The 72,089-nt window shown below is 31.8% G+C and overlaps 5 protein-coding genes across 5 annotated transcripts; 2 read left to right on the top strand and 3 right to left on the bottom strand.

Annotated features, from left to right (window-relative positions):
• Positions 1–21,832: 21,832 nt before the first annotated feature.
• On the top strand, positions 21,833–23,669 carry LOC129892400 (1-aminocyclopropane-1-carboxylate oxidase 4). Its single transcript, XM_055967969.1, has 4 exons — positions 21,833–22,093; positions 22,377–22,603; positions 22,679–23,012; positions 23,109–23,669. Exons 1-4 carry the CDS (start codon positions 21,989–21,991, stop codon positions 23,403–23,405), a joined length of 963 nt encoding a protein of 320 aa, XP_055823944.1. The 5' UTR covers positions 21,833–21,988; the 3' UTR covers positions 23,406–23,669.
• A 413-nt stretch (positions 23,670–24,082) lies between these two features.
• Positions 24,083–29,881, bottom strand: LOC129893120 (probable tyrosine-protein phosphatase DSP4). The gene is made up of 6 exons (XM_055968615.1): positions 29,446–29,881; positions 29,250–29,343; positions 26,537–26,594; positions 26,402–26,445; positions 26,126–26,307; positions 24,083–24,141 (listed from the first exon to the last, which is right to left on the bottom strand). The coding sequence occupies exons 1-6, from the start codon at positions 29,754–29,756 to the stop codon at positions 24,126–24,128; spliced, it is 705 nt and encodes a 234-aa protein (XP_055824590.1). The 5' UTR covers positions 29,757–29,881; the 3' UTR covers positions 24,083–24,125.
• Positions 29,882–36,874: 6,993 nt separating this feature from the next.
• Positions 36,875–38,491, top strand: LOC129892684 (uncharacterized). Its single transcript, XM_055968267.1, has 2 exons — positions 36,875–37,199; positions 37,944–38,491. Exons 1-2 carry the CDS (start codon positions 36,875–36,877, stop codon positions 38,489–38,491), a joined length of 873 nt encoding a protein of 290 aa, XP_055824242.1.
• A 23,220-nt stretch (positions 38,492–61,711) lies between these two features.
• LOC129892685 (uncharacterized) lies at positions 61,712–62,821 on the bottom strand. The gene has a single exon (XM_055968268.1). It carries the CDS (start codon positions 62,819–62,821, stop codon positions 61,712–61,714), a length of 1,110 nt encoding a protein of 369 aa, XP_055824243.1.
• Positions 62,822–63,139: 318 nt separating this feature from the next.
• LOC129892686 (uncharacterized) lies at positions 63,140–64,666 on the bottom strand. Its single transcript, XM_055968269.1, has 2 exons — positions 64,649–64,666; positions 63,140–64,105 (listed from the first exon to the last, which is right to left on the bottom strand). Exons 1-2 carry the CDS (start codon positions 64,664–64,666, stop codon positions 63,140–63,142), a joined length of 984 nt encoding a protein of 327 aa, XP_055824244.1.
• Between the last annotated feature and the right edge of the window lie 7,423 nt (positions 64,667–72,089).

Below are 72,089 nucleotides of genomic sequence, written 5' to 3' on the forward strand. Positions count from 1 at the left end.
ATTGCTGTTTGAAAAAAGACTCATTTATGTCATTATTTTTTAACTCCTATTTTACAAAATCACCTAAACAACTTTTAATATTTTTCTATTGAAATTTTGAATAAAATATATTTTTTTGCTTCTTCTTCTCCAAGAACACATGAAGAACATCGAAAATTCAAATTTCTAACTTCTTCAATTTTTCACGAAATCACCTCAAATTTCAATAGTAGCATTCCTTCAAACTAGATATCAAAACTCAATATCTTTTAAGCTTGAATTCAACCTAATCTAAAAGATACATTTACAATTTCTTCAAAATTTCAAAACTTTAACCTCCTTTAATGGTTGAATTTTCGCCACAATTCCAAATTACTTGAAATTTTGAACATAGATCCAAAAAATAATTTAAAGTTCACTATGTCTATGTTCAACATTTCAAGTGATTTGGAATTGTGGAGAAAATTCTACCATTAAAAGATGTTAAAGTTTTAAAACTTTGAAGAAATTTTAAGTGTCTTTTAGGTTAGGTTGAATTTGAGGTTAAAAGATATTGAGATTTGATATCTAGTTCGGAGGGATGTTAATATTGAAATTTGAGGTGATTTCGTGAAAAATTGAAGAAGTTAAAAATTTGTATTTTTGGTGTTCTTCATGTGTTCTTGGTGTTCTTGAAGAAGAAGAAGAAGAAGAAGCAAAAAAAAAGTACATTTGATTCAAAACTCAAATAGAAAAGTGCTAAAAATTGTTTAGGTGGTTTTGCAAAACCGGAGTTAAAAAATAATGTCATAGATGAACTTTTTCTCAAACGGCAATGGCATAGATGAGCCAAACTTTTAACGGATGACATAAATGAGTTTTTTCTCAAAATTCGATTGCATATTTGAGTCTTTTCCCTTAAATTAAATTCCTATTAAATGGCAAATTATGGCTTCAGCTTTCGGTGAATTAATTAATTACAATTCAAGTTTTTTCCCCTTCTAAGCTTAAGTGTCCACATTCAGGAAATTTAATTTTCTTTAATACTCCATTACTCTAATTTAATTTCACATTTTTGTTGGCTTTTCATGTTCATATATTAGATGAACCTTTAATTTAACTTTCACTTGTAAATAGAGGGCATTTCCAAGACATTTGATATCATTTCTACATCTCAAATTCTTATAGTTGGTGGCCAAGATGGTGGGATACAAAAAGAGAAAGATATAAATAACATTATTTTAGAATTTTATATATTGTCTTATTTTTCTATTGTAAAAGTTCGAAAATAAGTATGTTTATTCTCTTTTCACTATTTGTAGGTGTCAAAATTAGCATTTTAATCAACTTCTATGTAATATTTTAAGAATGTGGATTTTAATTCATATTTGTTTATATATTTATCTTGTTTGTGAGATAACTAAGCATGACATCATATTCTCTTAATTCTCAGATATGATTTGAAATGTTAAATTTGATTACAACAACAATAATAATCCAGTGAAATCTCATAACGTGGGGTCTGGGAGGGTAAAGTGTACGCAGACCTTACTCCTACCAAAGTAGAACGACTGTTTTCGAGAGACCATCAGCTCAAAAGAAGCATAAAAAGAGGTCAGATAAGGCTAAAAAGTTCAAAGCGTTATGGAAAAGCAACTAACGAATAACGCAAATAATGAAAGCGACACAGATAAAATAGCTTAAATCATACAAGTTAATGGGAGATTTATACGAATTAAAAGATCATAGCACCATTGTAAAAAATATTCTCCAACCAAAAGTGAAAGGAAAAGTTATGAATTATCTTTGTTGACACCCAATTTTGCCCCTCCACAACGTAAATTGGTTATCGAGTTTCTTTAAATTTCGATTATTGTTGAAATAATTAGTTTTTATAAAAACAAAGATATTTTCATGTTACTTTTAACTATTTTTATCTTTTTATAAATTTTAGTATAATAACGTGTGAGATTATACAAATTACTATTTACACCATTCATTTTTGTTTTATTTTTTTACAACATATTGCTCTCTTTCTCCGGCGACAACGTTCACCTATATCCTCTGTTGCTTCCTCGATCTTCCAAGGGCTAGCTTGCAGATTTATTCACCTTTATTTACTTCAGATTTCTTTATATCTTTTCAATTACCTATTGCTTATTGATGCGTTATTTGCTCTTTTTTTGATTAATTTTGGTTTGTTCTTGTCCATTGCTGCTTACTATCTCTTGTTTTTCTAGTAGTGTGTAGATTTGTTAGGAAATCACCCATTTATCCTAGTGCACTTCAGATCTGTTTTTGGAAAGCTTTGTAGATCATCGGAATCGTCGGAATATCTATTTTCAGTTGTGATTTTGAATGCACCACATTTGTTCGATAAATTGTTTAAGAGAAAAAGAGCTTGTTGGTGAGCCGACGTGAACAATAACTCCGATGTGAACTCTGAAGTGAATAGTATTTTCCAGGGGCAACCAGGTTCATTTCAACTGGAGTTGGTACCTCCGGTTCTCATATCTCTCCATATCTACTCGTTGTTCATACACTTGTAGTTACATTTTGCTGACTTTAGACCTTTGAATAATTTATTAGTTCATACGCATTTTCGTGGTTTTGGATAGTGATAGTAGACTAGGATCATGTTCTCTCTCAGGAACGGGGACGAGGACAAGGGTAAGGAGGGGTAAGTGGATTAAAGGAGCGTCTAGACTGAGAGTAGGTTCTTGACATTGGGATGTTAACGAAAAAATCCATAGAGCTAGTTAAGATTCTAAAGAAGAGGAAAATTAATATAGTTTGTGTCTAAGAGACCAAATGGGTAGGTTCTAAAGCTAAGGAGGTAGACGGATATAAGCTTTGGTTCTCTAGTAGATTGAAGTATAGGAATGGGGTAGGCATTTAGTAGACAATAATTTAAGGGATCAGGGGGTGGAGGTTAGGAGAGTCATTGATAGGATGATGTCGATTGAGGTGGTTGTTGAAGGGACCACGTTGAACATTATTAGTGCTTATGCGCCGCAAGCAGGCTTAGGAGAGGAGGATAAGAGGCGCTTTTGGGAGGATTTGTACGAGTTAGTGGGAGGCATACCACCTACTGAGAAGCTTTTCGTGGGAGGAGATTTGCATATCGGGGCTATTTCAAGAGGGTATGATGATGTGCATGGAGAATTTGGCTTCGGGGACAAAAATGGAAGAGGAGTTTCACTTTTGGATTTCGCAAGAGCTTTTGGGTTGGTGATAGCCAATTCGAGCTTCCCAAAGAAGGAGGACCACTTGGTAACCTTCCGTAGTTTGGTGGCTAAGACTCAGATAGATTTTCTACTTCTTAGGAAGGATGATAAAGATCTGTGCAAAGAATGTAAGGTCATTCCGATCGACAACCTTACAACCTGTCATAAGCTCTTGGTAATGGATTTAGGGATCAAGATTATGAGGAAGAGGAGGGTCAGGGATGACCAACCTAGTATCAGATGGGAGAATTTAACCACGGCTAGTGCCCTAGAGATGGGAGAGAAATTAAAAGATATGGGGGCCTAGGATAGTAGTGGGGATGTGAACAGTATGTGGGATAGAACGGCTAACTATATTAGGTTTGTAGCAAGGGAAGTGTTGGAAGACTCGACAGGTAGTCGTAGTCGGCATTGAGAGGACTGGTGGTGGAATGGAGAAGTGCAAGGGAAGATGAAAGCAAAGAATATAGCGTATGCGAAGTTGATAGAAAGCAAAGATGAGGTGGAAAAGTGGATGAATAGAGAACTTTATAAGATAGCCAGGAAGGAGGCAAAATCGGTAGTTTCGACGCCAAAACGACAGCTTTTGAACGTCTTTATGCTAAACTAAAAGAGAAATACGGGGATAGGAAATTATTCAGGCTAGCAAGGGTGCGGAAGAGAAAGGCACGCGATGTGGGTCAAGTGAAGTGCATTAAGGACGAGCATGAAAAAGTATTGGTAGAGGAGACCCTCTTTAAACAGAGATGGCAGTCACACTTTCATAAACTCTTGAATGAAGAAGGGGACAGAGAGAGTGTATTGGGAGATTTGGAACATATAGGGAGGCGTCACGATTTTGGGTGTTGCAGAAGTATTACGGTCGAAGAGGTTAAGAGAGTTGTTCGTAGGATGCGTTGGAAAAGAGCGACTAGACCTGACGAGATTCCTAGGGAATTTTGGAATAGCGCGAGCTCGATAGTTTGGAGTGGCTAACTAGGTTATTCAATGTCATTTTTAAGATGGCTACGATGCCCGAAGAATGGAGGTCGAGCATAATGATCCCCCTATACAAAAACAAGGGGGATATCCAGAGCTGCAACAACTATAGATGTATCAAGCTTCTAAGCAGTACTATGAAAGTATGGGAAAGAGTGGTGGAGATGAGGGTGAGGAGAGGCGTATCTATTTCAGAGAACCAGTTCCGATTTAGGCCGGGACGCTCAACTACAGAAGCCATCCATCTTATGAGGAGACTGGTGGAGCAGTATAGGGAGAGGAAGAGGGACTTGCATATGGTATTCATCGACCTAGAAAGACTTACAATAAAGTTCCACGAGAGATACTATGGAGATGTCTGGAGGCTAAAGGTGTACATATGGCATACATTAGGGTGATTAAGGATATGTACGAGGGTGCCAAAACCAGGGTAAGGACAGTAGGAGGGGACTCAGAGCACTTCCCATTTGTGATGGGGTTGCATCAAGGATCAGCTCTCAGTCCGTTTTTATTTGCCTTGGTGATGGATTGATTGGCGCGACAAATTCAAGATGAGGTGCCATGGTGTATAATTTTGGCGGACAATATAGTCCTGATCGATGAGACTTGTAGTGGAACTAACGCTAAGCTGAAGGTTTGGAGACATATCTTGGAGTCTAAAGTGTCTAAGCTGAGTAGGTCCAAGGCAAAGTACTTAGAGTGCAAGTTTAGTGAGACACCTCAGGAAGTTAGCGAGGAAGTTAGGCTTGGTGACCAGGCCATCCAAAAGAAAAGTAGTTTCAAGTACCTTGGGTCTATCATTCAAGGTAGCAAGGAAATTGATGATGATGTCACACACCGTATTGGGGAAGGGTGGATGAAATTGAGGCTCGCTTCCGGTGTGCTATGTGACAAGAAGGTGCCACTACAACTTAAGGGCAAGTTTTACAAAGTGGTGGTTAGACCAGCTATGTTATATAGGGCGGAGTGTTGGCCAGTTAAGGTATCTCACTTTCAAAAGATGAAAGTTGCCGAGATGAGAATGTTGAGATGGATGTGTGGGCATACCAGGAGCGACAAGATTAGAAACGAGGCTATTCCGGACAAGGTAGAAGTGTCATCGGTGGAAGACAAGATGCGGAAAATGCTACTGAGATGGTTTGGGTATGTGAAAAGGAGAGACATAGATGCCCCAGTGCGGAAGTGTGAGAGGTTGGCCATTGATGGTTTCAGAAGAGGTAGGTGTAGGGCGAAGAAATATTTGAGAGAGGTGATTAGACAGAACATGGTGTAGTTACAGCAGTTACAGCTTACCGAGGACATGACCTTAGATAGAAGGGTGTGGAGGACCCATATTAAGGTAGAAGGCTAGTACATAGTCTCGTTATTCTACCTTATTAGTAGGCGCATTAGCGCACTATAATTTCTTGTGCTCTGATTTCTCTTGTTATCTATTACTTTCTGTACATTGATTACTCTATTTTATTTGTGTCTCTCTCGTTACTTGCTTTGTCATATCATTTTGAACTTTATAGCCTTATCTAACCTCTGTTAATGCTTTTATTAAGCCGAGGGTCTTCTAGAAACAACCGTCCTATCTTGGTAGGAGTAAGGTCTCCGTATCCTTTACCCTCCCCAGACCCACGTTGTGGGATTTCACTGGGTTGTTGTTATTGTTGTTGTATACATAGTTCTATATAACTATATCTTTGATTACTATTTATGTGGTTATTCGAAAATTATCTCAAAAAGATTTTATTTTTAACTAAATACAATGTTAATTAGGTTAGTTTAATTATAGTTTGTATTTTTGAAATTTTTAGTTTTTTCTATAAAAAAAATCCATTCTTCCACATCAAAAATTAATGAAAAATTAGGGGGTTTTGAAGCCTATATAAAGGCTCATATTCTCATTAAGAAGAGGGAAGAAGTGGGAGGTTTTTTAGCCACCAAAGTTAGAAATTTTTCTTACTTAGCTAGGATTTTGGACTCTTGTTCCCAGCTTAAAAGTTGTGAAAATTTCTAGCTTTCAATTAATATTTTTCTTCAAGGAAAATAGGAGATTGAAGTCGAAAGTTAGGCTAAGAACAGAGTTCTTATAACATCGAATCCACATAGGTTCGAGTCTAAATTTTAAATTTTTGTTTTATTGATTCGAGTTCCGTCAAGATTTTTGGTGGTGGTAAAGTCGTCTTCCGCTCGTCGTCTACAGTCTCGCTGTCCGGAAAGAGGTAAAAAAAATCTCAGCTTTATTTTATTTAATTATTTCATGTTTTATATTTAGTTGATTCGTAATCGTATTTTTTTAGTTAGCATGTATTAAGAATAATTAGATTAATGATACAAATTTCTTATAGTTATCATGTGTTAGGATTAATTAGCTAGCATGTGTTAGGATTATTGAATGAAAGCTTTTAGTTTTGTTCATTATTTTTTCAAGTAGTTTTCTTTAACAATATAGATTTTCATGTTTTCAATTTCTTCTTTTAACATAATTTAGATAACAAAAACATGCTTAAGTTATTATTTAGTTAGAACTTTTATGACCTAATTGGTTTAATTGTCTCTTTAAAATTTGAGTTAGTATAACATATATATCACCCTAATATATGCCATATGTACATCTTTAGCCTCCAGACATCTCCATAGTATCTCTCGTGGAACTTTATTGTAAGTCTTTCTAGGTCGATGAATACCATATGCAAGTCCCTCTTCCTCTCCTTATACTGCTCTACCAGTCTCCTCATAAGATGGATGGCTTCTGTAGTTGAGCGTCCTGGCATAAATCCGAACTGGTTCTCTAAAATAGACACGTCTCTCCTCACCCTCATCTCCACCACTCTTTCCCACACTTTCATAGTATGGCTTAGAAGCTTGATACTTTATAGTTGTTACAGCTCTGGATATCCCCCTTATTTTTGTATAAAAGGATCATTACGCTCGACCTTCATTTTTCGGGCATTGTTTCCATCTTAAAGATGACATTAAATAACCTAGTCAGCCACTCCAAACCTACCGAGCTCGCGCTCTTCCAAAATTCCCCAGGAATCTCGTCAGGTCTGGTAGCTCTTTCCCAGCGCATCCTACGCACAACACCCTTAACCTCTTCGGCCGTCATACTCCTGAAACACCCAAAATCGTGAAACCTCCCTGTATGTTCCAAACCAACACAATCTCTCTGTCCCCTTCTTCATTCAAGAGTTTATGGAAGTACGACTTTCATCTCTATTTAATGAGGATCTCCTCTACCAATAGTTTTCCATGCTCGTCCTTAATGCACCTCACATGATCCACATCGCGTGCCCTTCTCTTCCGCATCCTGGCTAGCCTGAATAATTTCTTATCCCCGCCTTTCTCTTCTAGTTCAGCATAAAGGCGTTCAAAAGCTGCCTTTTTGGCATCGAAACCGCCAACTTTGCCTCCTTCCTCGCTATCTTATAAAGTTCTTTATCCGTCCACTTCTCCACCTCATCCTTGCTTTCTATTAACTTCGCATACGCTATCTTCTTTGCTTCCATCTTCCCTTGCACTTCTCCATTCCTCCACCAGTCCCCTCGATGCTGACTCGACTACCTGTCGAGACTTCCAACACTTCCCTTGCTACAGCCCTAATACAACTAGCAGTCCTATCCCACATACTGTTCGCATCCCTACTACTATCCTAGACCTCTATATCCTTCAATTTCTCTCCCATCTCCAAGGCACTAGCCGTGGTAAAAAATTTCCATCTGATCCTAGGTTGGTCATCCCCTACCCCCTTCTTCCTCATCATCTTGATCCCTAAATCCATCACTAAGAGCTTATGTCGGGTTGTAAGGTTATCAATTGGAATGACCTTACAGTCTTTGCACAGACCTTTATCATCCTTCCTAAGGAGTAAAAACTCTATCTGCGTCTTAGCCACCTCTCTCCAAAAGGTTACCAAGTGGTCCTTCTTCTTTGGGAAACTCAAATTGGCTATCACTAACCCAAAATCTCTTGCGAAATCCAAAAGTGAAACTCCTCCTCCATTTTTGTCCCCGAAGACAAAGCCTCTATGCATATCATCATACCCTCCCGAAATACACCCGATGTGCCCATTGAAATCCCTTTCCAAGAAAATCTTCTCAGTAGGTGGTATGCCTCCCACTAACTCGTACAAATCCTCCCAAAAGCGCCTCTTATCCTCCTCGCCTAAGCCTGCTTGAGGCGCATAAGCACTAATAATGTTCAACGTGATCCCTTCAAAGACCACCTCTATCGACATCATCCTATCAGTGACTCTCCTAACCTCCACCACCTGATTCCTTAAATTATTGTCTACTAAAATGCCTAACCCATTCCTATACTTCGATCTACCAGAGAACCAAAGCTTATACTCGTCTACCTCCTTAGCTTTAGAACATACCCATTTGGTCTCTTATACACAAGCTATATTAATCTTCCTCTTCTTTAGAATCTTAACTAGCTCTATAGATTTTTCCGTCAATGTCCCAATATTCCAAGAACCTACTCTCAGTCTAGACGCTCATCTAACCCACTTACCCCTCCTTACCCTCGTCCCCATCTCCGTCCCTGAGCGAAAACATGACTCTAGTCTACTATCACTATCCAAAACTACGAAAACGCGTATGAACTAATAAATTATTCAAAGATTTAAAGTCAACAAAATGTAACTACAATTGTATGAGCAAAGAATAGATATGGAAAGATATGGAAATCAGAGGTACCAACTCCAGTTGAAATGAACCTGGTTGCCATCGAAAATACTATTCATGTTGGAGTACTGTTCACTTCGGAGTTACTGTTCATATCGAAGTTACTGTCCATAACGACCTTTGGGTAAAACCCAAAAATGATAGCATTTAATAAAGCAATATTTCGTTAAGGAATTTCGTTGAACACCTTCAAGGCACTGTCCACGGTGCTCTTTCAACATAGTATGGTATGATTTGATTTCATGGTTTTGTAACTATGAAAACCTTCACTTTTTAAAACCACCAATTTGGTGGTATCCCATTATTTTTTTTCAATTATACTTTTACTTAATTTTAAATAATTCTAATTTACCCTTTATTCTTTATTAAATGTTACCTTAATATATCTATTGTTTTCACTGTCATATTACTCATCCTTCTCAGAAATAATTTTTGAAGCATCTAAGAATTTCAAATTGAAATTCTCTTCAATTGTGCTCGTTATCTCTAGTGGAATCAACACCTTTGCAGGTTTCTCTTCAGATTTCTTATTCTTTTTTACACTCCTAAATTAATTCTTATTTCCTGACGGAAAAGTTAGGCTTAGAAAATATTGTAATTATGATTGTGACTAATCTACTTGTGTTTCCTTCAGGTTTAGGATTTGCATTCAATTAGTCCTGACTGCTTCTTGAAAGTTAGTGGTGCGGTTATTCATCCCCTTTCTTATCAATAAGTTTATGAGATTCTACCGCTAGTTCCTCACAATTTTTAATGTGTCTCTAGCTCTGTGTTAATATAGGGGATGTCTAGCAAATGATAACGACCATAGAGTATATTATGGCTATCCAAAACCTTAAAATATAGCCACTAAAAATCCTTATTTGAAAAGACAACTAACGTGAGAAATACAGAAATCTAAAATGGTTGGACAATGTTTAGTAACTAGTCGCCTTTAGGATGTAAGATTAGTGCTGGAAAATGATAAATTTAATATTTATAATAATTAAGGGCATTTTTGTGAATTTATCAATTATGATAAAGTCAAACCAAACAACAAAATTATCATTAAACAATAGCAAACCATACAATCTATCCAAATATAGTCTTATATTGTACAGTACAGTATCATACCATACTATAAAGTACCATACATTATGAAACCATGAAAAACCTCTATCCAAATAGAATGTAAAGCGATTTTATGAAACAACAAAACTCAGTGCTTCTCTTGTCGTTAGTTATATATTACTTTTTCCTTGGCTGAATTCATCAGTGACCATCTAAAGTTGGCACAACTTTTACTTAAACACTTCAACTATATTTTTTTCATTTTAGACACCTCATAACATGCTCCGCTGTATCATTTTTGACATTTTTTGGACAATCAGCTAAAATTACAAATTGTATGTAATACACTCACGATTGACATGGCATGATGATTAATTAGAAGAGGACATGTGTCATTTGGTTTACAACAAAAAATTAAAAATTAATTATAAGAAGAAGTAAAACTATTTAAACTTATTTTAAAAAAATATTTCAATAAAAAAAGGGAAAAAAATCATTTTCTAGAAAACTCAATCTAATCAATAGAAAGTCCTTATTAGAATAAATGGAGTTTCGTCGAAAAAAAATATGAGACTCAGATCTAATTTTTTTCAATGACTTCTCATATTTTTTTTAGAGATGATAATTTTAATTTTAAATAAAATGTGTTTTGGTGGTAGAAGGAAGAGAGAAAGAGATTGATAACAATGGTGGATCTCCACTTTTTCCGGCGAGGCGATGATGATATTTTTGAGATCTGAAAAAAAATTAAAAAAAATATTTAACTCACAAATCTAAAAAAATTTAGTCTGCGAATTTGCATTTGATAGAGGAAAGATTCCGGATTAGCACTTTCAACTTTCTTCTTCAGTTGGGCGAATGAGACTGAAAGAGACTTTAGCACAATTGTTGTGTTTTGTGACTTCCTGAGATTGGGAATAAACATTTAAATCAATTTTGGAGAAGCTCAAGTGACGATGAACTAAATAATAGTTGTATATTTGCTGTAGATTATTCATGTTTTTTTTTCTTACATTTTTGTAAAGTTTTTCATAATCAGTGTAATAATATTTTTTTTGGTTCAAAATCAGTGCATTATCATATTTTTGTAAGAGTTTTCCAAATTAATGTAGCGGTGGTTTGATGAATGGTAATGGAAGATGGAGTGAGTGCAAGAGGAGAGAGGGAGGAAAAAAGGAAAAAAATATTTTTCGCACAAAAAATATTTTCCACATGCTTAAAATTAGTGCAATATATGCACTCTGCCAAGGCAGTAAAAAATGTCAAAATGATACAGCGGTACATGACATGAGATGTGTACATTGAACAAAGCCTAATTGAATTTCTAACTAAAAGTTGGTGATAACTTTAGGTGGTTATCTATGGGTTCAACTTTTTTTCTTCATCAAAGAGGTAATCAGCATGTAAGACCGACCACTAAAGCAATATATATAAAAACCAACAAAACTAAGTGTTTTTCATCTTTTATGTGACAAAATTAATAGTCCGTTATTACGATGGTAAATTCAAAATTTAAATTTTATGAATTTGATATTTAAGATTTTTAATATTGAACTCGTTATATTTTTAAAGTTATGAGTTTATATCTACTATTTATTATAATTTTTGTAAATTTTTATACATAAACTTATGATTTGCGTCCAAAGTACCATCAGGTGCTCATGGGTCGGTTCTTGTCTAAACGCAAAATAAAACTAATTTAGTCAATTTTTTAATTATTAAATATATAATCAAATAAAATATAGTACACATTTATTAGTTTGTTTTTTATTGATTTGGTTCGATTTTATAACTTTTAAGAAACGTGATGATATTTTTCTCTTTTCATTTTTCCCCTTACAATTAGATGAGAATTTTTTATTCTTTTTCAACTTCTAATCCACTATTACCCATTAATCTCAAAATAATTTATTTCCCGACCAAATGAGCTCTAAATGGATTAATCTTTTCCAAACAAAGAAATGAAGTTAGGTGGGGGCAATGCAGATGCATGAACCCTAAAAGAGATGGGAAATATTCCTCAAAACTTGAAAGGCACTGCACAAATAACATGGGGCACCAAAGCATGTCTTGGAATTTTTGGCAATGCATGTATAAAGATTATACAGTTTGTGAATGATTTTAGTAGAAGTTAGCCACATGATGATGAATAATTTGGACCATTGCATGTGACGCCTCTATCCAGATACTTTTACGAAAAAAGGTTTAAAATATTCTTAAATTATATGAAATTAAATAAATATATTTTTTGTTAATAATTTGATCTAATATATAGTTATTAATAGTATGGCTCAGCTATTATTAAAAATAAAGGCATTTTGAGATAAATTATTAACGAGACATTTTTGGACATAATAAAAACGTCGTTTTTAAAGAACGCCTTCTTTTATATAATTTCTTTAACTAAAAAAAATTGGGAAGTAATTTATTTTTCTTCTAAATTCATTTTATCAATTTAAATAAAACAACTCTGTGTACATTTTTACATGTCAAATATTTTTAATTTAATTTTTCTTTTTACTTATCATTTTTGACAAATCAAGAAAGGATAAAACAAAATTTTATTATACCTTCAATTTATTAACATTGAGTTAATGTCTTTGAAAAATATAGAGAGTAAATATGTTTAAAATTCTACTCAATTAATAGGGGTAAAATGATAAACTCACTATACCAATCATTATTTTTTTAATAGGTGTGCCAAGTCAAAATTTGACAAGTAAAAAGGGACGGGAGAGTAGATCATAGTAACCTCATCATTAATTATCATTTAAATAATGATAAAATTCTTTTTTCTATAAATTAGGAAATTGAAATAGTAAACATTTGCTAATATATTTCTTGGTTTTAAAGTTAAAATGAAGAAGGGTCAACAATAACTACATCGACAATAATTTAATAACATTTTGTGATTTGAAGTAATGTAATAGATTTTTGTGTTTTTATGTATTATGATTGTTGAACTTAACTTTAAAATCAAAGATTATATTAATAAATATTTATCCTTCTTCAATTCGGAAATAATTAAGAAATAAAAATATTTCATATTCTATTACGGAAACAAAGATTTATCGTTATCTAATTAAATGAAAATTAATGATGAATTATTGTAATTTTATATACTTGACATATTTTATCAATTATAAAAGTACAGTGAATTATTCTATTTTAATTGATAAAATAACATTAAAAAGAAAACACTCACTTCCGATTTTTTTAATTAGTTAAATAGATTTTAACAGAAAAGAAATAAGAAAAGGGTCCTTTAATATAATATTTTATTAGAGAAAGAATGTGTAAAAATAATTTTTTTTTAAAAAAAAAAAAGAAGAAAAAGTGAAGCACTAAATTCATCGATACAAATTGTATTTTGTTAAGTAGAATAAGTGGAATGTCCACTAAATAAAATCATTTAAATAAGTGGGGCCCACTGAAAATGGCAGCCCACTAAATTATGCCTATATATAGAGGTCATAATTTATATGGAAGGAATAGACAGAAAACATATTAGTACAAAATATACATACGATAATTCTTTTGTTCTTTCTTCTCTCAGATTCTCTCCGTCTCAAATTGCTAGATTTAGTTTATTTTATAACACGTTATCAGCACGAGGCTCCGGTTTTTTGTTTTTTAAGGTAACAAAAAGCGGTAAGAATTTTATTTAATAAAATGACAAATATTTCAAAAATTGAATTTGTTGCTTTGGATATCTCTGGAAAAGATTACTCCTCATGGGCACTAGATGCCGAAATTCATCTTGAATTGATGGGTCTGGCAGACACCATCAAAGATGATAACACGGCATCTAGTCAAGATCGTGCAAAAGCTATGATTTTCCTCCGCCACCATCTTGACGAGGGTCTTAAATTACAATATCTTACATTAAAAGATCCCTTGAAATTGTGGAAAAATTTAAAAGAAAGGTATGACCACCTGAAGTTGGTCATGCTTATACAAGCACGTTATGACTGGTTAAATCTGAGACTGATGGACTTTAAAAATATAACTAAATATAATTCTACTTTATTTAGAATTATAGCTTAGTTAACTTTATGCGGAGATGAAATCCCGGAACAAGATAAATTTGAAAAAACATACTCCACATTTCCACCCGCGAATATGCTCCTGCAGCAGCAATATCGCGAAAAAGGCTTTAAAAAATATTCTGAATTACTTTCTCACCTTCTTATTGCTGAAAGACATAATGAACTATTAATGAAAAATTATGATAGTCGGCCAGTTGGTTCTTTGCCACTCTCTGAAGTGAATCAGGCAAATTCTAACCAACGAAAAAGAGGCCATGGCCCCAGTCGTGGTCGTAGTCAAAGAAGAAATTTTAATCATGATGCTCGGCTGACACCGAGAAATAACCAGCAATATAAAAGGCAGGGTAAAAAGCCAGAAGCTTTATCGAAGAATAATTTAGAAACAATATTTCATAGATGTGGAGGTGTGGGGCACTGGTCGCGGATTTGCCGGTCATCAAAACGCTTGGTTCAGCTATATCAGGCATCGTTAAAGAGGGCAGAAAATAATCCAGAGACAAATTTTATCTCTGAGGACAATATTGAGCCCATGCATCTGGATGTAGCTGATTTCTTTAATTTTCCAGAAGTAAATATGAATGTTGATAAGCCCGATAATATTTAAATAATTCTCTTTGTTGTTGTATGTATTAAATATTATGTTTGTATTTTTCTAGCTTAATGTAATGAAATAAAACTTTGTATAATAAATCAGGTATTAATTATAATATTTACTTTCTTTCTTTTTGAAGAAAAATATGGAAATGCCTCAAATTTTATTTGGATCAATGATCAATCACGAGGATATTTGTGTAATTGATAGTGGAACAACTCATGTTATTTTTAAAGACGAGAAATATTTTTCCAACTTGCTTAGAAGAAAAGCTAATGTTACTACGATATCTGGCAATTCCAAAATGATTGAAGGCTCCGGAAGAGCTACTATAATTCTGCCTAAAGGGACAAAAATTATTATAGAAGATGCATTATTCTCTTCTAAATCCCCAAGAAACTTGTTAAGTTTTAAAGATATCCGCAGAAATGGATATCATGTTGAGACACTAAATGAAATGAATATTGAATATCTTGGTATAACCAAAAGTGTCTCAGGCCAGAAATATATTTTGGAAAAATTACCAACTCTGTCATCTGGCCTATATTATGCAAAAATTAGTGCAATTGAAGCACATATGATCGTAAACCAGAAGTTTACTGATCCAAATATATTTGTGCTATGGCATGATCGAATAGGTCATCCTGAATCAATAATGATGAGACGAATTCTTGAAAATTCAACTGGACATCCGTTAAAGAACCAGAAGATTCTTACGAATGATGAATTTTCATGTGCTGCTTGTTATCAAGGCAAATTAATTGCCAGGCCATCGACCCTGAAGGTTGGCATCGAATCTCCTGGATTTTTAGAGCGTATACATGGAGATATATGTGGACCTATTCATCCACCTAGTGGATTGTTTAGATATTTTATGGTCCTAATAGATGCATCATCTAGATGGTCTCATGTATGCCTGTTATCATCTCGCAACCTGGCATTTGCGAAGTTGTTAGCACAAATAATAAGATTGAGAGCGCAATTCCCAGATTATCCAATTAAGGCCATTCGCCTTGATAATGCTGGAGAATTTACATCCCAAGCATTTAATGATTATTGCTTATCAATTGGGATAAAAATTGAACATCCTGTTGCTCATGTTCATACTCAAAATGGCCTTGCAGAGTCATCTATAAAGCGCCTACAATTGATAGCAAGACCTCTACTAATGAAAATAAAATTGTCAATTACTGTTTGGGATCATGCTATCTTACATGCAGCAGCACTTGTACGTCTTAGACCGACACATTATAATAAATACTCTTCGTCACAATTAGTATTTGGTCATGAACCAAATATAGCCCATTTAAGAATTTTTGGTTGTGCGGTATACGTGCCTGTAGCACCACCACAACGTACAAAAATGGGTCCTCAACGAAGGTTGGGTATATATGTCGGGTTTGACTCACCCTCCATAATTAGATACCTTGAACCATTGACTGGAGACTTATTCACTGCTCGATTTGCAGATTGTCGGTTTGATGAAACAATTTTCCCGTCATTAGGGGGAGAGAAAAAGGAACCCGAAAAAGAAAAAGAAATTGCGTGGAAAGTTTCATCACTATCACATTTTGATCCACGTACCCGCACATGTGAACAAGAGGTCCAGAAGATCATCCACTTGCAGAAAATAGCAAATCAAATGCCAGATGCATTTACTGATTTAAAACAGATAACTAAGTCACATATCCCTGCAGTGAATGTGCCTATCCGGATTGATGTCCCAAAAGGATCATCTACAAGTATCATAGCTTCTGAATCCTAAACACGCCAGAAGCGTGGTAGACCGTTGGGTTCAAAGGATAAAAATCCTAGAAAGAGAAGCGTAAGAAATAATAAAGATGATACTACAATAGAACCTCCTGAAGAAGGTCAAGATTTGAGTAATCGTGATATTCCTGAAGAAATCAGTGAACCCGAGACTCAAGTGAATGAAAAACTTTCAATAAATTCTTTCGGTGATGAGATAAATTTAGATCGATCTAAAATCACGGTTGATAATATTTTTGCATATAATGTTGCACTTAACCTCATGCAAGATAGTGAAAGTCTTAAGCCTAAATCCGTCGTAGAATGTCGACGTAGATGTGATTGGCCAGAATGGCAAAAGGCAATTCAATCAGAATTAGACTCACTTGCTAAACGTGAGGTTTTTGGACCTGTAGTCCAAACCCCTGAAGGTGTAAAACCAGTTGGCTATAAATGGGTTTTTATTAGAAAATAAAATGAGAGAAATGAAATTGTAAGATATAAGGCACGCCTTGTTGCACAAGGATTCTCTCAAAGACCCGGAGTCAACTATGAAGAAACATATTCACCTGTTATGGATGGAATAACATTTTGATATCTCATCAGTCTAGCTGTACATAAAAATCTCGAAATACATCTAATGGATGTAATTACAGCTTACCTTTATGGTTCACTTGATAATGAAATTTACATGAAAATCCCAGAAAGATTAAAATTGCCTGAAACATGTAAAAAGTCTTGGGAAATGTACTCAATAAAACTGCAAAGATCATTATATGGTCTGAAACAATCAGGGCGTATGTGGTATAATCGCCTTAGTGAGTACTTAATAAATGAAGGCTATATAAATGATGTTATTTTTCCATGTGTTTTTATTAAGAAAATATAATCGGAGTTTGTTATACTCGCCGTTTATGTTGATGACATAAATCTCATTGGAACCCCTGAAGAGGTCCAAAAGGCGATTGAGTATCTAAAGAAAGAATTTGAGATGAAAGACCTTGGAAAGACAAAATTTTGTTTAGGTCTGCAAATTGAACATTTAGCAGACGGGATTTTTGTCCACCAATCTGCCTACACTGAGAAAATCTTAAAAAGATTTTACATGGACAAAGCACATCCATTAAGTACTCCAATGGTTGTTCGATCACTTGAAGTGGAAAAAGATCAATTTCGACCTCCAGAAGAGGATGAAGAAATTCTTGGTCCTGAAGTACCATATCTCAGTGCTATTGGTGCACTTATGTATCTTGCTAACGCAACTAGACCTGATATAACATTTTCTGTTAATTTGCTAGCAAGGTATAGTTCATCCCCAACGCGAAGGCATTGGAACGGTATCAAACATATTTTGCGATACCTGAAGGGTACTATTGATATGGGTTTGTTTTATACTAACAAAGATAGTGCAGACCTTATTGGTTATGCAGATGCAGGTTATTTATCAGACCCACACAAAACTCGATCTCAAACAGGCTATCTATTTACATACGGAGGGACTGCTATATCATGGCGATCCACAAAGCAGTCAATTGTTGCTACTTCTTCAAATCATGCTGAAATAATAGCAATTCATGAAGCAAGTAGAGAATGTGTATGGTTGAGATCGATGATACAGTTCATTAAAGAAAGATGTGGCCTAGAAAGTGATGTCAAATTACCCACAATTATATTCGAAGATAATACCGCGTGCATAGCTCAATTGAAAGGTGGCTTCATAAAAGGAGACAGAACGAAACATATTTCACCAAAATTATTCTTCACACATGATCTACAGAAGAATGGTGATATAGATGTACAACAAGTTCGTTCAAGTGATAATCTTGCAGATTTATTCACAAAGGCATTACCAACATCAACTTTTGAGAAATTAAGATATAAGGTTGGAATGCGTCGTCTCCAAAATATCAAATAAAGTTTTCATCAGGGGGAGTAAAATACGCGCTGCACTCTTTTTCCCTTAACCATGGTTTTGTCCCATTGGGTTTTCGTGGCAAGGTTTTTAATGAGGCAGCACTCAAGGCGTATTATCAGATCTGTGTACTCTTTTTCCTTCATTAGGCTTTTCCCACTGGGTTTTTTCCTAGTAAGGTTTTAACGAGGCACAACATCAGAATAACTATGTATCTTATTTCTTGTAAAGTATTTTTTTTGCGGCACATTACACGTGGACATCCAAGGGGAAGTGTTAAGTAGAATAAGTGGAATGTCCACTAAATAAAATTATTTAAATAAGTGGGGCCCACTGAAAATGGGTAGCCCACTAAATTATGCCTATATATAGAGGTCATAATTTATATGGAAGGAATAGACAGGAAACATATTAGTACAAAATATACATACGATAATTCTTTTGTTCTTTCTTCTCTCAGATTCTCTCCGTCTCAAATTGCTAGATTTAGTTTATTTTATAACATATTTGTCAATTATCTAACCAGATATACTTGTACACTTTATTTATCTTACATAAAAAGTTTTTAAAAAATACCAAATTTAACGAGAATTTATGATATTCTGTATAAATCAATAATAGATCAATTTCTATAATTCTCTCTATATCAGTAATTTGTTACTCCATTCGTTTCATATTAGTTGTTATGTATACTAAAAATCGTTGTCCCAAAATAGTTGTCAATTTAAACAATCAAGAGAGAATTAATTATATTTTCCCAACTTTACCCTTAACATTAATTTTTCTAGAATTAAGAGACACATAAATAGATAAAAATTAAAGAATTAATAAGGGATATATTAATCAAATAACGCTTCTAATTAATATTTTCTTAAAAATTATAAAAAACTTTATTATGACAACTAAAATGGGACGGAGAGAGTATTTAATTGGAATCAAGGCGGACAAAAAGTCTTAGGCATGTAGTCCAAAAAAGGTGGCTTATTTTCATGTGCAATGAATTTGACGATTATAGATATTTAGATATTAACCACTCGAATTTTATATTTCCTCTTATAGTATTGCTATTACTTTATTTTTTGGATAATTTTCTAGATGAAGAACAATATTGAAGTCATGACTAAAATGATTACGTTTATGTTTTAGCATTATAAAAATAATTAAATCTCAAGGACAAAGTTTTAAATCACCAAATGGTGGTCTTGATATACTTATTAATTTGCTTTGGCCTGCATGCGTGTTTCATCAGCTTAGATTTTATTAGCTAGAAGAAATTCAATAATTAGTTAATTAGGTAAAGTTGTTAATCAACAATTAAATGTAATGACATAGCAAAAGTACCAAATATTATGATATGTCGAAAGTCCAAACGTCCTACTCAAAGATAATTGATCAAGACTAGATTTGGCTTAAGAATATAATAATTAAAACATGTGATTGCAATCTCTAATTACCTCAAAATCATGTTAATTTTTTTAAATCTCAAATGCATTGCCAAAGATCACACGACCGCCCTCAGAGAAAACTACTTCAATAACATTAATAATAAATAAATTAAAAGAATTGTTATTTAATCGAAATAAGGGTTGTGACTTGTGAGTGTAATATTTAAAACCACAAGAAAGGGTAGTGTGATGAAGCAAAACTTGTGGAAAGATTTCTAAGATGATTTTTTTTTATGACCGTGGGGGTTCGATTAGCAACTTACCTCAACTATAATTTCATCAAATATTTATTATCCCTTCCGTCCATTTTTACTTATTCACTATACTAAAAATAAATGTCCAACAATATTTATTTAATTTATGAAATCAAGAAATAATTTAACGTAGTTCCTAATTTACCCTTATCATTAATTAGTAGTCATTTTTCTATTACATATTTCAAGACATTGTATTTATTATATTCAAAAGGTGTACGATAAAATTACCTTTCTATTTATAATTTCTTAAAAATTGTGTAAAGTCAATAGTGGACAAGTAAATATCGACAGATGGAATATCTCCTAACTATTTGCCAAGTACCAATGAACTTTGTCCATCAAAAATTAGGAAAACGAAAATCAAGGAAAAATTACGCGAATAAGCAAATATATACTAGTTAATTAGCTAACAAAGCTATAGTTTTAATTAATTATGGCTCGCGGCAAACATTTAATTGTAATTACAGTTTGAAATTTGTATAATTCGCACGATTATACAATTGAGTTTTGTATAATTCATGCGATTTATACAAACATTGTGTGCGAATCAAATTGTATAGCAAAATATACAAACACTACAAATTGTATAACGAATTATACAAATGTTGTGCATGAAATATACAAACGTTATACAAAAAATGTGAATTGTATAACGAATTATACAAACGTAAACAAATGCTGCGCGAATTATACAAACGTTGTTATAACTATAGCTACGAATTGTAATTAGTAAACTATAGCTATGGAGCATAATTAAGATATTTTTGAGTGACTATATGCGAAAATTCTCCAAAAACACAATCGCCTGGTGTTTTCGGTCAACTAAAAGATAGCTTCTACACGGCATATCATTATGGTTTCATTAACTTGCAATCTTAAAAACATGGAAGTCCTCTATTAGTAACATACTTTTTAAGTGAACCAATAAATCGCACTACAATTTGTGTAACAAGACAAAACTACTTAAGTCAATAGTGCCATCAAGTACTTAAGTCAATAGTGCCATCAAGTCTATCTCCTAGAAATTTCATATGAAAGATATGTGGTGTCAGCTAAGGATTTGATTGAACACAATAACTTTAATTCAACTCATGTATCTTATCTTAAAAATCCATTGAACATAAACAAATGATATATTTAGAATCGATAAATTGAAAAGATTAGAACCGAAAATCCACACAGGTCAAATCTTAGCTTGACGCCTAGGGTACTATGTGCACGAACGTACTTAATTGAATGTTAAGTTATTTACCTAGAAGACCATATATCAATTCTCATTTAATACATTTCTTTGTTCTTCTTTGTTAATAGAGCACTCATGTTCTATAAATCCTAAATTCGGCAGCATACCGCCCTTAGAAACTTCCAAAGTGTGAGGCAATTTCCCTGCAGATAATAAAATAAACACATGAAACAATAACACCAAATTAGTTTTCACTGGAGCAGCCGCTTCAGACAAGGCCTCTTATATTATATACTGGTCAAGATACATGGAAAATCCATTTTTAGCCACCAGAAAATTGGTTATTTTCCAATTGTATATCTTTAATTAGCTCCAAAATTATAAAATTCCACTTGTGTGTAGGGTAAGAAGGTCCAACAAGTAACTGTGACCAGAATTCACGTAAGGTTGACTTGGACTTAAGAGGGGACCATTGTGAGAGTGAGACTTGGAATAATGTAAGCATTGTCAATGACGGAGTCAAAAATTTCAATAAAGAAGTTCAAAATATAAAGTTCAAAATATAAAAGAGCACGAAAGCAGAAGGGGGTTCGACATCTACCATATACACATAAAAAATAATTTCAACCATATATAAATAATATAATTTTTTACCAAAGGATTTTGGGTGAACCCGTGACATCATACTGGCTCTGCCCTGAGCATTGTAGGACCAAGAATAAGGTAAAGAGCAAATCCCTCTAGTTATAATTCCTATTTTCTTGATTTCTTCCCCTATAAATACCCTATCAAAGCCTCACTCTTTTCCATCAAACATTTAATATTCATCTCTTCAATCTTTAGTATAATTCACACATATATTGTATTTGTATAACACACTTAGAAACACATACACACTTTACCAAAATTAAGATGGAGAACTTCCCAATTATCAACTTGGAAAAGCTCAATGGAGCTGAGAGATCCAACACCAAGGAAATGATCAAAGATGCATGTGAGAACTGGGGCTTCTTTGAGGTAATAATTACAGTTTGCATAAACACACTACTCTCTATGTTTAAAAAAAAAAAAACGTCGCTTTCTATATCGAGTAACTCTGTAATTTCAATATTCTACATGGTCTGTATAAAACCACATGATTTAAAGGGTATTTTGATACATTAGGCGCATTTAGTTTAAGACTACATGATTCATTTATTTTCTTAAACTGTGTCTCCAATCAAACTAAGACACATAAAATGAAACAGAAAAAGTAGTAATCTTGCGTATAGATGTTTTTCTTATTTTGTGATCATTGCAGTTGGTGAACCATGGTATTCCACATGAAGTAATGGACACTGTGGAAAAATTAACAAAGGGACATTACAAGAAGTGCATGGAACAGAGATTCAAAGAATTGGTGGCAAGCAAGGGTCTTGAAGCTGTACAAGCTGAAGTTACTGATTTGGATTGGGAAAGCACTTTCTTCTTGCGCCATCTTCCTGTTTCTAACATCTCTCAAGTACCCGATCTTGACGACGAATACAGGTAATGCATACTATAGACATAGCAAGATAAATAGTTTTTTAACTTTATAGTAAATTCATGTCCCAAATGATGCAGAGAGGTCATGAGAGATTTTGCTAAAAGATTGGAGAAGTTGGCAGAGGAGTTACTAGACTTGCTCTGTGAAAATCTTGGACTTGAAAAGGGTTACTTGAAAAAGGCCTTTTATGGATCAAAAGGTCCCAATTTTGGGACTAAAGTTAGCAATTATCCACCATGTCCCAAGCCTGATTTGATTAAAGGACTCCGCGCTCACACAGACGCTGGTGGCATCATACTTCTCTTCCAAGATGACAAAGTGAGTGGCCTTCAACTCCTCAAAGACGGAAAATGGATCGATGTTCCTCCCATGCGCCACTCTATTGTGGTTAACCTAGGGGACCAACTTGAGGTACAAGATTCTAGAGTGTCTCACTTAGTGTGTCTGCTATTTTCACTATAACTTAGAAGTAGTACTAAAAAGGGTATTTATGAAATGTAAAAACAGGTGATCACCAATGGGAAATACAAGAGTGTAATGCACAGAGTGATTGCACAAACAAATGGAACTCGGATGTCACTTGCCTCATTTTATAATCCAGGAAACGACGCAGTAATCTATCCAGCACCAGCTCTAATTGAGAAAGAGGCAGAGGAAAGCAAGCAAGTTTACCCGAGGTTCGTGTTTGATGATTACATGAAGTTATATGCTGGACTCAAGTTTCAGGCAAAAGAGCCAAGATTTGAAGCCATGAAGGCCATGGAAGCTAATGTCGAATTAGTTGATCCAATTGCAAGTGCTTAAAGAAAATGATTCTGTTCTTGGAAGCTTCACAAATCTAGCTAAACACATTATTTGCTTATTTAGTGTCACAGAATTATACAAAAGAGTGTGTGTGTGTGTGTCTCTGCTCTGTGGTATTATAAAGAGTCATAAAGTTTGTATTAAAATCTAAGGCATTATAAAAAGTCATACAGTTTGTATTAAAAATAATCTGATAAACCAAAGCTACTTTATAGTGATATTTTTATACAAATAATTGGTAGTGTCCTGTTCCTCTTTTCATGACATTACTTTTGTCTTACCTTCATATAAGTTCATAATTTTGAGCATTACAAAATTCACTGTTGAGAAATTCACGATGAACAAACTTAGATTGCTGTTGGACAAGTGTTTTATGCAAATTCTTATCAGATCAGACCAGGAAAAGAATTAGGTAAGGAATGAAAAGGAATAATCTCTCTTATAATTAGCCCGAGAAGGAAAAATAGTTGCACATTATTGTGGAAATTGCAATAGACAATGGGTGTGTTCGCTACGGATTGGTGAAATTTTTGGAAAATATTTTTCAGAAAATAAGTTCTTTAAAATGAAGAAAATGAAAGTTCTTTAAAATGAAGAAAATGATTTTTTCAGCAGAAGTAAGAAAAACAAGCTCCACATGTCATATTCCACATTCATTGTATCCTCCTCATCCATCAACACACCTCATCTTCACCCTGCCCCTAGTAGCACCCGCTTCCCCTACCTCTCATAACATCTGTTTAGATCATACACAAATATTTTTAGAATAATATTTTTTGTTTATATACTAAACACAAAAAAATTGTATAAAAAAAATTCACTTTTTCTTTTGAAAAATATTTTGCTTTCGTACCAAATAACCCCTATGTATGTAGTGGTAATTAAAATAGGTAACGTAACTTCATCCTTTCATCTTACTTTTTATGCAAGAAAAGAATATGCCTTTCTTTGTCATCAACTTTTTTTTTAATGATAAAAAAACTAAGCCTATAATCTTGACCCACACTATTTAAATCATATTAGTCATCAGAGTGTTCTAGTTGAACATGGAAGTTGACGTGGGTCTCACATAGTGGGAAAAATAAATACTGTAGTAAGAAATAAGAATGTGATCTTAACTAATAAGATGAGTCAACTTCACTTCAAAGCAAAGATTAAGATTCAAAACTAGATCAATTTTGCAAGAGATAGTGTTAGTCTGTGAGGCAGTTTATTAAGCTGCTTCTGTGTAATATGGACGGATAACACGAAACTACAGAAGCAATATTATCACTATTAATAGCCCGTTTGAATAGTTATTTTTATAAATAAGCAGTTGAGTGTTTGAATAAAATTGCTTATGTTGAAAATAAGTGTTTGAATTTTAGAGTTAAAAGAATAAAAATGACAGTTTGGGAATTTAGTTAAAATATAAGGGATATAAAAATAATTTTCATGATCAAACAAAATAGCTTTGAAAAAAAAAAGTTAAGAAATCATAACTTTTCATTTTTGACTGACTTTAAGAACTTTATGACTTAAAGTTAATATTAGGCAAACATGTCCAAAAATAAAAAAAAAACATCCAAACGGGCTCTAATATGAAATATGAACAGACAACAGGACAACTTAGTGCTAAAGAATGGCCAATAATTCAGCAGGTTTATTCGTCATAAGACAGGATGAATGAGTCGAAGGCTATTATCAATAATCGTTTTTGTTGTCTTTTCTTGTCTCTGTCTTTTTTTTGTGTGTTTTATTATTATTTTTTTGGGGGGAGGGGAGGGGGGGTGGGGGGGATAGGGGGATAACCTTTGTAAGAAAGATCTGTTACATGTTTATATGAAGGGGGAAAGATTATTTTTAGTAATCCCTTTATTCACTCTTACTTATCCGTTTAACCTTCTTTTTAAAAAAGGAGTAATTAATATGAATATTTTACAATAATATTCATATTAATTAGTATATAATCTTAATCTTGAAAAATGATTTGACACATAAATAATTACTATTGAGAGTAAAATGGAATAAAATATATTTTTTCTTAATATGTTAAAAATGACAAGTAAAAATTAAAAAATAACAAGTAAAAGTAAAAATATATTTTGATAATACCAAACAATAAAAGTGAATGGAGTACTATATTTGTACCGTTTTTGGCACAGCAATGATATCTATAGGTCGAGGAATTCATTGTTTATATAATTGCTAACCCAATAGAATCATTGAGCACTTGTTGCTTGTAGACCTTCCCAGTTACAACTATAACTAAAGCTTCTAGTACAGAAGAGACATTATAACATACTAATAAATTACACAGATTTGTCAGAGAGACAGAAACCAGGTAGCATCACCGGAACAATTTGCTTTCTAGTAGCTGCCTTGGTTTAATCATAGTTGGCAGGACGAACCCAGATAGAGAGAACGAGCTCTACTCCTGGTATTTTTGACAAATAACACTCTTCTCAACATTTGACTAAATGTTTCTTTACCAGGTGAACGAATCTAAAAAAGAAATCTAAGCATATAGCTATGCTAAACACATTACGGAAATTCAAGGAGGAAGCTTAGGAGATGCTCATTAATCTTCTTTAATTGATCTTGTGATGGAAAAAGAATGACCATTTCCTTCATTAACGAAATGTACTTCTTCAAAACGTAATCAACTCTTCCAATTTATTGAACGCCAAACTCAGCAAAGAAAAGAAGTAGAATCCTTGTTCACGTGGACTGGTTGTTACCTCTTTGAACACGAAAATGGCAATGACTGTTGTTTGAAGCTGGATGCATCAAAAAGCTCCATAAACCTCTGATCTGACACTCTTGCTTTGGCAGCAGCAAAACGCTGGTACTCGTCAAACACAGAAGTTAGGCACCACTTCTGCAATTTTCTCAAACATCCAACAAGGCAACCAGTTCGGTGCTGGTACATGGACACAAAAAAGAAGCATAATTTAAATAAGATACTCTTCACTTTGGAATTTGAGGCTACAACATAAGAAATAAATACTACACACCTTCCCACGTTTGCAGTGGATCAACACCGGGTGATTTCTAACATCTGTGAGTAGCACGTTAAAGATATTAGCACAGGAAGATAACAGTATTAAACTCACTTTGAAAAGTTTGTATTCCCGTTTGAAAGAGCATACCAATTAAAACCCCCAATGCTTCACGAATTTTCTCTTCTGGAATATTTACAAAAGGTTCCTGAGAGCATAATTGTAAAAATCAATCGCCAATAATTTATTTTCATGCAAGAACAAAACAAAATACTCTTCTCGAGCACCAACAGATGTGATCGATTCTTTAGCATCAGTAAAGTCCAATGACACCATGCTGAAAATTTTCTACAATATCTCAAATATGCAATGAGCCCGGGGGGAGGACCAAAAAAAAGGAATTATAAGATTACTTGAGCCCTTATCTATATTTCAAGCATGAGTTTAGTGACTATTCTTGAGTAATTTTCTTCTAATTTTTTTTCTTTCCTTACAAGCATATTCAAAAACTACCAATTATTTTTGTTTAATCTCAAGATGGACTCATGGACCATGTCAACATTGATTGCCGTGTTAAGCAAGCAAATCTCAAGCTTGGAATAATGTGTAGCTCAAGCATATCTTCAGGAACCCTTATTGCTATTGATGAGTTATAAAACAAGCTAAAAGGAATAGAATCAGGTTCTTTTTTAAAGTGTAAATTTTTACCGCATATGCGGGAATATAGGGAGTAGTCTGTCACCCTATAACTGAGACAAACATTTGAGTTTTGACAGTTAAGCTGGGACAAGAGCAGACTGAAGCCAACAACCTACCACACATAGCAACTGGCTAGTTAATCATATAACCATAGAGAGATCAAAAAGACGAAATAGAAAACATTCCGCTAACTTCAGCAGTTAGATGTTAAGATAGAAAGATAACGATCAGGCAACACATCATTTGATCTTTGCTTGAAGATCCAAAAGAAAAAACTGAAACTTAACCAATCAGTTAGATGAATGAAATGAAAGTCTACAACTAAATTTTAATTTTTAAGTGATTGCCGATGTGCCTTGCGTTTCTGCACCTAACTTTTCCATTGTCGTGTTCTCTCTCTCTCCTCACAGAGAGGAGGACTATCCTGTTTAGTTAGTTCTAATTAAAATAGCTACACGAAAGTTGGATCCAATGAAACCCGGATCACAACTCAGAACCAGTTCGGAAGTATTGTTACCTCTAAATATTGAAATTCATACGCTCTATGCTCAAGTGAATGCGGTGAATTTGGAAGTCCAAAATACAGGATAGGGACTATGATTTGATATTAATTCTTCCAAGCTACAATTACGACTCAAGCATAATTGAAGTTTATACATGACTAGACCTTCTCAACGAGGGGAAAACTTCATGGTACAACAGATGGTTACTATGATACATGCATAACCAACAGATTCCCATACTCGAGAACAAAAGCTTTTAGATACAAAAAAAAAAATTAAGCTAAGGTCTTACAAGGCAGAGCTAAGATTACAACAATTCAATATTTCCAGTTAATACATATCTTCTGTTTTCTATACAGATACAAGGGTTACAAAACAAATAAGCATTGAGGTGTACGAGTAGGACATAGAATCTTGGAGGTTGATTCGGATAAAGAATGCTCATCTTAAAGTCAGTTTCTTCTGAAGACACTCCTAGTGCGCATAACCAAGAGAGGTAATTATGGTGCCAACTAGGTGTTGATTTAAACAAGGAAATGACTGAAAAGACAATTTTTGAGATTTTAGACCTAGATTCTCGCAAATCAAAACAACAATCGGTAAGAAAAAAAAAAGAACAAACATGGCGAGATATATACTGATTCTTTTCTCTAAAGTAATACATGTGGTTATCCTTAGATCATTATTTGTATCACTGGAAAGTAGTACTAATAATTAAACTTCTAAACCCTATGTGGACCATGGCCTTTAAGATAAGCAACAGCCAAATTCTAGACCTATCATCTTGAGGCATTCTCTAAAATGCATTTAAATTATTGTGCAACTTTCCAGGTTTCCATCCAAACCCTTCAAAAAATTATTTTCCTTAAACTTCTGAAAATCAAAAATTGACATGGTCAGTTAATTTCATCCTTCCACATGACTTAAGCAGAAGATCATATGATGCGGACAGAAAATGAATTAACTAAATCTTGGAGACTCATGTATATTATGTACAGAAACAAATAAACAAGCATCATTTTATGATGTACAATTATGGAAACGGATATTAAATACTCCCACGTTCCCTATTTACTTGTCAAATATTTTCTAATTGGATTTTCCATTTTACTTGTCAATTTTGATAAATCAAGGAAGAACAATATTTTGCTTCCTATTATACCCTCAATTTATTAACATTGAGTTAATGTTTTTGAAAAATGTGGTGAGTAAATATGTTTAAAAGGGGTAAAATGGTAAATTCACTAAACCAAAATCATTATTTTCTTAATAAGTATGTCGAGTCAAAATTTGACTAGTAAAAAGCAACGGGGTATGTATTCTGCCAAAATTTTATGTTCGAAAAACTCTTCCATGGTCCTCTTTTTCAATGAACTGTAATCCTATAAACGCCAAAGTTAACTGATTTTTGCGAAATCTTCTACGGCCCACTAGGCGTGCTTTCAATTATTTTACTGTCACGCTACCTTCATCATCTCATTTCTAACTTGAAAAACTGGCATTCTCCTCTCCGTCAAGTGAATTCACGAATTTACCATATTTAGCTTCAGATATTAAATGTGATGATTTTACTTTCACTTCAGATTTTATGCATATCTAACCAACCGAATCAATGAAAAAAAAACCAAATTTAATAACATCATAGAAAGTGATAAACGTACTTTGCAATTTTTAATTCCGAACTGAAACAAGCGAATATCATTTGCCTTGAGAAACTCCATGTTTGCTTCTGGATATGGCTCTGGACACAGGTATCTGTCGACAAAATTAAAAAAAATCCCTAATTCATCAATTCTCGTCTAAAAACTTAAGCCAAATAACTAGTAACTAGCAAAACAGTAATAATAATCAACTTACATGATGGAACGTAGTCCAAGCGTTTGAAGAAAAGAGAAGTTATCTACATCAGGGAAACCAGACCGGAAAATGCCATTATCGACCATAGCGAAGTTGAGAGGAGGAATGAAGAACTCTTCCCCGTTGTCATCGGCGCAACTGTAGTTAAATTCAAAATCATAGGGATTATCGTCGGCAGTTGGAAACGGCGAAAGCTTGATGGCTTGTAGCGGAAGAAGCGGCTGAGAACGGTGATGTTGCCGCTCGACGACGGCGATTTCAATGGTTTTACACGTGTGATCTGTGGAAGCAACGGTTGCGTGTTGTTTCATAGTGACTGAAGAGAGAGAGGGGGGTTTGAAAATTGAGTGGAATTGGAGATTCTGATACTAACCGGGGGAACTTTCTCGTTTTGGAACTTGGAATTTATAGGCGCAAAAATTAGTGAACTTTTTAGACAAGGGAAACAGTTTTTTCGGGGCATGGGGTAAATAGAGGGTTGGGTGGCTAAAATGCGCCATTCCACGGTGGCTGTTCAATGTCAATATTCAATACTCGTCAATGCGTATGCTTTTTGAAAAAAAATAATAATAATCATCTAAATAAAATATCCATTAATTTAATTTATTTGGGGGAAGTAGGGATTATAAGGCAAGAATTGAATCCTCATCATCAAAATGAATTATGTGATCAATCAATTGATCTACTAAAATTTTCTAATTAATAAATTTAATTTTTTTTTAAAAAAAGTAAGAGTTTATTGAATGATCCTTAAATTAAATTATTTAATTTATAGTAAAGGAATCTCAATTATCTCGCAAACTTACACGCATCATATTAAATGAATTATTGGGACTTTTTTCATAGTTCAAAATAAGTGAATTATTCAAAGTTCAAGAGAATTGTTGCACATTTTTTTTTCATATTTACCCTTCATTTAATGAGGTTCTTAAATACTTTATATTATTTTTTAAAAGTTTAAAATAAATGTAAAAAATAATAATGAAAATTAATCTTTAATTTTTGTCCTTAAACATTTTTTTAAAGAATATGCCATACTTCAATAATTAATACAATAGGAACTAGAGGGTGTATGTGTTATAATATACGTTTGAATTACAGATATTTAATACTTATTATAATTAATTAATATATTTTTATTTATTAAAATATTTAACTATAAAAAAAGTTATATGATTTATTATAAACTCGGTGTGAGTAAATATTTATCACCAATTTAGGCCTTTTATTTTATCTTGGCATGCATGTGAAAACTTTATGCACATGACATTAATTTTTTTCTTTCAAAATGTTGTTCTTCCTTATACTATTACTGAGGTGATTCGATTATTTTTTGTGAGTGCTTAATTAGACCTAAGATTCGTTTGAGCGAAAACGAGAATTTACTTATAAAAAATTGTTATATTTAATTTAATTTGTTACACACTTTATCTAATTTGGAGTATGTTTGATATCAAGAAAAATATCTTTTTAAAAAAAAAAATTAAACAGTTTTTGTGTTTATTGATAAATAAAAATATTATGTAATTACATAAATATTTTTCATATAATTTATTCAAACATTAGGAAAGTGGAGTGGATATATGAGGGTAGATATAGAGGTTATGACTTATGGGGGGGATGGTGTGGGGTTGGATGTATTGGAACTAGAGTGACAGAATTAGTCTGAAATCTCATTTATATATTTTCTTCATTCTAAAATATTGATATTTTCAATTTTTTACATTTAAGATTCTACCATAGAATTTTATGGAGTCATAAAATTATCATAAAGTCAAAGTCAAAGATAGAAAAGGAGAGGCAACAAGAAAAGATGTGTATAAGTTTCGTTTGCATTTTTAAATGGGTGATAGTGATTACAAAAAAGGGCATTTGTAATTAGACATGATAATATTGTAATATGGTGAGGCACATGATTTTTTATTCTTAATTAGAGAAAGCGCATTCAAATTTAAGAAAAAAGTAGTTCCTTAAAAGGGGTATTTTTTTCTTAAATAGATCATATATACTTTATATACGTATTTAGAGATTTATGCATGGATCATTTCGTACTGCTATTTATCCATTGATCTCATTTGAAAAAATTGTGTAAAAATAATTTCTGCCTAAAAGTTGGAGTTCAATTCCTAATTGATATTCAGAAAACTTGTCTTGCCATAATTTATAGCAGACCGTCAGGAGTTTTGATGAATGATCTCAATTTGCTAGAATTTGTAATGAATTATCATGATTTTTGTACAAATTATATTATAATTATGAAATAAATTGTTCAAAATTATGGCAGATGACCATGAATTTCTAAATGATGAGTTTGCCACATGTTCTTGCGAATGACTAAGATTTAGTAAAAAATGTATCCTGACTTTGAAATAAATAATAACCAACTCCAACGGCATCATCAAAAGTTTTTATGAAAATTCACCAACACGTTTGGGTATAAAATTGATCCAAATCAACTCCTAATTTAATATATGATAATATTTTAATACAAATCAAATTATTTTTCAGTGTTACAATCAACTTTTAACTTCAATAAATAAATAGATCATATCTTCTTCAACAATCAAACTAACATGAGACTCAATAAATAATAAGTGTTTTTAAATTTTCTATAGCACATGTAAAATTTATTAATCCAATAAATTTCAAGTATCAAATAATTTGAAGAAAAAAAGAAATCAAGACAAGAAAGGCAGGAAAAAAGTCGGAATTTAGAAAGGGGTAAAGTAACACAAACGTAGTAATCACGTTGGGTAATTGTCAACTATCCCTTCAAGCCCAAGTTTTAACTTAAAAGAAATATTTTTCTCTAAACAAGAGAAAATAGTTTGGAAGACACGATATATTATCTATGAGTATTTATTTACATAAATTAACTTAAATAATTGTCACATCATAGACGATTGTAGCAACAGCAATTAAACTAATATTATTACGTAAATGTTATGAAAAACTTTATTCTAGGTCTCGTAGACTTTTATAATTAAATATTAATTGTGTCATACTCTACTTTTTATTTTACAAATTGGTGAATTTAAGAAGACTTTTAATCATGAAAAAATTCATTTTTTGAGAGTCAAACTCTTAAAAACATGTTTAATCATAAAATTTCAAATTAAATTTTAGAATCAAGAATTTCAAAAATAACAAAAATGTGTTTTCACTCCAAATTACTTATAAAAAAATCAAAAATAACTGGAACTTATATTCATGGTCCTACACAACTTCAATTTTCAAATACTATTTTTTCACTTTGAAAACAAGAAGTATTTTTTTTCAAATTTCACAATGAAACAATGATCAAACACCCACTAATTCTCAATTTAGAGTCTTCAAATTTTGAATCTATTAATTAACTAAGCAAAAAGAAATCTCACACAATTGACACTATATTATTAAGTAAATGTTATGACAAATTAAACTAATTGTCTCACACAACTGATATTAATAATGTGAGACTTCGAACTCATTTCTTACACTTTTGAATCAACAAAAATTTAGATTCACTGGCTAACTTGTAAGATGACCAAAAAAAAAAAGTCAAACATTATCAATAGCAATTATCAGACACAAAACGAAAATTTTAAAATGGTCAATATATATGGATTCGCCAATTGATCATAAGAATCACATATCTCAATTATTGGTGCACACAAATGACTTTTTCAATGACAGATTCTTTTCGTAACATTGGCTATCACAGCTTCTGCTTTTCTTCCTTTATTATTCCCCTTTTTTAAAAAAAACAAAAATATATTATTTTGGTGCACTGAGCCAAAAATAAAATAAAACGAAACAGCATATCATTTTGAGTATTGCTCGATATTCCAGCTATGTTAAAATGTAGACCAAAGAACAAAAAAGCAAGTCAAGACGAGTATTGATTCTTTCATATATTGTTCGATATTCCAGATTTTTTTATTTATCTTTATTATTATAGTTATTTTTTAAAAAATATTAAATTTATTATATTTAAAAAGAATGATATAATAACTTTATTATTTGCTAATTACCATTACTTCGTAAGGGGTGTGTTTCAGCGTTAACTACCAAATTAAATATGAATAAATAAGAATGAATGAAGAATGTATTAATTGTAAAGATATTCATGTCTTTGGCTTTCATGTACTTTCTTATGCAAACATCAGTACTACTAGATGCTTTCAGCATCAACAGTGCTTCATGTTTTTCTTCAACTTTCTATTTCATTGGCTAATTCATTTGCTTTATTTCCATTTTAAACTCTTAATGATGCAATTTAAATTAGCGGAAAAGCACCATGATTGACTACGTACTTTATAGTGAGGGACACATTCATTCCGTATGTATGATGATGCAAATTTAAATTAGCAGAAAAGAGCGAAAATTGCCCATGTACGTTACACTGAGGGACACATTTGCCCTCCGTAATTAATAGTATGGTTATTTTTTACCCTTAACAAAAGATTTCATTTTTGCCAGTGAATATTTCAAAAAGTCATACATAGAAGGGCAAAAGTATTCCATTTATATAGTTCAGGAAAATTTTAACCTTTTTCACCTCTCTCATTCAACCTATTTTTGTTTTCCTTTCCTTTTTCTCTTTTCATTCGAATCTTTCTTTCAATCAAATTCTGTCAGAAAGAAAGATATTCAATGTTTTCAAATTTTATTCTTTGATGTCATAAGCAAATAGTGACAGGTGAAATAATTTAAAAAGAAATGGCTCAAATATATCAAAAAAAAAGACTTATTTATGCTATTTTTTAAAAGTTTAACTCATTTATGTCATTATCGTTTGAGAAAAGATTTATTCATATTCTTATTTTTTAACTCTGATTTTGTAAAACCATTTTTATATGTGGTAAATTATAATTCGATCCCCGTCATTAATTATTAATTTAAAAAAACGACCTAACTCAACAAGACTTCTAATAATTTTTAATACTTTTTAATTGGGATTTCGTATCATATGTTCTCTTTTTGCTCCTTCTTACTCAAGAACACGTGAAGAAAATCAAGAACTTTCAAATTTTCAACTTCTCCGATTCTTTACGAAATCACCTCAAATTTCAAAAATAGCGTTCCTCCTAGCTAAATACCAAAACTCGATATAATTTGAGCTCAAATTTAACCTAACTCAACAAGACCCACTTGAAATTTCTTCAAAATTTCAAAACTCCAACATTCTTTAATGATAGAATTTTTTCCACAACTCCAAATCATTTGAAATTTTGAACATAAACTCAAAAAACACTAGGAAACAAGAATGTAGTGTCAAAAACAACAACAAAAATACGAATCAAAAGAGATTTTAAAAAATTTGGGACTGATTTTCATTTTTTGGAATATTTTTTTAATACGGGTGATTTTTTTAATTCGACAAATAATTATAGAATTTTGTCTTTTAAAAAAAATGACGTGACCGAATAATAATCGATCACATATAAAAAAAATAATTTTGCCAAATCGGAATTAAAAAATAATGTCATAGATGACCTTTTTCTCAAATGATAATGGCATAAATGAGCCAAACTTTTAACGGATGATATAAATAAGTTTTTTCTTAAAATTCGATGTCATATTTAAGCTTTTTCCTAATTTAAATATGATCAAGTTTATACCATGTAAATATTTTCTTGAAAAAAATATCATCTGGCAACAAAAATTTACTAAACCAACAAATCTGATTTGGAAGAGAATGCTCTACTAATATAGAGTAAAATGATTCCTATCTTAAAAAAATTATTTACAGAACTCGAATATGAAATATCGTAATAAATGTAGGCAGGCAGAGTTAAAAAGAGGCAATTATTGTTAAATAATTATATTGTATAAATGAAATAAAAATGAATTTTCTTGATTATATATGATGAATCTGCTTGACATAAAAGAAAATTCTAGCACAGTGACAAAGAACTAGACTGAAAAATAAGAGACAAAAAATTAAAGATGTATCGTAAATAATATCGTTGTACCCATTTATTGTAACATTAATATCGTTTTGCTTCCTATTAGATTACATAACTATTGTACTGATCTCAGATATCAAATTGTGATACATGAATGTGTATTTTAAGCAGAATAGTGGTCGATTTGTTAAAAAATGATGGAACCATTTATTAGATTTGTACCATGCATTTTTTACTTAGATTGATTTATCTGAAACCATTTACCAAGAACTTTAGGTGCTATACTGATTGATCATGTCAAGGATTAGTTAATTTATGGTTTCAATTTTTAAGTTGTGATTCTACTCTCTAATAATTTTTTCGATTTGATTTCTTCATCAGAAATTAGAAAATTCTCTCTTTGTGTGTGTATGTGTCTTTGTTTTGTGTACATTATAGAGTGATTTTGGAGATTCAAAGCCAGTTGATAAGTTCTCCATGTTTTATGTTAATTGTTTGTTTTCATCGTGCTTTCTTTATACATTATAATGAAAATTTGAAAATATAGTCATCAATTTAACTGGTATTTATAAAACGATTTTTCATTGTACAAGTATCATTGTCAAATTTTGAACTAATTGGTACTGATCTCAATTCTGATATCTGAGTTTTATTTTGCGGACGAAGATAACCTTAATGCGTTTGTCCTTTTTTGGCTTTGGTATAATGGTGTTTATTGTCTTATTTATGTGCTCTTTACGATTCAGTCTCAAGCTTCAATGAAGAAGTATTTCACCAAAGTTTTGAAATCAAGTTTAGCCTCTCATAGTCATAGTCAATCTAACCAAGAAGAAAATGCTAATCATTCGGAAGTATCATTACATTCTTCTCAAGAATTTGATTTGGGTTCTTTAAAGTTTGATCCTGGTGAAAGAATCTCAATATTGAACTATCATCCAAATCATGGTGATGTTATTAGAAGAGCATACCTTTTGAATGGTCCTTGCCAACCTCGTCTAGCGGTGCATGAGTATCCTCAAACAAATATTTCTGGATCAATACATCGTTTTAATCATGAATGGTTTGATGATGTATATCATGATTGGTTGGAGTATAGTGTTAGTAAAGATGCAGTCTATTGTTTGTATTGTTATCTATTTAAAGACCGTAACATTCATCAAGGAGGAGGTGAAGTATTTTCAAGTGTTGGGTTTAAGAGTTGGAATAAAAAGAGTAGTCTTGACAAACATATTGGTCTACCAAATAGCATACATAATCAATCAAAAAAGAAATGTCAAGATTTATTATGACAATGGCAGTCTATTCAATTTGCATTTGAGAGGCAATCTAATCAACTCAAGTATGGATATTGGATTCGCTTAAGTGCTTCGGTTGATGTAGTAAGACTTCTCATAACTCAGGAATTTGCATTTCGAGGTCATGATGAATCTAAATCATCACTTAGTAGGGGTAACTTTCTTGAAATTCTCTCATGGTATGCAAAAAAATGTGATAAAATCTGTGATTATGTACTAGAACATGCTCCTCAAAATGATCAAATGATTTCTCCAATGATTCAAAAAGATATTGTGAGTGCGTGTAAAATAGAGACCGTTAAAGCTATTCTGGAGGAATTAAATGGTGATTACTTTGTCTTGCTAGTTGATGAATCCTTTGATGTGTCACGCAAGGAGAAAATGGCTATTGTATTTCGGTATATTGATAAAAAGGGATTTGTGATGGAGCGACTTATTGACATTGTTCATGTTCAAGATACTAGTGTTTCATCTCTAAAGGAGGCAATTGTTAATTTACTTGCTCAACATTCTTTGAGTCCATCAAGTGTGCGTGGACAATGTTATGATGAGGCAAGAAATATGCAAGGTGAGATCAATGGCCTTAAAATGTTGATTAGGCAAGAAAGTAGATCGGCTCATTCCATCCATTGTTTTGCTCATCAACTTCAACTAACTCTTGTTGGGGTCTCTAAAAAGTGTGTTGAAGTGGGAAAACTTGTAGTATTGATCTCAAATATTTTAAATGTATTGGGATCTTCTTTTAAACGTATGGATGAATTACGTAATTCTCAAAAATAAATAATTAAAGAGGCATTAGATATGGGTGAACTTACAACCGGTAGGGGCTTGAATCAATAACTTGGTCTTTCAAGAGCTTGTGACACTCGTTGGGGATCTCATTACAAATCCTTTAATAATTTTATTATTATGTTTGGCTCTATTCTTGATGTTCTTGAATCACTTGCTCTTGATACACGAAATTTGGATGAAAGAGCTAAGGCAATGGGACATCTCGAAGCTTGCCGAACATACGAGGTTGCGTTCATGTTGCATTTGATGAGAAATGTCTTAGCAATTACAAATGAGCTTAATAAATGCTTACAAAAAAAAGAGCAAGATATTGCAAATGCCATGTTACTTGTTGAAGTAGCAAATAGAAGGTTGCAAGTTTTAAGGGATGATGAATGAGACTCTCTTATTGCTAAGGTATCTACGTTTTGTATCAAACATGATGTTTTGATACCTAACTTTGAGGAGCCATATGTTAGCTCTTTAAGATCACGACGAAAGCTTGCTAACTATACAATCTTACATCATTATCGTGTTGAAGTCTTTTGCAATATTATTGATTGGCAACTTCAAGAACTTAATGATCGTTTTGATGAAGTGACTATCGATTTGCTCCATGGAATTGCTTGCTTAAATCCAATTAACTCATTTTCAAGTTTTGACATCAAAAAAGTAATGAAAATAGCAAAATTATATCCGGATGACTTTGATGAATCTAATATGAGTGCTCTTGAGAATCAACTTGCAAGTTATGTTATTGATGTTCGTGATATTAATGAAAGGTTCTCCGGTCTAAATGGGCTCTGTGATCTTTCCAAAAGATTAGTTCAGACAAAGAAACATTCTACTTATCCTTTGGTATTCCGCTTAGTGAAACTTGCTCTACTTTTATCAGTTGCCACTGTCTCCATTGAAAGATCTTTTTCGGCAATGAAGTTTATCAAAAATGACTTGCGGAGCCAAATGAGTGATGATTCTTTTAGTGGTTGTTTGGTGCCTTATTTAGAAAAAGATGTATTTGATAGTATTTCTAATGATGCTATTATTAAGACATTTCAAGATATGAAACCTCGTAGAATACAATTGTAATAGTGTATGTAGTTGAATTTCAATTGTAAAACAATGTTTTGATATGCTTATTCGTGTGTTTGGTTTCTTAATCCCCCTTCAAGGTGGTGTAATTATTACTATGTTTTGTAATACATATCAAGATATAATAATTTCTATTGTTCAGGATGTTTTTGTATTGTTTTGAAGCCATTTTATGTCAATTTTGTTTTTGTGGAGGAAGAGTGCTTTTACTTTGAGTTGGTGTTTATTTTAAGTCTTTTTAAATATAAAAGTTTACCATTTGCACTTTCAGGAGCTAAAGAGAATTCAAAAGAAACTGAAAAACTTGTAGAAGGGCCCCTGCTTCTTGCAAAACATGTATATTTGATCCGACCCATTTATTTATGGATATGATTAGCGTGTTTAATTTTTTTTTAACCCCCTTCATAAAATTCCTGGCTCCGCCACTGGTTATTGGGTCTAGGTTAAACATATATATAATATTGATGTTTACGGATTAGTTTACTTATAAATATTATATATTTGATAAATTGAAATTGGTCTGAGGCATTGAAGAAAGAAAAGACATTGATGGATTAGCTTGCTTTACATCGATTCTTCGATTGAGGTAGGTTATGGTTTTTATTCTATATTATAGATAAACTCTTAATAGTGATTGATATTCGTTGGGTAATGTGTGAAGTTTACTACGCATTTAATTATTGTGGTTTAGATGGTTGATATGTTGTCGTGATTGGTTTGGAATCCCGAGGCAATGAAATCCATAATCTTGAACTTGCCCTATCAAAAATGGTGTCTTGAATAAAGAAGGCTTGATGAAATATTGTTAATGAAGTGGAATGTAATCATGAAGAATGATAAATTAATTATATTTGGATCGGGTGTCACGTTTCGACATGGTATATTTGGATCCGGTGTCACATTCATACATGGTATATTTGAATCAGATGTCACATTCCGACACAGTATATTTGGATAGGGTGTCACGTTCCGGCACGATAATATTAAAAGAAAACAAATTAAAATGACTTAATACTATCCAATCTCTAATAACTCATTTTCCAAAAGAGTGTGATGTGGAAGCTTGAGTCCTCATGTGTGATCTTAATATTGTTGATTGGTTATGAAATTATTTTGGGCATGTGAAGAGGAGAGACACAGATGCCCCAGTGCGGAGGTGTGAGAGGTTAGCCATGGATGGTTTCAGAAGAGGTAGGGATAGGCCAAAAAAATATTGGGGAGAGGTGATTAGACAGGACATGACGCAATTACAACTTACCGAGGACATGACCTTAGATAGGAGGGTGTGGAGGAGCCATATTAGGGTAGAAGGCTAGTTTATAGTATCGTTATTCTTCCTTAGTAGTAGGCTTATTAGCGCACTATGATTCCCTGTGGTCTGATGTCTAGTGTTATTTATTGCCTTCATTACTTTCGTTACTTTGATTGTTCTATTTCATCTAGGTTGCTTTTGCTTTCGTTACTTGATGTTTTCCTTCAAGCTTTGAACTTCTTATTCTTATCTGACTTCTTATTTTTTATTCTATTTTGATTTTTCTGAGCTGAGGGTCTTTCGAAAACAGTCGTCCTACCGTGGTAAGAGTCAGGTCTGCATACACTTTACCCTCCCCAGACCCCACATTGTGGGATTTCACTGGGTTGTTGTTGTTGTTGTTGTTGGTTATGAAATTGTTCGTTGTGTTGTCACTTGATCTTGATCTTTTGGGTTGCTACCTGTTAAGTGCTACAGTTGATTTTACACTATTACTTATTGCACATTGATTCCTATTTTGAGTCGGCCGATGATACCTATTCAGTACATGTTGTCCTGTACTGACCCCTACTTGTATCTTTCTTTATTTTATTTGTGGAGTACAGCGAGTTTTCCATCGGCTTCGACTCGACCTCAGCTCTAGTCAGTCTCCAGTTCATCGGATTGCAGGGTGAGCTATCCTTCTAGCTGACGATGGAATCTCTTGTCATGGCATGGTGTCCTTAGTTTTCGGACACACTATGCTAATTGTTTATTTTGATGTTGATATTTTCAGACTTAGTTTTAGAATTTAGATGTCCTTCATGTGATGACTTTCAGGTTTTGGGTAAAACGTATTTATTTGAGCTTCCGCGTTATTGTTATATTTATTAGTTGGGATTTGTATCGTTGGTTTTTCCACTTAGGTGGTTAAGTGTGAGTGTGGCTCATGGCCCATTTTGGGTCGTGACAATGTCGCACCAAATTTGGTGCTGCACTATTCATCACACCAATTGTCCTTTATTATTATTTTATTATACAATATTTTTAATTAAATATTATATAAATTGATATGTTTTAATTAAAACATTTTATTAGTTTTACGTAATATTTTTATAATATTAATTTTAGATTAAAAATTTTAATTTTTTTATATATTATTTTCCTTTACTTGAATTTTTTTAAAATTAAATTTATGTCAATTCTACTATAAATTTGAATTGGATATAAGTACAATCAAATTTGACAAAAAATAAATATGCAAAAATATAAATCTCGACATAAAAAATTAAGGACAAAAAAACTCATTTTGAACTACGTAATGCATTAATAGAGCATTTATGAGAGCACCGTAGTGATCTTGAAAGTTGAATATTCATGTAGAATTTAAAATTAAAATTTTCAATTATGTAACGTTTACTAAATAATATTTCGTTAATGATTTCACTTTTGTTTGTGTTATCCATTATTATGTATAATATGTACTATTTACTAACAATTTATATTATTTTAAAAATTATGATATAAAATAACTTTATATTAAATGACTATAATATAAAACAATATGAAAATTATATATAGTAAATGTTTTTTTAGAAAGAATTTTGTTTTATGAAATAAAAAATAATAATATAATAATAAAGAGAAAAAAAATTATTTTTTAATGCAGCAAGTTAGAATTGATTTACACCAAATTTAATATAAAATTTGATATTAGGATTGGAGATGCTCATAAGCTCTATTATTGTTGTTATAAAAATTATCGTTCAACATTCAATCTAAAAGGAAAAAAAATTTGTACTAGTGGAATTGAAATGATGTGATTCATGCATGACGAGGCAAGCACATTGGCGGCCGTTTAGCGATGGAGACGGGAGGCTGCAGGCGGTAGGTCCTCTTTCCATTCTCAAGTTGCACACAAAAGGGGTAATGTTCATAAGCGGCGGAGCCATCTTGTGTCAGAGGGGTTCATTCGAATTTTTTCCGGCGAAAAATTATATTATATATATATAATTAAAATAATTTTTTATGTATATAAAGTAGATGTCGAATCTCTTTTGATTAGCTCGTGTGTCTATTTATTTAGATTTTGAACCCTCTTATTTAAAATTCTGGCTCCGCCACTGATGTTCATGTCCATTGCTGCCTCTCCATTCGTATCGGTATGGTAAAATTAGAAATTTCGTTAAAAACTTTTAAAATTTAATATGTATTTATAAAAAAAGCAATATATTTGATTGATATACATAATATTATTTTGTATATAAATAATATATATTTTTTATGAAAAATATCCGATTGAGCACTATACATGCCATTGTCCACCGGCAGTCCTCACCCTACCCCTAGTTCCAACTGTACCTCAATCATATTCCAATTTATCCTACCATGATTATATTTGCACAAGAGTTTAGAGTAGGCATTTGAATATAAGATTTGAAAATTCAATTTCTAAGTTTTGATTTGAAATTAATTTTTTTTAATGAAATCTGTATAAAATTTTAATTTCAAATTCTAAATTCTTCTTAAAGAAAAGTAGGATTTCAACAAAAAAATTAAATGAAAAACTGACGCATGAGCTTATATTTTGTAAAACAAAAACAATCATTATAAATTTTATTAAAAAATTACTCATGCCTAACGTGAATACATTGTTGTATCACGTGGAAGAATTATATTAAAGAATAGTTAGTTAATATCTATTATTGATTTTTTTTGGGAAAAATAAATCTTTGTAAAATTATAGGTATTTGTAAGCTTGTAATATCATGTAATCGCAAAAAATTATTTATGAAAAGGAACAAGAATATATGTGATGCCTTATGATATTTCGATACTTTGTTTATGCACTATGATTTGCTCATTTGGTAATACGAATTATTATATAGGAGTTGAAATTATTTTTTTTATATATATTTTTCACAAATTTGTGGAGGTTTCATGTATATGACAAAAAAATACGATTTAGTAAATTCGATTAGATGTCTGACCAAAATTTTAACTTGAAATCAACTTGATTGAAATCATTTAATTTTGGACATGGGCCCTAAAATATTTAATGTATTTAATTGATAATTTAAAATAAATGATACTTAACATGTATAATAATTTAAATTAGATTGATGGTAATAAAAAAAGTCATTAATGAAATATTATTTGTAAATCACTATTTATCTTGAATTTGTTTATCATTTTTAATTTTATCTCGAAACAAAGAATTTAAAATTTGATTTAAAAATATTCCAAATGAAATAACGGTATTCACCAACAAAACTTCTAACTTTTTTCTTTAGTAAAATTGATGTCTGATACAATTTCTAACTTCAACAGAATAATGTCCAATCATGTGGTAGATCATTGTCTCCTTTGGTTCAAATATTAGCAATTTCAACTAACTAAATTTGTTTAAAAATTTGACGCTTTAAAATTAAGAAGTTATTTTATAAATTATTATTTTCTAAGTTAATCTTTATTATCTTAATTAATTAAATGTTAATAGTGAAATGTTTTAAAAGAGAAAAAGAGAATTTAGATAAATATTTTTATGATTAAGATCAACTATCTTTTTTAATTGAGGAGTATACGTAGACAAAAAATTAAAAGATAGATAATATGGTCGACCAAACGTACGTAATTGTAATTTCGTTTCAATAATTTAACACGTAATAATTCAATAGGAATAAACTTTACTACTACCTCAATATATTCTCATTACACGCCTTTTAAACAATACTTTTTCTTAAGAAAAAATAATAATCTTTTTTGACACCAAAGCAAACACAACCGTTAAATAATCTTTTGAGTGATAATTCCTTCATCTTTATTAAAAAAAATAAAAAATTGAGTACTCTTCCACTAATTACTTGTTGCAATGCTTTAAGATTTGAAATAATTTATGATTTAAAACACTTTCTTGCTTTACTTATTTTATATTTTATTATTTATAATAATATGCAACTTGTTGACTGTCATAATCGTGACCATAAGAGGAAATGAAATTTCAAAGGGATATGACAATAGATTGACTAATTACTATCAACAATAATTGCCCTTTTCAAGATAAATTCTTATTCAGATTCTTTTCCAACCTTATAAACCTTTGCAAAATGGAAAACAAAATATAATAGAATAATTGTTTTATTTCATTTCAAATAAGGATACTGAACAAGAAGAGGCAAAAATACAAAATTTTGATATTGTTGAATGTTAAGAAATTGCTCATGAGTGTTTTGAGTAACAAATTCAAGAAGGGTATAGTCAAAAAGAGAACTCTCAAGGATAATGATTTAGCTCGTTTGAGTATATGAAATAAAGGGTCAATTGTAACTTGTGAGGGAGAAATTCGTTCAATATTAAATATATTACTTCACGATTCTTATTATTTTTCTTTTATTTACCCAAATTTTTGTTCTCACCCTTAGAATTGCCTCATGCAGTTTCCCTTTCTTGTAGCATTTGTGCTTTTCTTCCTCCGTGTAGAGAAGACAGAGAGTAATACTTTATCCTAATGATAATGCTTATTAACTCATAAATATCATCATAAATTTAAAATTATAAATTTTAAAAGTATTTTATTCATGCAAAATGTTAAGATATGTTCTAAAAAAATTTAAAATCTATTTTTAACAGTTTTTTGTTCCAATCAAACTATACCAAATAAATTGAGAGTGCTAAGCAACAATAATTTTAATATAATGTAATTTCATAAGTAGAGTTTGAGGGTGATGTGTACATAATCTTATTTCTACCTTGTGGACATTTTAGAGATATTACTCCGACAGACTCTCGGTTCAAATGAAAATATGATTATAGGAGACAGGGGTGTACATGGACCGGGTTGGTTCGGATTTTTTACAAACCAAACCAAACCATTTGTGTCGGGTTATTAAATCTATAAACCAAACCAAATTAATAAAAGTCGGGTTTTTCGATATAAATTTTTCTCGGGTTTTTTCGGATTTTTTTGGGTTTTTCGGGTTTTTTTGGGTTTCTCGGGTTTTTCATAATATCTAATAAAAAGCACAGAGCAGTACTTCTTAAAAAGAGTTCTAGTACAAACTATCAACATATAAGATGGAGGCAGAACACTGTTTGAAGTTTTAACTTTATAATATAATTTTATAAGATGAGCTTTTTTTGTATATTATTTAGATGAGCTTCTCAAGTTCAAATCTAAATGTAAGAAAGAAAACAAAAATTATGAAATTTTTTTAAAAAATATTTATAAATTATATTTTAATAAATATTTTTATGTATAACATAATTTAAAAGTAGTATATCTATAATCGGGTCGGTTTGGATTCGGTTTGACTTTTTTTAGTTAAAATCAAACCAATCCTATAATGGTCGGGTTTTTTTTCCAAACACCAAACCAAGTCAAACCAAACCATTAGTCGGATTTTTTTCCGATTTGTTTCGATTTGTCGGTTTGGTGCGGTTTATCGGTTTGCCCTGTACAGCCCTAATAGGAGAGTTACTAGTAACACATACTACTACTGCTAAAAAAAACTAAACAATACTCGATTATTATTATATATATATATATATATAATCTTTTATCTTAATGATCCACATTCATATTCTCATTATTCTCTTTAGGCAAAACAACAACTAGAAGCCTGTGAGAGACAACAGTTACATATAAACCAAGAACAGAGCTGCATGATTCTTGATTTTTTTAAAAATAATATAAGTTGAGGAGTCCCGTCCATACATTATGATAGCCAGCAAAAAGGGCTATTATTATTTTACTACTCCATTATATAATTAAATATTTTTAAAAATGGCAATTAATTATGTAGTCCATAACATATAAATGGAAAAAGAGAACATTCGAAGGAATATGCTCTTTCATTTTAGATCGTTAGGAATACGAGTCCAATTCGCCACGGCCGATTCCCTGTCCGTACATTCACGCGACAAAACTAATAAAAGTGCCTTTTTGCTTCCCCTTTTCATCTTTTCACCTTTTCAAGATTCGAATATTCACCCTTCACTATTTATTCTTTTTATTCGATCTGATATTTATATTAAAGTTTTATTAATTTAAATTTAAATTATGTAGTATTTTATTTGATGGAAAAATATTTTTTATCAAAGATTTTTTTATATTCATTAGTCAAATCAAAAAAAAATTGTTAATGAAGAAACAGTTTTATTCATTGTACCACATTCTTAGTGGTACCTAGGGGTGTCAAAATGAGCCCAAATATGAGTAATACGTTCAATTCCCCCAAACTTTTATGGGTGGGGCTCAAGATAAGTTGTATTGGGTTCAATCTCAACTCATTCAAGCTTTAATCCATTTTTAAAAAATCTTCAATTGAGCCCAACTGAATCTCCAATTTCAACCCGTTTTAGGACTTCTTATTTGTATTGGTCTAATGTATGTTCTCATATTAAATGTATGAATTACTATCTATTTTATATCTTTTAGGATTAATCTATCCAATTGTAAATTTTTATTTTTATTTTCTTGAGTTGAAATTCAAATTGTGGTTATAAAAGGTAATAATAATATGTTAAAATTATTGAAATTAAGCCGGTCAAGTTGGACGAGTCATGATCCAACCCGAGTTTTACCCCAATTGAGTCCAACCCATTTGAGTCCAAAGTAAATTTGGGCGGATTATGACTCAATCCAATTTTTATTTTAACTCATTTTAATATTCTCAATTTTAATCCAACCCACCTATTTGACACCCCGAGACCCTTCTGTATCTCAAAAAATTATATTATTCTGAATGTTTCTTTTTCTCCTTTAATGTCCACCATTTATTTTATTTTTTTGTACTTTCTTTAATTTTTAAATTGGACTTCTTTTTGAATAAAATAAGATTTAGATTCCACTCCACTACTAGGCCACTTATGCTTGCTTTAATTCACTCTCCAGCAAATAATTAAGTTGACTTATTATCATTTTACGAATTTTTGATCGAATTAACTTATTATTTAAATTAATTTATTAAAATAGTATTTTTAATTTTTTTTTTATAAAACTAATATAAATGTATTTGCAGTAACGTTTTAGGTATTACTTTATTAAAAAAAATAATGAAAAAAACACAAATGTCTGATGGAGTAAATAGACATAAAACATTACTGCCAAATATTTTTTATTAATTCGTTACTCACAGAAACTTTTTAAGGCTAAAACTTTATTGCAGCGTACACGCACATTGCATATATATGACCAAACACGAGTACTGTAGTATTCAAATCGGTAAATACTAGCTAAGATTTACGAATTTCTTCGTAGCATAAGTGAATCATATAGTAATCAGAACTCATGTTGTGATCATCAAAAATGCTCGCAAAGTGGATGAATTTGCTTTACCTTCAACCTAGATATTATTTAGGTCTAGAGCCCGTTTGGATTGGAACCAACTTAAAGCCCATTTTTATCTTTTGGACGTGTTTGCCTAATGTTAACTTTAAGCCATAAAATTCTTAAAGTCAGTCAAAAATGAAAAGTTAGGATTTCTAACTTTTTTTTCCTAGTGCTTAAAGTCATTTTGTTTGACCATGGAAATTACTTTTATATCCCTTATATTTTAACTAAATTCTCAAACTACCCTTTTTATTCTTTTAACCCTAAAATTCAAACACTTATTTTCAACATAAACACTTTTATCCAAACACTCAACTGCTTATTTATAAAAATAACTTTCAGCACTTCAAAGTTCTAAAAGCATTTCATACCTAAAAGTTACTTTTTTTAAGCTCATCCAAACGGGCTCCTAGATATTATATAGGGCATGCAATTCATTTTTTTTCTATTATAAAACCTAGCATTAACTTGTAACGACCCATTAGGTCGTTTCGATAACTAGAGCTTTTTATTTCATAAAAAAATCATTTCGTAAAATTTTAATAGGTACTTTGGACTAATTGATAACTATGGTTATTTAATTGAGGGGTAACTTTAGATATTTAATTTAATTGATTGGCTAAATTTATAATTTATTTAATATCCTATATAACTTTTCTCATAGTATTAAAATAAGTTAGGGTATTTTTCACTAAAAATTTTAGAAGAAAAAGAAAAGGGTTTGGACGGAACTTGGGCGACGAACGAAGTCCTCCAAGTAACGGCTGAATTCTTTTTGTTGGTTCTGCAAATTCGTTACTAGGTTAGGTTGTATATATATTAGTAATCATTGGATAATTATTAATGGTATATGTTGGATGATTTTGAAAATTAGAATTGGTTCCTGCCAACGTGGTCATATAGTTGATAGGGTAAGTTGTTATATGTAATGGCTAATTTGAAAAATGATTGGGTCAATGATTTGGGGAATTAGTAGTGATGTGATCATTGCATAATGATTATATGTTATGACTTGGGTTACGTGTTGCAGTTGTTCTCACATGCACATTAGTTTCAGTTAATTTTATTTTAATTCATTCTTATAATTATTACATTATAATTCAAGTTTTGATCTATTGAGATAAGTAATTAAATATTAGGTGTATTGTATTATATGAATATTATTAAATTTATGATATTTGAGGAATTGAGGCCTAATCCTAAGCTTGAGATGTAAGAATTTGATTATAGATTTGAATGAGTTATTGAGTCTAGGCTAGATATATAGTAATATGGATGTCTACAAACTCGTGTACTTATGAAAATTATATATTTGATAGATTGAAAATGTTCTGAGGCATCGAAGAAAGGAAAATCACCGATGAATTAGCTTGCTTGACTTTGGTTCTTCGGTTGAGGTAGGTTATGGTTTATTCTATATCATAAATAGACTCTTAATAGCGATTGATAGTCATTGAGTAATGTGTGAAGTTTACTATGCATTTGATTGTTGTGGTTTGGATGGTTGATATGTTGTTGTGATTGATCTGAAATCTCAAGACCGTGAAATCCATAATCTTAAACTTGCCCTATCAAAGGTGATGCCTTGAATAAAGAAAGTTTGATGAAATATTGTTAATGAAGCGAAATGTGATAATACAACAATAACAACAACAACCCAGTGAAATTCCACAACATGGGATTTGCGGAGGGTAAAGTGTACGCAGACCTTACTACTACTAAGGTAGGACGACTATTTCCGAGAGACCCTCGGCTCAATAAAAGCATAAAAAGAGGTCAGATAAGGCTAAGAAGTTCAAAGCGATATGGAGAAGCAAATAACGAACGATACAGATAAAATAGAGTAATCAAAGTACAAAAAGTAATGGATAATAACAGAAATCAGAGCACAAGAAATTATAATGCGCTAATGCGCCTATTAATACGGAAGAATGACGAGACTATGTATTAGTCTTCTTCCTTAATATGGATCCTCCACACCCTCCTATCTAAGGTCATGTCCTTGGTAAGCTGTAAGTGTGCCATGTCCTGTCTAATCACCTCTCCCAAATATTTCTTTGCCTACCCCTACCTCTTCTGAAACCATCCATGGCCAACCTCTCACACCTCCGCACTGGGTATCTGTGTCTCTCCTCTTCACATGCCCAAACCATCTCAGTCGTATTTCCCACATCTTGTCTTCCACTGAGGCCACTCTTACCTTGTTCCAAATAACTTCATTTCTAATCCTGTCGTTCCTGGTATGCCTACACATCCATCTCAACATTCTCATCTCCACAGCTTTCATCTTTTGAATGTGATAGACCTTACTGGCCAACACTCCGCCCGATAGAACATAGCCGGTCTAACCATCACTTTGTAGAACTTGCCCTTAAGTTATGGTAGCACCTTCTTGTCACATAGCACACCAGAAGCGAGCCTCTATTTCATCCACCCTATCCCAATACGATGTGTGACATTATCGTCAATTTTCCTGCTTCCTTGCATGATAGACCCAAGATACTTAAAATTACTTTTCTTTTGGATGACCCGGTCACAAAGCCAAACTTTTGCGCCAACCTCCTAATATATCTTAATGAACTTGCACTCTAAGTACTCTATCTTGGTCCTACTCAGCTTAAACCCTTTAGACTCCAAGGTTTGTCTCAAATTCTCCAACTTAGCGTTAACTCTACTGCGAGTCGCATCGATCAGGACTATGTCGTCTGCGAAAAGCATATGCCATGGCACTTCACCTTGCGAAATGTGATAATAAAGAATGATAAATTAATTATATTTGGATTGGGTGTCACATTTCGACATGGTATATTGGGTTCAAGTGTCATGTTTCGGCACATATATTTGGATCGGGTGTCATGTTCCCAAATAATAGATTTAGATCGGGTGTCATATTCCGACACGGTATATTTGGATTGGGTGTCACGTTCTGACACGGTATTATTGGATCGGGTGTCACGTTCTGACACGGTGATATTAAAGGAAAACAACTTAAAATGACTTAATGCTACCCAATCTCCAATAACTCATTTTCCAAAAGAACGTGATGTGGAGGCTTGAGTCCTCATGTGTGATCTTGATATTGTTGACTGGTTATGTAATTGTTCATTGTGTTGTCACTTGATCGTGATCTTGTTAGTTGCCACCTGTTAAGTGCTATGGTTGATTTCCCGCTATTACTTTATGCATATTGATTTCTATTTTGAGTTGGCCGATGATACCTACTCAATACATGTTGTCCTATACTGACCCCTACTTGTATTTTTCTTTATTTTATTTTGTGGAGTTCAGCGAGTGTTCCATCGACTTCGACTCGACCTCAGATCTAGCCAGTGTCCAGCACATCAGGTTCTAGGATGAGCTATTCATTCTAGCTCGTGTTGGATTCTCTCGGACATGGCATGATGTCCTTAGCTTTTGGAAATATTATGTTATTTATTTATTTTGGTGTTTGATATTTTCAGACTTAGTATTTTAGAATTAGATGTCCTTGAAGTGATGAATTTCAAGTTTTGGGAAAATGTATGTAATAAACCCTAGTGGATTGTTGTTTCTTACTTCCGTAAGTTGGGCTTCCACATTATTATCGTATTTCAAAGTTGAACAGCTAATATAAGTTGGGGTTGTATCGTTAGTTCTTCCACCTAAGAGGTTAAGTGTGGGTGTCACTCATGGCCCATTTTGAATCGTGACATAACTACTACAAAAAATTATTTATTTTCCTACGCTCATAATAATGTATTTATACACTAAAATGAAGAACAAGCTAATAAACTAACATTCTAAACAAACAAAAAGATTAGGATAACTTTAGAATCACTTCTCAAAAATAGGCTTCTCATGCAATTGTAGAGGCACATTATTTCGACAAAAAGTGAATACTAACTTCTACAGTCAAATGGGTCCTTAATTTGTCATAATCTTAGAAACCTCTTTTTTCCTATCCCCGTATTCTTTTTTTGAGGGTTCGCTTGGAATTTAATTAATTTAGATTTATATAAAAAGTCTCTCTTCGAAGAAAAAAAATACTTTTTATCCAATAATAAATTCAAAATTTAAAAGTTATGATAGTAATTGCTTTTAATACAAACCTACTATTAGTGAGAAAAATTAAATTGACTAATATCCATTACATCCACTTGTAGTATAGGTTACTTCTTTTTTCTTGTGGCACAGACAACACACTCCTATCATATCCTTGAACGTTTTTCCCCTGCTAAACAAAGGTTGATTCAAAGGAGAGAAATCGAATCATACTATATATTTGAAGAGTCAAAAAAATGTTTTCCTTGATCGCGATATTTTAAAATACTTTGAATTGTTAATTATTAATATAACTCTTGACTTTTGTTTTGCTCGAGTATGAAATTTTATTTTTTAAAAAATAAAAATTTATATCTGAATTCACCCCAAAACATGCAACTACACTGTTTTATTTTAATAGTTGTTTGAAAAGCAACTACACATAATTACGTTGTCAATCCCTTTCAACTCAGAAGTGTTGTCATGAACATAATAAGACACCAATAATTGGTCAATTATAGAGCTATTTAATCGATCAATGACGCATATGGTATATAGTACTATTAAGGGTGGCTTTAATTAAATATCTCCTAACCTCTCCCAAAAAAGCATTTGATAGTGATGCTATGAGCAGATTGCGGATTCCCAAACACCTAATTACAGTACAACAACATACTCTATCAGCATAATTCCACAAGTGATATATAAGAAGGATGGTGTGTACGCAATCTTATTTCTATCTTATAAAGATGAAGAGGTTATTTATATTGTTTCTGATAAATCCTCTGCTCAAGTAAGACATATGTGTTTCAGAATACGGTTAACCAACATGTTAACTAATTGATTACGATAAATTGGAACGGATTTTGCTGGGTTTTTTTTCTGCAGTACCTCGACTCGCTCCGGAAAGTACTTCTTCGATGCAGCTCACACAGTCGTGAAAGGCCTGGCAAGCACATAAGCTCGATCGGGCCTTATTTACTCAACAAGGGCAAAAAAAATAAGTTCGTAAATCAAATACATAGAGAAAAAGCTATGTTGAAAATAAACACCTAATTAAAGTAATATATTTATACACGTTAAAAAATACATTATGTTGTTTTCTTGTTATTTGTTTGAGTGAATTATTCTTCAAAATCCCAATTGCCTATTGCCTTTTAGGCAATGGTCCCCCTTTCTCTATGTGGTTCTTAGTGCCTAGAAAAAGAAAAGTTAGTAGGAGGAAACTAACTAATGTTGACAGGTGAATGGAATTAATTTGAATCCTGTTCCACACATTTTTTATAAAATAATTGGATTTCCAAAAGCTCCACAATATAATTATCAACAACAGTATACATGCATGTCCATATATCATATATATATATAATTCAGAAACGGCATTTCTATCTCACACAAAGATAGGAGTAAGATCTGCGTATACTTATCCTATCTGAACCTCACTTTATGAGGTCATACTGAGTATGTACGTATAGTTGTTCATCATATATAGAATCGAAATTCAAAAACAATTCATGCATTTATGAGTACCGTTGTATTGGAACACAGAATTAATGGACAGGCTAAATCTTGTTATACTTTTGATGCAATACTTGTATCCTTTTGTTAGCGTTAAATTTATCATATGTTGATACAGAAAAAAAAGATTTGACTTAACTCTATCTTAAAAGGCAATTTATGTGGATCATATGAAGATACCAAATTATACTTTCATTGCCAAGGTGGAACTCAACACCTTCTTCACGCTCAAGATTGGACATCTGAAGCGTAGACAATATAATATAAGGGCCTAGTTTTGGATAAACCAAGAATTGGATAAGTCCGGCTCTAATAATTAGAAACTGAACATTGAGCTTAACTCAATAACTCATAAATTCTCTAAAATCATATAAAGAAAGCAAATTACACCTTCTGAACTCGACACTTGTTCACGCTTTTAAGTGTTGCAATATAATATTGGGATCCATAACATCAAATAAACCAAGATTTGGGATGAATTTAGCTCTATAAGAAAATGAATCTTGAGCCTAATTTAATTCTATAAACCAGCTCATGAAAAGTCAAAATTACACAACGTATATGTAAGAAAAGTCCTAATTAAACGTGGACCATAGTAAATTAATGTGCTAAAATGAAATGCAAAAATCAATGAAAGTATGATTTATGATTCATGTAGAATGGGTCAATTTAATTGGAGTAAACAATAGAAGAAAACGTACAAGAAACCACGAGCAACAAAGTCATAAACCCTATCTATAATATTGTACGTACCAAGAAGATATTAATTATGCCACAAGGAAATTAAGGGTGTGTTCAGAACGGATTTTTAAAAAAATTTATTTTCGATTGGTCAAATATTTTTTAAAGAAAAATAAGTTTATTAAAAATAATAATTTCTCTAATGAAAATAGGAAACACAAACTCCAGTAGTGACATCTCACATTGATTATATCTTCTCCACTCTCCAACATAGCCCTCATCCCCAGTAGTCCACATCCCTACCTCTCCACCCCCATATTTCATAATATTTGTCTAAAGAGTATATACAAAATGTTTATAAAGAATTATCGACTAAACACACACAAAAAAAAGAGTAAGAAACCTATTTAACTTTTTAGAAAATATTTTCCTCCGTACCGAACATGACCCTAAAACTTCTTTAATTTAAACTTCTTTAATTTGTTTCTTCGTTGCTCACGTTATTGTAGAATTACTATGTGAACTCCAAAGTAGTTTGTCAAACAATGTAATTAGCAAGAAGAAGACTTTCTAAAAATCTCAAAGAATCTGGTAAAAAACAAATGAAATGTCAAATCTATACCCACTTCTATGACCAAAAAAAAAAAATACTTCTATGTGAACAGACAATTTTAATGTTTAAATTGTTAGTATTTTATTTGTTTAAATAATTACGTTTCATACAATTTGGTTTCTTTTTTTGTGTCCAAGCATCCACATGCAATGTATTTTTTTTCCTATAGTATACATGATATTGAGGGTCGAATCAAATAAACTTAATATGAACTCTTGTAATTGTCTCATGTAAAATTTTGAATGGTTATGAAACTTTTTTATTTACTTAATTATATTTTGAACTTATCAAAGATTAATCAATTCAGAAAACACGACTTCCTTTTCGTTAATTCAATTAATCAAGCAAAATGATTAATTATCTTTGTCATTATGATCCAAATAGTTAAATTATACACGATTATACACAAATCCTTCTTTACGTTTTTATTTTTCCACTGTTTATAATTGGATAATTATTTTAAGATAATTAAGCAAAGTGACCATTCGATGTAGCCTTATTTTCCTCCTTGTTTTCTCTTTGTCCTTCTCAGTTTTTTTCTCCATATTCTTCCTATGTTTGCAAAAGGATTTGGTATGCATAAATTTTATTTTATTTTCGATGTTATTCTCCCATCAACACCGAAAGAATCAAATGAAACAACCATTATATTTAGTAATAAAATGAATGAACAAGCCAAACGGAAGTCCAAATCATCCCTCGAAGAGTTTTGAAGCTTAAATTTTAAATTTGGCCCGATGCTAACATGAATCATTTTAAGTGAATAACATATCAAAAGAATTGAAACATCGCGGGGAGCTCAAATCTAAAATTTGAATTTTGTAGCGTAAGATTTGAGCTAATGTCCATTAAAATCCGTCATTTAAGATATTCAAAGCTCGAATTTTAAAATTTCATACACAAACGTTAATCGTTTCAAGTGAATAATATATCAAAAAACTCAAAACATTGAGAGGAACTCATATCTAAAATTTGAGATTGTTTAAATGTGATTTGGTCTAGTCAGGATTGAAGGGAAAAAATTCTAACTCTTTGAGGAAGATGAATACTGAAATGTATAAATATTGTTTAACAGTGTAAATGAATATGTATATACATCTCTAATATACATAGTTATATATCATATATACACAGTTATATACAAATATAGAAACACTACATATATATATAACCATTTAGTTGGAATGTTTCTGGATGACGATACATTTACGTAAGAAGCCCAATCATTTTTGCCAGCTATAGCAGAAAAGTACGCCCCCCCCCCCCACCCCACCCACACACACTTTCGAAATATTTACGTGCAAGTTAGCAATTATATTGTAGTACTAATTATTATCGTTTGGTCGATGAATTAATCTCGAACTATCATTTTCCTTAATACCCAAATAGGAAAAGAAAAAAGAGATAATTTTTGTCGCATTATTTTTTGAAAAATTTTCGCATATAGCAACTCAAAAATAGCTTAATAATGCTCCATAGTTATAATTTGCTAATAACAATTCATAACTATAATTATAGCACCGTTTGTATAATTCGCGCAACATTTGTATACGTTTATATAATTCACTATACAATTCACAATTTTTGTATAACGTTTGTATATTTCACTATACAATTCATGTAAAACGTTTGTATAATTCGCTATACAATTTGTAGTGTTTGTATATTTCGCTATACAGTTAGATTTGCGCACAGAGTTTGTATAATTCGCGCGAATTATATAAAAATCAACTGTATAATCGCGCGATTTATACAAAACTCAAACTGTAATTACAGCTAGATGTTTGTTGTGAGCCATAATTAATTCAAATTATAACTATGTTAGCTAATTAACTAGTATATATTTTCTTATTTGCATAAGTTTTCCTTATTTTTTTTATCATATGCATTTTAGTCCCTACGTTAACTTTAGAGGGCCATCGATGGATTTCGCCAATTATTTATGTTTGCACTATCCCCAAAACTCAATTTTTGTTTCTTCATTTCATTTTGATTCTTCTAGAAACTTTGGTTGTATGAATATAGACAAAATTTTCGATAACAAAATGGGCATACGCTTGACATGCATTGTATATAATTGTATGTTATACAAATGATAAACATTCGCACACACATATATATACACAAGATACAATCATTCTACCAACCATAGCTATACCACCATTCATTTAATCACTAGACACGCGCTTACATATTTTTGTATGTGATATTTATATTGTTATGTCGGAAAAAGACGGTTTAAAATTAATATCAATTTTTTAGAGAAAAAATCAATTTTAGAAAAGTGATTCGTCACTTAATTTTTAAGGAAAGTCAAGAAACCTTAATTTTAAAGACCCTAACAGATTTAAATCTTAAAATTAGAGAAAAATGGGTAAGAGGTTTTTATTTCCACTTTGAGAAGGTGTTAGCACTCAAAGTGGCCGCTAACGCACGGTTATTCCACGATTTGAAAATTATTTGACTAACTTTTTAAAAATATTAATTTAAAAGGAAATATAGAGTTTAAAACTATTTTTGAAAAAAAATGATCAAGCTTATACATTGGAAATAATATGAAAAGAAAGTAAAGTTTATCAAAATGGCTAAACAAAGGTAGAAAATCATTTAAAAAGTACATTATCATGAAATGTTTTATCTTTATGGGAATCTAATTAAGTTAAAACAAATTAAAATTAATATCTAAACAAGCATAAATAACATAAGTAAAGAAATTATTACAATCAAAATCAATATAAATAAATAATAAATAACACATGAAAATATGGCCCCGACACTTAGTTTTTGTACGCCTGGACTAAGCTGTTGGTCATCTACGTTTTGGGTCTTAGGACCAATTCCACTGTATATCGCAGCTATATCTATACTATATATCGGAATGTATATATACTCTATACAATATTATTTCTGCATATCGAATTGTATACCACCTGTTTGTTTTTAGTATTTTCCATATATCACTGTATATAAGACTATATATACACTAATATACAATGTATATAAGACTGTATATATACTGATATATAGTGTATATAACATACACTAATATACAGTGTATATAACATTATTTTCTTGCATATCGTACTGTATATATATTGTATATCAATATATACAACACAGTTTTCCATGTGTATTCCACATATGCAGCTCAATATCAATATTCGAATCATGTATATTAGCTTTCTTTTTATGTATCAACTTTTCAGCAATTCGAGTAAGATGATGGAGACTCAAAACTCAACGATATGCAAGGATAGAGTCCAAAGATAGACTCTCATTGATATCACGTGCGCCAAAATAAAATTACATAAGCATCTACTCATTTTATGCTAAACCAACGAATATATCATGATATTTTAAGGTATCAAATTGATGGGCATCCTAGAGGTGATTAACAACATGTATATATGTAGACAAAGAAAAGGAAAGAAGAAATATATTCAAGTAACTAAAGGACACGGAATTAATATATACGCTATACTAACTCAAATTTTAAAGAAAGAATTCAAATCAATTAGGTCATTACAGTTTTAACTAAATAATAACTTAAGCATATTTTTGTTATCTAAATCATGTTAAGAGAAGAAATTAAAAACATGAAAATCTATATTAAATTAAAAACATGAAAATCTATATTGTCAAAGAAAAATACTTGGAAAAATAATGAACAAAACTAAAATCTTTCATGAAATAATGAACAAAACACATGCTAGTTACTTAATCCTAACACATGCTAACTATAAGAAATTTCTATCATTAATCTAATTGTTCTTAATACATGCTAACTAAAAAAATAAGACTACGAATCAACTAAATATAAAAAATGAAATAATTAAATAAAATAAAGCCGAGAAAAGATTTTACCTCTTTTCGGGCAGCAAGACTGAAGACGACAAGCGGAAGATGACTTCACCACCACCTAAGAGTTTGACGGAACTCCAATCCACAAAAAGAAAAATTAAAAATTTAGACTCGAACCTTCGTGGGTTCGACGTTATAAGAACTCTGTTCTTAACCTAAATTTTGACTTCAATCTCCTATTCTCCTCCTTAGAGAAAAATATAGACTGATAACTAGGAATTTTCATAACTTTAAGGCTGGGGACAAGAGTCCAAAATCCTAGCCAAGTAAAGAAAATTTCTAACTTTGGGGTGGTCCAAAAACCTCCCTCTTCTTCCCCTCTTCTTAATGAGAATCTGAGCCTTTATATAGGCTCCAAAACCCCCAAATTCTTCATGAATTTTTGACGTGGGAGAATGAGATTTTTTATTTTTTTAGAAAAAACTAAAAATTTCAACAATACAAACTATAATTAAACTAACCTAACTAACATTGTATTTAGTTAAAAAATAAAATATTTTTGAGATAATTTTCGAATAACCACATAAATAGTAATCAAAGATATAGTTATATAGAAATATGTATATTATACTAAAATTTATAAAAAGATAAAAATAGTTAAGAATAACATAAAAATATCTTTGTTTTTATAAAAGCTAATTATTTCAAAAATGTTCAAAATTTAAAGAAACTCGATAGCTAATTTACATCGTGGAGGGTCAAAATTAGGTGTCAATACCTCCACTTTCCATAATTTTGATTCGGACATATAAAAAGTGATCTAAATCACGTATTGGGCTCGTGCAGTGCACAAGCAACTCCCGTCTAGTATATGTATGTAACTAATAAGTGACTGCGACAACCGTAATATATAGCTCCCCACCTTCAATTGAGACTAAGTAGGCATTTGGATATGCAATTTCATTTCGTGATTTGAAATCATGAGATGAAATCAGCGTCTGAAAATATAATTTCATCTCATAATTTTAAATCATGAGATGAAATTCTAAATTCTCCAAAAAGTTTGATTTGAGAATTTCATATCATGATTTCACAATTTTGTAGGACAAAAATTGACCCACAAACTTATATTTTATATATTTTTTTTAAAAAAATATCATTTTATATCTACCAACCATTTATTTCATATGTAAACAAATTTATAATTTACTCTTTACCAATTTCCATTCCCACCATATGGTAACTTTAAATTACATCTCAACTAGCTAATTTCAATCATTTGGAAAAAGCCATCGCTGAGAATAAATATTAATTGTTTACACAAAGTTATCTCATTTCCATCATGTCTCTTTAGTAAATCTTTACAAAAATGTTACTTTTATTGGTAGATAGATATTAGAGATGAGTGTTAAAAACACTTTTAAACTATCTTTTTTTTTGAGTTTCATACCTAAATTATTGAAAGTATGAGTTTCATACCTAAAATAAGAAAACCTAGTTGATGCATGACATGTATGACTCACATTATAGTCTGCGAAAAACCAGTTTAGATTCTAGGTAAGGGTTTACATTATTCCAAAGGGAAGTTGTTAGGCACCCTTCAAAATCCACAAACTATGGTATTCGGCTAGCTTTAATTTATCAAAGAGGAAGGGATAAAATTACTATTTGCAAGTATAACACAATATATATATATATATATATATATATATATATATATGTACTAAAATCGTATAAAAATATATGTATAAAAAAGTATGTATCAAGTAAATAATGTATATTATTGTCAACTATGTGAATGAAAATGTGAGAAAGAATAAAAAATAGCTTTTATGCAATATTAAAAGGATAGCTCTTTATTAATATGAATAAAAAACTCTTTTACCACATAAAAAGAAAAATAATTTTGAATATCATTTTCAAAATATATCTCTGAATACATGTACAAACACTTGATAAAATATTAATAATGAATAAATAATTATCAAAATAATTTAAAAATATATTTGTCTATATATATATATATATATATTACTAAAATAGAATTCTATTATATAATGCGCTCAGATGTGTAACTGTTATAAGTATTGCATCCCTATTTTTTGCAAATAAGGAACAACATCATGGTGATTCGTAAAAAATCAATTCAATTGGTTAAAAAAGACTTTAAGAGAAAATAGTTTAATTTAAAGAGTAATTTAAGGAGTCACCATAATTTTAGGATAATTAAAATTCAATTAATTATTTTTAAAAAATGTCTACGAAACCAATAGATCCTAAGTAAGGGGGTCAAATTATTCCGAAGGAAAGGTATTAACATCCTTCAGAATCCACAATTGTGGGTCGCAGTTGAACTTATTTTTTAAATTGAGGAGATGAAAACATTGCATAAATATATAATGAAATATACATAAAGAGTAAATAAAACCAATAATATAAGGAACGACCTAATATTTGCCTAACGTCAATAATATACACAATAATAAATTATAAATATTATTCGAACTTAACTCCAATAGCTTTTTCGGAGAGAAATTCTGAGTACCTGTAAAAAACACTTAATAAAAGTGTTAGTAAGGGATGAATATGAATAATAATAATGATGATGATGATAATAATAATAACTAAAAATAAAATCCGTCTTATAAAAAGTGAGGTCTTGAAAATCGACGGTAATTTCTTCATCGGCCATTTAATTTGCAATATATTTTCAATCATAAAATTGGCGTGAAACAAATGAAAGATAATGAAGTATTAACTAATAAGATGCAACAAGCGAATAATAACATTCATAACAAACTGATAATAACAACTAAATAATATAGCAACACGAGTCTAACACTGTTACAAAAATGAATGAGACCAATTTTAATAAATCATATGCAAACAAAAATAGAATCAACAATATAAATAAAGTAAACAATATCAACTAACTAACCAAAAAAGTGGAATCATTAAGGAAATATAAATAACAATAAACATACCCAGATCACTGGGAAATGCAAACATAATCCATAAAAATTAAAATAACCATAAAGTTAATAAAAATAGAAAAACAGTAACCAAATTCAAATAGCACAACTTAAAAAACATGCACGAAATCACTAAAAAATAAATCAAAGTAGCAAGTTTATGTACAATACAACAAATATTTCGTGAAAAGAAAATAGTCACAATAACAAAATTATGAACACCCATTTACAGAATCATCAAACAAAGTCAAACAAGAGAACCAAGTATTAACACAATAGTCAAAAGTTTTGCCAAAATTTCAACTTCTCCAACAAGATTTATAAATAATCAATAAATATATATTAACAAAAGTAGCAACAATAATTGAAAGAAAAAGTAAAATAAAATGACAATTGACCATTTCAACTTACAAAATATAATATATAATTTAAACTTAAATTAAAATTTCAGAAATGGAAAAGCCTCAAAAACTGACGAAGTGATTTTTTCATTGGCTATTTCTAATTTATAAGACAAGAAATCCTATGAAACAAACAAAAGATAATGAGTAATAATTACAATAACTTGCAAGCTATAACTAAATGACAAAAAAACCAAACAACAAGATAGGTTACTAGAGACCAAAAAATGGATGAATTAGTTCAAATAAATTAAAACCAACTATAAATGAACAAAACATAGCAGCAACAAATGAGTTAAAATAAATAGAGATCCAAAGTTACTAAAATGAAGGTCAAAAATAACAAATGCAAGGCTATCCCCACCACAATCATAAACGTAGTAAAAATTAGTGACTAAGGTTGTAGAAGAACAAAATCAACAAAGAATAAAGGTTATAAAATATAGAACAACTATGAAAATGAGAGAACATAAAAAACCAACATAATTATACAATCAACCAATATATAAAGAAACAGTGACCAAATAGAAGAACAAACAATAATGGTCGGAACCAGAATATTTAATAAGGGGGTTCAAGAAAATTAAAAAAATAAACACGCGAAGAAATCAAAACAAACACAATTCTCTATTGAAAGTGCAAGTATATTACTACAACTGTACACGACGAGGTTTAATTCGTTGAAATGTTTTTATAATAACATCATTACAGATCCTATTAAATACATCTTTTTCTATATAAGGCACCAAGCAACCACTAAAATAACTCTCATTCATTCGACTCCGCAAGTCATTCTTGATAAACTTCATTGTCGAAAAAGTTCTTTCAACGGATGCAGTGGCAACTGGCAAGAGCAAGGCAAGTTTCACTAAGAGGAATACATGAGGGTAGTTTGAATGTTTCTTTGTCTGAACTAATCGTTTTGAAAGATCACAAAGTCCTTTTAGATCGGAGAACCTTTCATCAAGATTACGAACATCAATAATGTAACTCGCAAGTTGATTCTCAAGAACCCCCATACTAAATTCATCAAAGTCATCAGGATAATGTTCATCCATTCTCATTATTTTCCTGAGATCAAAACTAGAAAATGAGTCAATTGGATTTAAACAAGTAATTCCATGAAGCAAATCAGTCGTTACTTCATCAAAACGATAAGAAAGCTCTTGAATTTGCCAATCAATAACTTTGCAAAACACTTCAACGTAATAATAGTGTGAGATAGTACAACCAGCAAGTTTACGCTGTGATCTCAAATAGGTAAAGTACGGCTCATCTAACTTAGGTATCAAAATTTGATACTTGATACAAAATTTAGATACTTTATCAATAAGCGAACCCCATTCTTCCTCTCTAAACTTTTGCAACCTTTTCTTTGCTACTTGAACAAGTAGCATGGCATTTATGATATCTTGCTCTTTTTTCTGTAAGCATTTGTTAAGCTCATATGTGATTGCTAAAATATCTCTCATCAAATGCAATATGAATGCAACATCAAATGTTTGACATGCTCTGAGAAATCCCATTACCTTGGCACTTTCATCTGGACAATGTATTCCAACAACAATATCATTAAGTACATCAACAATTGAACCAAACATAAGAATAAAGTTACTAAAAGATTTGTAGTGGGATCCCCAACGAGTATCACAAGCTCTAGTAAGACCAAATTCTTGATGCAAGCCTCTACCAGTTTCAAGTTCACCCGTATCTAATGCCTCTTGAACTCTTTTCTTTTGAGATTCTCGATATTCATCCATGCGTTTAAAAAAAGCTCCCAACATATTCAAAATACTTGAAACCAATAGTACAAGCTCCCCCACTTCAACACACTTTTTAGAAACCGAAATAAGACTTAGTTGAAGTTGATGAGCAAAGCAATGAACAGAATGAACCGATCTACTTTCTTGCTTAATCAACATTTTAAGGCTATTGATTCTACCTTGCATATTACTTTCTCCATCATAACATTGTCCACGTACATAAGAAAGACTCAAGAAATGTTGAGCAAGTAAATTAACAATTGCTTCTTTTAGAGATGATGCACAAGTATCTTAAACATGAATAATGTCGATAATTCACTCCATCACAAATCCCACTCTATCAACATATCGTAAAACAATGGCCATTTGCTCCTTGCGTGATACATCAAACGATTCATCAACCAACAAGGCAAAGTAATCACCATTTAATTCTTCTTTGATAGCCTTAATTATTTCAATTTTGCATGCAGTCACAATTTCTTTTTGAATCATTGGAGAAGTCATCAGATCATTTTGTGGAGCATGTTTCAATACAAAATCTTTAATGTTATCACACCTTTCAGAATACCATGAAAGAATTTCAAGAAAATTACCTCTGTTAAGTGGTGATTTAGATTCATCATGACCCCGAAATGCCAATCCTTGATTCAAAAGAAGCCTTACAACATCAACTGAAGCAGTTAAGCGGAGCCAATACTCATGCTTAAATTGAGAATCTTGCCTCACAAGTGCAGATTGAATAGATTGCTCTTGTCGCACTAGATCTTCACAATTCTTTCTTGCCTGATTATGAATATTATTTCCGCCACCAACATATTTTTTAAGACTCTTCTTTTTTTGCCAACTCCTAAACCCTGTGGTCGAAAATACATCACCCCCTCCTTGATGAATATTATCGTTTGCAAATAGATAGCAATTCAAACAAAAGACTGCGTCTTTACTTTCACTATACTCTAACCAATTAGAATACTCACTAAACCACTGAGGATTAAAATGACGTATGTCTCTAGAAACTTTTGTTTTAGGATACTCTTTAAGCCAAGGTTGACAAGGACCTCTCCTAAGGTATTCTCTTCGAATGACATCACGATGATTTGGATGAAAGTCCAAGATTTGAGTGCTTTCACCCGGATCATGCTTTAAAGAATTCAAATCAAATTCTTGAAAAGAAGGCAATGGTACTTTTGAGTGGTTGACATTTTCTTCTAGATTAGGTTGATCATGAGAGTCCAAACTTGATTTTAGAACTTTGGTAAAATAATTCTTCACTGACTTTTGAGACTGAATTATAATAAAAAAAATTAGTTAGAATTAAAGATACAATGTCAATCTTAAAAGCCAATAAAATAAAGCCTATTTAAGAACATCTAACTGTGAGAATAAAAACTCAATCTTATGAGAATAAAAACTCAATCTTGTATATAGCAATACAACAAAAAACAATTAGTAACCTTAACTCCTTAAACATATTTTATTTCAAAAACTCTACCAAATGTCTCAATAAGCAAGAAAACAACTTAACCACAATCCAACACACATAAAAGGGAATTGATTACTAAATAAAAATCCTACACTTTGATTCTTTTATTAGCTAAAAATAAATATCTAGAAGACCAATTTTGCAAACAAACAACATTTAAAAATTAAAACAATCAAGGCTTGGGGTTCATGAATGGAAAATGGGTCCTCCGTCAGCTACCCATTTCACAAAATGGGTCAGCTACCCATTTCACAAAATGGGTTGATTAACAACTAACAAGAAATAATAATGGATTTATTGTGATTTTGAGTATGGTTAAAAAAAAAGAGGGAAAAAAAAAATACCTTGGAATTGGAAGCCATGGGTGATGGGCCAAGAAGCAATATCATTTGGCCTCTTCAGTTTTCATCACCTTCATAGAACAAGAGAAACGGAGATGAACAGAGAAAAAGATACAAAGTAATTAGGACTTCAATTAGGAAAGTAGTATGTAGATATTATGCTTTGGTTTTTGTCCAGTTGTTTACACCAAACTACTACATTTACCTTTTTGCAAAGTAATAAAAAGCCCAAAGGGCATAATTGACTTTAAAAAAATATATATATCCCAAAGCCAAATGGCCCACATTTTTTTAATAATAATAATAATAAATAAAGTGCGATTTTTTTTTAAGGGACTGATGAAAAAAGTAAAAAAATGTGTCATTGTCGAGAATCGAACCCACAACCACGGACTCAATCACAGGCGCCTTATCCACTAATTCACAATCTCCATTTATTAAGGGGATGCAAAAATAATAATTGTACATAAATAAAAAAAATCGCAGTATATATATAGTACAATTTTCCGACGAAGGGAGTTCGGTTGCCACCCCTCGCACCCCTGTAGTTTCACCCCTGCAAACAACAATTATGAAAGTATAAATAAAGGGTAAAGCAACCATGAAATGAACCAAAAATAATAACAAAATAGGTAACTATAACATCAGTTAGAAACACAAAGAACCAGTAACTAAGATTTTCTAATCTTCTCCACCTACTAAAAATACTCAAAAGAACAGGAATATACATATACATAATGTAAAGAAGGGAAAGGAATGTCACCGAAAGAGCTAAGCGATTTCGCAGGAGTGAGGAGAACGGAGGTGTGGGAGCTCTTAATATCGAGCTCGTCTGGTTGCTATCCGTTCGGTCGGGGTTCACGGTTGCTGGATGGAGCTCGAATCTGATTGCTCATTTGTTGAGCTTCGCCCGGAGATGGAAACTTTCATTGTTATTGTCGGAGCTCGAAGCTCGGCTATTTTTTGGTGGAGAAGAAAGGGAAGGGGTCGGTTAGTTTGTTGTCTATGTTGTAAAAGTCGTATGTATATGTTTTCATTCCCTTAGCCTCAATATTCTTAACTTGTGGCATCAACTTAGGGATTAGATTGTCAGAAGCAACAACCAAAGCTTTGAACAATCTCGTAGGGGCAACTAGTGTTTTGGTCTCAGTGTATAAGTAGTGACACCCATAATGGTAATTAATTTGCCTTAGATATCTTGAACACAAAAAAAATGATATCATATAAAATGTCTGTCTGAGCATTCTTGTTGTTCGATTGTTATCCGAAAAAAATGGGTGAAGGGAAAAGTCCTTTTGGGGGTGGCTGCTTTTGGGAAGAGGATCTGACGAAAATCCTTTTGAGTTTTGTCCCTTTCCCCAATATCATAAATCAGATGATATTTAGATAATACAATACACATAATATTTAATTACATATCTCAATATATCATAATTTGGATCATGATGTTATAATAATAAGAAGAAAAATAATGTCACGATCCAACCCATTTGGCCGTGCGAGCACCCACTCTAACACCTAGATAGGAGAACTCTCAACCCCTTAAACAAAAGGATATGCAGAAATTTAACAAAATATCAATAATAGGTCAAAAGAGTTATGAAATCACTTTATATCAACTTAAAACTTTGATGGTTTATTAAAAGGACAATTTAACACCCCCAAGGATACTAGTCTAAACAAGTACAAGAGCTTCTAAAGATACAACATATCTAAGTCAAATTAATGACACAACTCCCACCATAAGGAAGACGAAGATGATTCTCCAACAACTTCTATTCTACTCCAACTTTATGCAAAACTATCATCATTCCCATTAACCTCATTAGAGTCGTTCAAACCTAACTTTCATCCCTTTTAGTTGGTCCGCTGCCAACTCTAATACAAATCAAGGCCTAGCCCTTCTATCACATAGAGAAGTTTTCAACTATGGGCCAGTACTAACTCCATCTAACCCATCTACTATATCTAGTTTCACACCATAACATGGACTTAGGATAATTAACATATCACTTGACAGAGGAAAACAATTGGTAAACTAAGGCCCTTCCCATAACCATACTGGCCTGCCATGGCAGAACCTATCCCGCTCTGGCGGCCTCGCCACAGCGGGATTCCTCCCGCTAGGTTGGCCTGCACAGAGACAGAAACTCCGAACAACCTCCCAATCACCTTTTTAACTTGTGTGCCCACAGGACATCTACAATGCCTGACTTTAAGTCATTAATCTCCCTTAAAAAATGCATTGACTGCTTCCAACTTATTTATCTACAATCTCATACCTACTATGTGGATGTATCTAGCACCCATAACATAATTCGAACAAGAATATACATGAAAACTTTATCAATTTACCATTTCAGGAGTAATAAGCAGTTTCACAAGGTAAATCTCAGTTACAATAGTCAACATGGTAACACTTGGACCTTCGGTCTTTTTATATGAATTATTACACAAGATGGACATGCTCAATTATAATTGGGTCAGTTTCTCTATCACCATCCACATAGTCAAGATCAATTAACAAATGATAGCCACATAATGGTTCTCTCATGGAACCCATATCCAAACTATATATTTGTCAAAACGTGACACCTGATCTGATATATATGTCAGAATTTGACACCCAATATTATATATGTGTTGAAACGTGATATTCGATCCAATATAAGTGTCGGAACATGACACTCGATCTAATTTATGTGTCAAAATATGACACTCGATCCAATATCACAATCACAACCACAAACACAATCCACAATGAATAGTTTACGTACTTGCACAATCAAGTAACAGGTTCATTATATGCAGTTGTTTACAATTAGTCATTTCATTAGTTTTATTTTATCCTTCCCTTCATCTACAATACTTCATCAAACCTTCTTTATTCAAGGCATCACTTTTAGTAGAGCAAGTTTAAAATTATAGATTTCACGGTCTTAAAATTGTAGACCGATCATAACAACATATCAATCACTCAACCACAGCAATTAAATGCATGGTAGACATCACAATATTATTCGAATAATATTAAGAGTCTCTCTATAACTATAACATAGACTAAACTATAACCTACATCCACAGATAATCAAATAGGTTCATGGCAAGAGACTATCAAATAAGTCATTCACATTCATTATTTATTTCCTGATTCACATTACTCAGATATTTCATATAGAACCATCAATATAAACTCACATATGTAAATCTATGTATATGTTTCCTATATTGATATGAACTCCCTCTTGATTATCACAAGCCTTAGGATCTCACTTTATCCTGACAATTTCCTTCACCTTAATCTTTACAAAGACCATCAACATATCAATAAGCAGTATTACAGTTATCACCGAGAACTAGACTATCATTACTAGTCACAGAATAATAATACCCACATGGTATATTCCTACCCTAAACAACAATAACAGTACATTCAACCATCCAAACTCCATGTCAGAAGGCCTAGGCATTAAATCTCCTGTCAACTACAATATACAATGCGTGGGAATATATTTATAACTAATCAATTAGAGAAACCTACCCTACCTAGGCGCCAAGCAACTATAGAGAGATAATGTTGCTGAAACGCTTGGTTCCAGATGTTCTATGGGCAAGGCCGGACTGAATTCCATCAGTTGAAAGCCTTTCAATGCCGAGATTTCTTCCCCTCTTCTTTCCAAGTCAAGAGCAGCCTTTTAGAGGGTTTTTGCAGTAACCCTCGCCTCTAACTTACCCTTGGAAAAAGTGGGGGAAATAATCGCGACTTAAGTTCTGACCCACATCCTCCCGCCCTGGAGGCCATATTTCCGCTCTAGGGGCGCCGCTAAGGCGGGACCATCCTGTTCTGGCGGGATAGTGAGATCTAGTTGAGTATATTTTCTTATGATTTCTTCTAATATTAATTAATGACGATTCGGATTGTTACAAATAAACAGAGAGAAAAACAAATCAAAAAATCATTCACGGACTCAGAAATCTCAAAATTTCCTACGCCTTTATTCTTATATGTTATTCCAATTTCTTAAGCACTAGTAATACAATAATGATTGCATAAAAAATTCATATTAAATGATCCCACCTCAAAAGTTCTGCCCACGTTGAACAACAACAAAGTGAAAATAGAAAAACAATCAATTTGCTGGACATATTCTATACTCCTTATCATCTAAGTAATAAAATAATAAAAATAATAATAAGGATTAATGACCATCAATTATCAATATGCATAAAGCCACAAATTAAGACTTTAATAAGTTTTTCTGTTGTCCCTTTCGGTGAGTCTTGTCAACAGCGGGATCGAAGAATAAGATTTGCAAGTGGTTTGTGGTATGACCTAATAATATTAACCTCTTTTTTTAATTTATTATTTTTAAAAGAATTAATTATGTACTAAAAATGACAAGTCCTACTAACTTATTTTAATAAGTATGTGATAAATGGTATATGATATTAAATAAACTAATAATTTAGTCTTCCAATTAAATTAATTACCCATCAACTAATTATCCGAAGCTACCGAATAGTCCCAAATTTCCAATTCAAATTTAAGGAGAGGTATTTTATTATAGAGTGAGAAATCGTTCTCAAAATAACTTAACGAGTTATTACAAAAATAATATATTTGTCGATATGTAACACAAAAAAAATAATAGTAAAAATATAATCGATATATTGGAAGATATACTATGTTGTAAAGAATGAATTACAGTGCTATGTTGTTGTTACACCCAATAAAATTATCAAAATACCCTTAGATGAGAGATTGCTCGTTTAACGCAACTTCCTTAATTTTTTTGATCAATCCGAGGTCGAAATATTGAAGGTAAAAAATTGTGGGGGAAAATGGTCTTGGTTGAATTTTAGGCCAATCGAATCAAAAGATAAATTTTTGGAGTGAAGCGACGAAAATAGAGACGCGGACTTGTCGCAGATTAGACTTAATTCTATCATAGTTATTTTTTACGGAGTTAGAACTCAATCGGAAAAATTTTGAAAAAAAATTACACTATGAGGGAACCAGTCCGTGTCGCGGACCTAGTCCCCTACAGATCAATTTTTCTGCCATTTTTATTCTTAAGGAGGGGCATTTCGATCTTTTTTCCACCCCTCTTATACTTTATCCATGAAAAATATAGGTCATTTTCGACCTTTAAAGAATTCCTAAATGTATTCCTTAGTCTTTTACGCTAATCTAACTTAAGAGCAAGGGCTAATAAGTAGAGAAAAGACAAGGGTTCAAAAGATTCAAGCAATATGTTGTAAGATTGATTGTCCTGGCTTCATCCCATGTATATAAGGCTAAATAAAGCATGAACTTTGTTCTTCCATGTGCCCAAGATTGTGATGGATTGATTTGTGAAGGAATTCAGTTCTCTAAATTGTGATAGGTTGATTTGTGAATGAATTGAGTTCTCTAGATTGTGATAGGTTAATTTGTGAATGAATTGAGTTCTCTAGATTGTGATAGGTTGATTTGTGAATAAATTGAGTTCTCTAGATTGTGATAGGTTGATTTGTGAATTAATTGAGTCTCCATGATTTTTTTCTTGAGAATCTTCTTTAAACTTAAACATATTTTTACATAATATTGCATAATTCATGATTTCTATGAACTTATTCTTGAACTTTTTGACTATTTACTTCATAAACCCTCATGATATTTTGACTAATATTGGATGAATATGATTAAGGATTGAGTCTAAAGCCATGAACTTGTGAATGTATGATTGTGATTGGGATGTGAGCATAATAATAGTCTTGATGAAATTTGATAGTCTTTGCATCTTCATTATTGAACTAAATTGAATGGTTTCAACTAAATGTTGTTATAAATTATTGTCCCAACTACTTATAAATGAATGATTTGGAAATGATTGGAAGATTGATTGTTCGAAATAATTGATTGGATAGAATCGATAAACTGATAAAACTCCATATGAGGCTTGTTCATTAGTTGATTGAGATTGATTGTCTTATTAGCATTGAGTCTTGATAGGAGTATTGAACACCAAATTTAGTAAGAGTAAGTAATAATTCAAACTTAATAACTACGTCGCCAAACGTAGGAGAGGATTGAATTATTAAAGTAGGATGTTTCCCTATTTTATTGTCTTGAAAAGATAGGAGTCGATTGATTGTTAGATCCAGATTCGTAGATTTATCCTTTACCCTGGCAAGGTTTTGGACGATTGTGACAACAACAACGAGTTTGTTGTACAATCACTAGCTCATAAGTGATTATTATCGGATAAGAAAAACTCTCATATACGTCTTGATAGTACTCTGATCTAATTGGATTGGATTGATAGATGTCTAAACTTTACTCTTGCTTTAGATTTATGACCTCTTGATCGAGCTTTTTACTTCTTGATTTGAGTTAACTGAGTTGATAGTATTCTACCTTATGCATGTTTTATTCTGTCATATTACATACTCGTACATTCCACGTACTAACGTCTATTTGGACCTGCATTATTTTATGATGCAAAAACAGGTTTTAGAGATCATCAACATGCGCACCGTTAAGGATCCATTCATATTTCAGCTGATTAGTGAGTCCTCCCTACTTTCGGAGGATTTCATTCTTTTATCATCTAGCTTTAGAGTTTAAACGTTTACTTTTATTTAATTTGAGGTAGCCATGAACCTGTCATTAACACAACTCAGACAGTTGATAGAGGCTTCATAGACTAAATTGTTGACTTGTTGATTCGAGATTGTCTTTTGGCTAGTTTCATTCGTACTAGTCTTGTTGATTGGATTAGACAGATTTTTGGCCTTTGAACTTATCCTATAAGTATCTATTTGATCATCTTGATGAGTTAAGACTTCCGCTGATAGAGAGTTAAATGAATAATTGTGTGAACAGGCCAAGTGGTTCACTTAGGGACTAGCAATAGTCTCTGAGTGCCGACCACGCCTAAAGTACCCTTTAATGGCGTGAAAAACTTGATATCAGATCACAGAATTCAAGAGTCATAGGGAGTTTATGAAGTCGTGTCTAGTAGAGTCTTGTTTATGGGTATGTCATGGTCCACACTTATAATCAGGAGACTATAGCACACTAGGAATTATTTTACTTCTTTCATATCCTGAGTTCGTGCAATAGAGTTTGACTCTATTAAAGTTCACTTCTAATTCATGCGTTCATGTTTTGAATTCAGATCATGCCTCCAAGAAGAGAAACATGACGACTAGGGGCAGAGGACGACCAGCCAGGCAAAATGTTAACCAAACTTGAAAATAAGTTCTTGAAGTGCAAAAAAACCCAGTTGTGCCTATAGAGCAACCACCACAGTCTGACATCACAAATACTGAGCTTCGCCAGACCATTTAAATCTTGGCCCAAGCAGTGACAATGCCAATTGCTAGATAGAGAGCAGGTAGACAGGATGCTCTAGACATATCTAGGGTTCATGAGTTCTTGAGAATAAACCCGTTTGAG

The sequence above is a fragment of the Solanum dulcamara genome, chromosome 6, assembly GCF_947179165.1.
Source record: "Solanum dulcamara chromosome 6, daSolDulc1.2, whole genome shotgun sequence".
Classification (NCBI taxonomy): Eukaryota; Viridiplantae; Streptophyta; class Magnoliopsida; order Solanales; family Solanaceae; genus Solanum; species Solanum dulcamara.

What these genes read in the sequence shown, in the direction of transcription:
- LOC129892684 (XM_055968267.1), top strand. Translation starts at nt 36,875, where the DNA reads ATGATTTCTCCAATGATTCAAAAAGATATTGTGAGTGCGTGTAAAATA. An exon ending in TGAGGCAAGAAATATGCAAG is followed by an intron (nt 37,200 to 37,943) that starts GTGAGATCAATG and finishes ATCGTGTTGAAG; the next exon opens with TCTTTTGCAATATTATTGAT.
- LOC129892685 (XM_055968268.1), bottom strand. Translation starts at nt 62,821, where the DNA reads ATGGATGAATATCGAGAATCTCAAAAGAAAAGAGTTCAAGAGGCATTA.
- LOC129892400 (XM_055967969.1), top strand. Translation starts at nt 21,989, where the DNA reads ATGGAGAACTTCCCAATTATCAACTTGGAAAAGCTCAATGGAGCTGAG. An exon ending in GATCTTGACGACGAATACAG is followed by an intron (nt 22,604 to 22,678) that starts GTAATGCATACT and finishes CAAATGATGCAG; the next exon opens with AGAGGTCATGAGAGATTTTG. An exon ending in ACCTAGGGGACCAACTTGAG is followed by an intron (nt 23,013 to 23,108) that starts GTACAAGATTCT and finishes ATGTAAAAACAG; the next exon opens with GTGATCACCAATGGGAAATA.
- LOC129893120 (XM_055968615.1), bottom strand. Translation starts at nt 29,756, where the DNA reads ATGAAACAACACGCAACCGTTGCTTCCACAGATCACACGTGTAAAACC. An exon ending in TCGGAATTAAAAATTGCAAA is followed by an intron (nt 26,595 to 29,249) that starts GTACGTTTATCA and finishes TTATGCTCTCAG; the next exon opens with GAACCTTTTGTAAATATTCC. An exon ending in TCCACTGCAAACGTGGGAAG is followed by an intron (nt 26,308 to 26,401) that starts GTGTGTAGTATT and finishes TCCATGTACCAG; the next exon opens with CACCGAACTGGTTGCCTTGT.